This window comes from Conger conger, chromosome 11, assembly GCF_963514075.1.
Source record: "Conger conger chromosome 11, fConCon1.1, whole genome shotgun sequence".
In the NCBI taxonomy this organism is placed as follows: domain Eukaryota; kingdom Metazoa; phylum Chordata; class Actinopteri; order Anguilliformes; family Congridae; genus Conger; species Conger conger.
Window position 1 is genome coordinate 8405984 of NC_083770.1, and position 69071 is coordinate 8475054.

Here is a 69071-nt window from a genome sequence, read left to right on the forward strand (position 1 = left end):
TACCACCCAGATCTGACACTTATCATTTTTTTTCCTCGACGATGCCATAACGTCACACTCTTCACCGCCCGATGCCGCGGCCCGTGATCCATCCCGCCGGTCCGCCGCTCTCTCCCACCCCGCGGACGCCGTATTTATTTATTGGAATGCGATGGCTCCTTTAACCTATTCCATTGATCTGTGAGCGTCCCCCATTAAAACTCAGCCGCCTGTCTGAGGGGGGGGGGGGTAACCAGTCCCCCCGGCGACTGCACGGCCCACCGGACGGCTGGCCCCGCCGGGGAGCCCAGCTGCAACAGCGGCACATCATTTAGGGCCGTGTTCTCTCATCCACTTTATTTGTTGTAAACAGCAGCTCATTACGGAGGAACGGGCCGGTAAGGTGTCGTCGCGCCTCACTGCCACCACGTTCGCCCAGGGGGAGAAAATACCCCCAGGGGTTTGGGTCGGGGGAAACTGGGGGGGGTGGGGGGGGTGTTGCGCTGGACGGGGGGGTGGGGGGTGGGGGGGTTGCGGGGGGAGGGCGGGCTGTCTTGGGTTCTCAAACTGTCACGGTTGGAGGCGACAGTTTAGTTTGAGGATTTAAAACATTGCGGCTCCCGGTCCTGTTACATCCCCAGCAAATGACTTTTACCGCTGACATTTAGTTAAGAGACAAGACAGATGTGGCTGCAGTTTTCTCCAGTCACCCTTAGTCCTGTAAGGTGCAATTCATCCAACTCAATTTTATACATCTTTAGAAGACTTATAGCATAAGGCTGACCCATTTATTTCGTTTGACACCAATGGAAACATTTCTCCTTCTCTGGAGGTTTCTGATTGTGTCCGGTACCTAGTTAAACTGTGAAAGTGCCTCCTTCATCACAACATGCAGTTCATCCAATGGATATTTAAAAATTGCACCCCAAGATATACAGCATTCTGGAAGAGCTCTTGTGTTTCTAAATGAATAGTGTACGAGCAATCCACTGACAGTAGAACAAATACAGTGGAGAGAGGGAGAGGTGTTAAATGGAAAAGTACTATCTGAACTCCCTTGTATTTCTTGGCTATTGTATTTTTTGGCTATTTGAATTTCTTGATTATGCTAGATTCCACAATTACAGTGTATGTAAGAGGGTAAAAATGCGTTCACAGAATTTGTTCACAGGTCGTGTCTGATTGAATTTGGCCAAGTAGCTTTGCACATGGCCCCTTTCGAATTTCCCACTTTATCATTTCATTTTCTTTTGTTATTATTTGACAAAACATGTACTGTAGGTTAAGAATAATCACAAATGACTGATTGTCTTGAAAATGAACCAACTTAATTATGTTTTGTCATTTAATTTAGAATTTGAGCCTAGCTCTTAATTGAAGCACGCTCATCTTCCAAATCAGCCAGCAAGAGTTGGTCGAGGTCATCTACTGCAGGACTACTCTTGGCCCAGAAGTTTTTTAAACGTCTTTCAGTTTTTAAGCTTGAACCAAGCTAGGCAGCAGTGACACATTATATTCTACATCTTTCATATGGGGTACACACCTTTTTTTTTTTGTACTTCTGTTAAGCACTTTGTGTTAGACAAGGTAATAAATTAGAAACATTTAATCTTACATTGCACTGAAAATTAGAAAAATTTGTGAACTTGAATAAAATCGTAAAACATAAACATTATTATTATTATTATTATTATTATTATTATTCTTCTTCTTCATCTTCTTCATCTGCTTCTTATTGTTATTATTATTATTATTATTATTATTATTATTATTATTATTATTATTGTTGTTGTTGTTGTTGTTATTATTATAGCAGCAGCTTACACTGCATTTTGTGCTCAGAAAAATGCCACTTTAAGTTACTGCAGTCCAGCACTGTCGCAAAACAAAATGCTCTCAGCAGTCCAGAAGACCAACCACATTTCAATAATGATTTGTTGGTTATCACAACCACAGATAACTTGATGACAATAACACAGGATTGCTTAGCCAACAGGACCGCTCCTGGTGAACCCGAGCTCTGTCTGATGATAGTGATCTTATAGATTGGATATTATGACCAATATTTATCAATGATAACATTTCACTGAGATACGCATTAAGCAGCAAGAGATACTGGCCAACTTTTCAAGGGCATCTGATCTCTGCATTTGTGCATTGGTCACAAATAACAGAAAGAAAATGTGCTTAGATTTCACTGGAGTCATGAATGTCTCTGTAGAGTTAACGTCAGGGGTTAGGAGACAACAAAAATGTTGTCTTGTTAGCTCACTGATGGAGTGATTATGAGAAACATACCTTGCGCTATGCGTTATGTACAGATTCAGCCAGAATGTTTCTTGCACCATCGAGAGAGTTCTTCTCATGGAGTTTGATCAGATAAATCTGACCAAAGAAATCAGTTACAGGAAGTAGATGAGGTGGACCTCCAGAGCCCACATCGGCCATACAACCCATTAAAAGTGATAGATAGCTTTACCTTCCTATAGATTAATAGATATATGCAATTCACTGGTTCCACGTATGCAATAGATGCTGTATGTGTACATTTACCGAGTGCTCAACACATGGAAATATGCCATACATTAAAACTCAACCTGAAGTGAATGAATAGTACAGCACCTTCCCATGAAACATAAACTCTCATTTGTGAGAGTGATTGTAAGTGGAGAGATAACAGTCTGGCATAATGTCTAATTGGATTTCCCAGAGTGGAAGTGCCCTCTCTTGAGTAGGATTAGATACATAAGAAAGCGCATCGTAAACTGAGGGTCATGCCAACGATTAATCAAAACAATTACTTGTGAATAGTTGTTATCAATTAATATTTCAAATCATTGATTATTCCCAGCATCCGCACTTTTCGCCATAGAAATTGTGCCTCTGTGGCCCTATGATTACACACAATAAAATCTCAAATAATTAAGTAAGATGGCTCTGAATAAGGATGTCTTACTCAGCCAGGCAGGGCAGCCTGTAGCCTAGTGGCTAAGGTACATGACTGGGACCTGGAAGGTTGGTGTTGTCAAGCCTCGGTGTAGCCACGATAAGATCCACATGGCTGTTGGACCCTTGAGTAAGGCCCTTAACCCTGCATTGCTCCAGCGGGGATTGTCTAGTCAACTGTAAGTCACTTTGGATAAAAGCGTCAGCTAAATAATAACTTATTATGTCTGCTAAGTAAATACAGTATGTACATAATATGTCAACAGCAGATTTTCTCTTGCACAGGTATGACTTACTCTGCCACCTCAAAACAAACTAAGCCTCATTAACTATGGAGTGGAATCAGAACTCCTTCATTTAATATTCATATCTGTTCAAAGTGTCTCTTTGAATGGTTCAGAATTGCCTTCAGGACTGAATGCAGGGTAATGGCAAAAGAGATTATGTCTGAGTAAGGTGCTTTGGTAAGTGCAAGATCAATGCTAGGAACTTATTTGTACCTGTTTATTGATTATTAGTTAAATTATTCATTTTGCAAATGTCACAAAATCCAGAGGTGTAGCAAACAGTTTGGAAGCTACTATCATTTGAGAAGATTATATTTTAATTATAATTTACTGTTGGCCTAATCAAGTCAAATTAAGGCATAATTAATTGAACAAAACAAAATGTTTTATAATTACCATATCAATCAACATTGGGCCTCATACAGAACATTTTCATATTTTTATCATAAATTTCTCATACATAAAATAAATGTATTTCTTTTTTCGAACGAAGGGCTCTTATGAGTGTGTCACGTCGGATTCAACAAACTCACATAATTTCAGACAACTAAATGAAAATTTCTGTTATAATACACTATATACGGTACTGTAGGTGTGTTCCATCAGATAGACGGCCAATGGAATTAACAAGAACAAGGGATGACTGATACTGAATCCCTGTCGGCCGGGGCCTCTCTGTGCGGAGTTTGCATGTTCTCCCCGTGTCTGGATGGGTTTCCTCCGGGCACTCCGGTTTCCTCCCACAGTCCAAAGACATGCAGGTTAGGCTGATTGGAGAGTCTAAATTGCCCATAGGTATGAGTGTGTGAGTGTCCTGTCCAGGGTGTATTCCTGCCTTTCTCCCAATGTATGCTGGGATAGGCTCCAGTGACCCTGTTGAGGATAAGCGGGTTCAGATAATGGATGGATGGACATAATAATATGGCGGAAATTTGACGAACAGTTCACTGACATCAATTTCTGAAAACGAGAAATAAGTAATGTGTTGCTGAATCTTGATTCAATATTTGATCAGAGTTTGGCATGCTAGGTGAGCTGTGCTAACATGCACTGCAAGGCATTGTTTACATGACTCGTACTACAAGAATAACTCATAAATGTTATTCCTACCTAAGTAAAAAATCTAATTAAGAGAAAATTGGTGAAGTTCTTTTAAATAACTCATTTTATGAGATTTAAGCAATTTAAGATCACATCTGTTCATATGAGTGGTTCTTGCATGTGGCCCATTGTTTTATTTGAGGGACTGAATCATAATTGTACAACTTAAAAACATATCTGAGTTTAATAACTAGCCTGAATGTATTTGGATCTTGATATGCCAGAAGCTGGATAAATATTCTTGGATGTAATGCTAAATTGTATTAAGGATATAAAGTGTACTCACCAGCCCACACGCAAAGCACTGACTGTGTCCAGTTCATGGGCACCATCCTATACAATTGAATAAGCGAAGAACAAGAACAAGATGGACTCTGGGCATCAAGATACAAAAGAAAGACTACAAGCAGTAATTCTTTTAAGGTTTGTAAAATGAGACACTAGTTTGATTGAGGTTTTAACCAAATGAGTTACAACCTTACAGTTGCCACCTGAGGCCTCAGCCATATCTTTAACTGAATTTGGAGTGTACTGTCCTCTATTCTTGGGCTATGCACTTTGACAATCAAATAAACACTGTTCTTTAACTCAAAAGCTTACTATTGCTTAGGACAATGGAGTACACTGGGTGAGAAAGTTGTTAAGTAGACAAAAGGTTTCTGTAAATATTGTGTAGATGGTATACTGTATGTATTTATACTAGTGTGTGTGTGCCCGAAAGTACTGTGTCCTCAAAATATGGACATTCTACTGAACATACTGCTGTTAGGTTCTGTGTTTTTCTGTATGTTTTCTAAGTTCTTAGCGCTTTCGTTCCTTGTAACCCCCTGTGCTCACCATAGTCTGTCTGTCAGTTCTCACTTCATTCATTCATTTCACCTGTGCCCCATTTAGTGTATCCCCCTCCCACACCATATATATACTTCCTTCCTGTCTTCTCCCAGCTGTTTCTCATGATCTGTTCCCCAGCACTTACAGCTGTTTATCGTTTAGTTCATTTGTTAGTGTCCTTTTCAGTTTCTTGTTGCTAGTTTGTCTTATCTGTTATTCTGATCCCTACCCCGGTTCTAGCTTCCTCTTCCTCTCCTCGTGTCTGCTTTGCTCTGTTTTTTGGATTTTTCTGGTCGTTATCTCTGCCAGGTTTTTTGGACTCTGCTTTGGATTTTTTGGATTTGTACCTTTGCGTGTCTGTCTTCTCGGTTTTTTGACTGTCTCACGATTACTCTGCCTGCCCCACATGTACCTGTCTCCCTGGATCTCGACCAGCCTGTTTGTGGATTACATTTTGGATCTGCCCCTTGTCAATAAAGTCTGCTGTAATCTTATCCCTGAGTCTGCGATTGGTTCCCTTTTTCTGATTCCTGACAACAGCAGACTATCCAACATATCCACCATGCTATTTTCCAATGGTACCCTTGTAATAAATGGCTTCAATTGCTAAAAATAAACCAAAAATACAATTTTTACATATTTATGAATTACACATGCAAATGGCTTGATTAATTAGCTAGCTAGCATTATAAGAAGCACAGAGTCCAACTAATATATCATATAAACTTACAAAACAAATTGGATTCTACAAAATATTCTACATATGCTGTACAAATACAGATGCTTATACGAGATAAAATATACATACAGACGATGCAAGCAAAGTCATAAGATGAAGCAGATGAAAGTAGATTTTAACAGGAAAGACGTAAACAATCTAATATCCATCAGGCAGAAAACAAATGTTTAATTCCTGATTGATGCCATGTGGCTATGTGTCAAAACAAAGGAAGAATATTTCACATGTTGCCACTACACGGATGACACAGCCGTACGGTGGGCAGCAAATAGTTTTTTTGATTTTATTATTATTATTATTTGGGATATGTATCCTACCAGAGAGGGTTTAAACATAATCGGCTAAATAAACAGCAACAAGTTTGGTGTCACTAACACACAGTTTTTCCATATGAGTGAATAAGTAGGTGCTTACATTTTAGTACATTTTGGAGATTAACTTTAATATGAATGCTATGACATACAAAAAAGTTTTAGGTGAAACCAAGACACAGGAAATTAAATTGATGCAAACATCAGCCTGCTCTCCATCAAGGTATCAGCACAGAACTCTGACAACATGCAAGTATAGTTAGCGTCATTGTTTTCCATTTCAACGATACTTCTGCTGGCTAAGCTGGCTAGCCTATTGATCTAACTTTGTTGGTGTTGATGACTAGCCTAATAAACTAACATAGCTGGCGATTTAGCTGTAAGCTTTCTGTTTATGTCCACCAACCTAGCTGGTCTCTTTTTGGCTGCCCTTGCTTTACTGTATCCGACAAGTTTTCACAAATTGAGTGCTTGCTTGGCACTTTGGAAAGTAACCATGGAATGTCATCTGGCTACTAACGTTACCTGCATGGGATAACATTGCTGAACATATCGGTCGGTTTAGAATTTAAGATTAGCATCATTAATGTTAGCATTGTGCCTCGCCATGTTAAGTCTATGGACAATTCATTGTTGAAATGTAGAATTTTAAAATTCGAAAATTACAAAATGTACAGTGATGAAATTAGAAACAGCAAATGTTTCAGGATCCATTGGATTTAAATTGAGCTGGTTTTTCATGCAATTTTTTTAAAGGTACGCATGACGCAGAAATGGGCGGAACGCAGCTATACCAAAATCATTGGTTGGCGAGCCCTCTGCATTGTAGTAGACCTGCAAAATGACATTGCCACTGGTTTGGAAAAGGTTGAGATATTGAAGTTAAAAACGTGTTATTTTGAATGGAAGTGCCAACCAACGCAAACATATAACGTTAGTGAGCGCTATAATACATTGATTTTTCAATGTAGCCACTTCATGCATTAAAAACGTGTCAAAACATTGAATGCTTTCACTCTACTTCAGTCACACACCTATCATTGCAGCATCCTAGTCCCAGTTGTGAGGGAAATTTTGAATAAACTTTGAATAAAATCATCTAACAGTCCTCCAGTTATTAAAAATCATGTCAAACTTTCATTTGAATAAATTACTGAATGAATAGATAACAGTAAAACATAACACCGTTCAATCATGTACTGAATGGATTATTGGTGTGCATTATTGCCTTAAATGTGTATCACCTACATATAGGTTAATAGTTATCACCTATTAACCTATTTTTGTCAATAGTGTTTATTTAACATATTAACTTCATGTCAATTTATTAACTTACAAATTAAAAGAATAGCCGTCTTATTCTTTGTCCGAAAATATGGGGTTGTTCAAGTTCACGCTGCGCGTCGAATGCTGAGGTTTCCAAGCCGCGCCAGTACAGAGGGAGCATGATATCCGTGAACGTTCAGTTGGTCACAAGACCAAGCAGTTCCTGTGAATCACATGACAGCTCGGGAGTCTCCTGACTCGCTTCTACCGATTGTTTTCTCGTTCAGTTATTATTGCTAAAATAAGATGGCGGCAGAGAGGGAGCCTCCACCGATGGGCGAAGCTGGGCAGACTGACTTCAGGGAAGTGGAAGAGGCTGAGGACCTTTTTGTCAGCACAGCTTCAACGCTGGAGGTGAGAGCAGTATCACGACGAGTATGCATGGAAACAGATGATCAGTCAGTATATGCATCACCAGTGGTTGTGGATGCTTAGGGAGAATTCCAAAGATAACTTCATTTTCCTGACGGGCACTTTTCTGTTGATGTTCTTTCTACCTATGCATCTGGCCTATTGCTATGTAACTAGCTATAACGTGCTGCGCGAGGATTTAAGGGATGCATCACTTTCTACAAATAATTTACGTAGAGAAGGCAGGCTATTATGAATAATTTTCAATCGGTTGATGCCAGGTCTAACTACGCATGTGTGAGAGAATAAGGTCTGTGGAAATCTGCTATTTCACTTCCTGGTGGATTATGTGGAATAGGAAAAATAACGGGGACAGCACATAGTACAACCCGTAGTACAATAACGGGGAAAGTGTATGGGATTGGCGTTACTTAGAGCCTTAGTGCATTGTATATGACAACAGTTTCAACTTCTGCCTGACATCAGAAAGTAGTTTTGGATTGAGCTTTCTTTTCTTGTCCCTGTGAAGTTGGCTATTAATTCTGCATGATGTTTATTGTTCTGCTTATTGCTGAATGTATGCGTATACATTTTGTTTCCAAATTGAGCTTGCATTAAGTGATGAAGTTTCCATTTCCTAATTCATAGATAACCTGCTGTTAAGATAAAGGTTGCCCTGTGTGATTTGTGAATTACTTCGACACTCAGGTCCTTTGCTTTGCAGTTGCAGGGTCACTGAAGGTGAGGTGTCCATAACTTTTTGCAGGGTTTACACGTAGCCTACAATGCACAGTTGGTTTGAATTGGCCAGTTCACTTTCACAACCTTTTAAAGCAAAACCTCTCTTAGCAATATAGAGACTGAAACTCACTTTCACTACTCCAGAGCTACGATATCCAGGCAAACAGCCTGACAGTCTTTTAGAGGTGACAGCTGAACCTTTTTGCCAGGCCTCAATGGTAAAATTATCATTAGTTTTTTCCTGAAGTTTTCTACAGGGTAACTTAAATTAGTTAAGTCACACGATTCTATTGAATTTAAACAAAGGAGTTGGTTACATGAGTAGTCCTGCTATTCGAAGAATTCTCGAAGCAAAAATGCTTGATACCCGAGTTGGTACATTTTTGCTCATTCAGGATACTTAATCAGTGGGAAAGCCATTTTGGTAACACCTGGACTTGCTTATTGTTTAGCTTCATATGCCATTATGTTCTTCAGTTTGTTTTCGCTGTCATATTAAATTAGCCCTGCGACCCTGTTTAGTCCATTTTCAGTAGCAATATTGCCATTGGGTGCGGGTGTTGGACCTGCTGAATAGCATTTGTTGGACATGTAGTGTGCTGTACCTACACACCCAGGGATTTCTAAGACACTCCTACTTTCCTCACATTCATGAACACTATTACTGGAAGTGCAGTCATGTGTTTCCCTTGTGAGGTGTTTATAGTGTGGCTCTGTTCACTGCAAAGGTGGTCTAACAATACGCGTAAAGGAGTAAATTAGGGCGACTTTACACATTAACCAAGGCAACCTTTGACTCCATTAGTTCAGCTCCTGCTTTAAATGAAGATGAGGATGATCTCAGCCTTCTGGTAGGTTGTTTGAGGTTGACGTGTTTTATAGGTAGGTCACCTTGGCGACAGTGAAACTACTCCCTACCAGAACAGTGAAGTTTGAGTGCCTTTTCTGAACACATTTATTTAGTTTTTACTTTTTGAGCCTTGTAAAGGTAACATTACTGATGACATAATTCATTTGGGCTCAAATGATTGGGACATAATTTGATTTCCGTGATATTGGGGGTTGTTGATTGCCTCCCAACAGTTCTGACTAGGGGTGGAAAGGGAATGAAGAGACCTGGATGTTTCAATGGAATAGGTAGTCTACGTGTGTTGGGGGGGGGGGGACCCACTGTTTAGCCTAATTATTTTCTTCCCTTGTATTCACCACACTTGTGTTTATTGAAAGTGCTGATGCGCAAGTTTCCTGTCTTTTCTGCTGTCCTCAGGTGACCGTGTTGAGGGAAATGTCTCTTTCGCGACCCGCCTTCCTTTTTGTTGTTTGCCTGTCCCGCTCTCCCATTGTCTGTTTTTTCTGATAGTGGGGCAGAAAGCGAGGACGTTGCGCGGCTGTTTCCAGATAGAGTTGCAGATAGTCTTCGTCTTGGCAGCAGAACGTGCTCTGCTTCGCTGTGCTGTGTGGCAGGGTTGTAGACGTATTTATTTCTGGGACTGTTGTCGGATACAGTGTATTTCTGAATGTCAAGTGCAAGCTTGCACACGTGAGTCAGGTACTCCGATATGACCCTCCCTGGTGTTCTTAAAACACTTTCGCTTTTATCCATTTAGTGTCACTAGTCTGCCTGTGTTGATAATGTTAAGGGCCGTGTTTCCTGTAGAGATCTATAATAAGCTGCTGCAATGGAGGGTTTTTTTTTTTACCGATTCAGTGACAAATTGAAGAATTGGTTTGTTTAGAAGATTTGAAAAATGTAATGAACAGACTCTGTGCCTTTATGCCTCTTTAGCTATAATTTCAGAAAATTGTCTTTTTAAGCCAGCTGATGAATTCCTGTTTGAAACCACGTTTGAAATTCTACTCGGAAACTGCTGAGGCCATATTTGCCAACCTTGGGACCTCAGGGGCAGAAGGTCCTCCCCCAGAAATATTTCCGTTTCTGGGACTTCCTTTAATCTGGTGATTGTTTTGGTATAAAAATAAGATAAAGCAAATTGCAACTTCAGTACCTTTCAGTTAACATTACATTTTAATATGCAGTGAAATAATTCATGTTGTGGAAAGCTACTCTGAAAATGTAGTTGACTATGTAATTTCTCAACACTGGAAATGCAGCACAGCTACCATTCAGAGGAAAGTAGTTAACTAAACTAAAGCTACTTTTACAAAGTAGTTTACTATATTGAAACTACTCAGTGGAAAAAAAAAATACAAAGTCACAGATGGATGGTTAACACTACTGATTTTATGCCCTCTTTAAATAATATAAAAGCGATTTATGAATTAGGAGATCCTTTAGTTAACCTACATATTTTTCCAGGTTGATTTCAGGGGAGAAGTGTTCATAATGAGTTATCATGAACGTACATTCTTCAGTTTTAAGAAAGAGTCACATAATGTAAGCTAACCAGACACATTTCTTACACTCGTTCATGATTTTATGATTCCAAAGCTGTTCCGGCATAAACGAAAAATGGTCGATTCCTTTGCCTAAACTTCACTTGGAATCACACTCTCCAAATGACAGTTAAAATTGAAGGTGCTTTGCATTGCCAAATAACTTAATCTCACAGACTCCTCATCTATGACATGTTTTCATCTAAAGACCATTCACTTCTCCTGACGGGAAATTCTTAATGAAAATATGAAAAGAAGATCTTTGATTTTATCGGACCTCACTTTCTCCCCAGGTGGCCAGAGAGTCTTCCACATGTGAACTTGAGAGTGTTTTGTGGACCTGTATGGCTATATTTTATTTCCATTTTTTGCAATTGAAATTAATGATAAAAAAAGCTTGTTTTGCACTTTGTCCATGCTACTTCACTACTTGTTAACTAAAAAATAACTTTACTTGAGAGCTAGTTGCAAGTAGTTAAGATGCCACACACTACTGGAAAATGTAGTCATTACATGTAGTTACATGTAGTTTCGCTACTCCTCAACAGTGGAAATAATTCTGTGATTTAACCATGGAGTCAACACGTGCAGTGTAGATGCGGAATGGTAGAATTTCAATCATAGGGCCTGCATACTGCCCAGACAGATTTTGATGATGAAAAGAAAACATTTGTTGGCTAAATGGCTTTAAATCATCAAGGGTCCAAGGTATCAAATGAGTCTGAAACCACCATGCTACTGCCAGATATGCAGTAGATAGAAGAAAAGCACGGTGGTGTGCTTTAACCACATGTGATTTGTGATTTGTTTTACAGAAGCAAATAAATTATGGGCTTTTGTCCCACCATTATGGAGGGCACTGTCTGTGTAATTACTCCCTAAAACAAGAGAAATACAAGTGAATTTTGACCCTGGGAGGATTAGGGCAATGAATTTTGTCCCTCAGGAAGATCAGGAGAGTCAGCAACTATGAACTGAACAGGTTTAAACTGTGTTATGGGATGCCCATGTTCAGTTGAAGAAGGAGAAGAAGAGGATATACTTTATTGAACCCTGTGTCTTCTGCTTTTGACCCATCCTATGTAGGAGCAGTGGGCAGCCACAGCTCAGTACCCATGGAGCAATGTGGGATTAAGGGCGTTGCTCAAGGGTCCAACATCTGTGCACATTTTATTGTGACCCTGTCATGTACCTTAACCACTACGCTACAGGCTGCCCCCAGATTATGATAGTATCATGATATACTTTATATATAGTCTTTTCATGCATTATTGATTATATTTATGTGTTTCTCTTGTCTCAGTCCAGTCCCTCATCCCCAGAGCCGGCCAACTTGCCTGCTGAAGACGTCAGCACCAACTCCAATGGGCCTAAACCCGCAGAGATCTTACTGGACGACGAGCCGGAGGACCTGTTTGCCGGTAACCCCCCCCCCCCAGTGCAGCCCAAGTGATTCCCAGTATCTACAGTGCTGTCCATAAGCATTTGGACAGTGACATTATATCTGTTGTTTTGGCTCTGTACTCCTGGACATTGGATTTCAAATGAAATGAGGAATAGGACCACTGTGGTCTGTCAGCTATGTGTTGAAGGTATTTTCATCTGTATCCAGTGATCTGTGTAGGAATTGCAGTCCTTTTTATACATATCCCCTCATTTCAAGGTGCCATAATATTTGTGACAACTGTGTTTCTAATTGGTCTTGTGTGTTCAGTTGCTTCCTTAGTGCAGGTATAGTCTTGGTTTGAGATGTTTGATTGCCTTGTTATTGGCGTTTGTCAGCATGAGGACCAGTGTTATGCCATTGGTAGTCAGGGAAGCCATTATGAGGCTGAGAAATAAGAAAAAACAGTCAGAGACATAGGCCAAACAATAGGCTTACCAAAATAAACTGTTTACCAATTTAATTATGTTTTTTAAATGGTGGAATTGCATGTACCATTTATATTAGCTGAAATTATGATTGAGTGGTTAATGTAGTTAAACAAGTGTTCACTTATTATATGGACCTAAACCAAGTATGACTTTGTGCTACCAGTAACATTTGGGCAGAACTTGGGGAGGATATTATGAAGTGAAATGAGCACGCTAATGGAGACATTAGTGTTGCGTTCAGGCTGAATTTCCCTACTTTTTCACCAAATATTTAACTTTGCAAGGTCACAGCCTGAAGGGATAATTTAAACAGCAGAAGTGAGATGGAGGTAATTGCTGAATTTTCACATGCCAGTCGCCTCAGGTGAGCCTTTTTATTTGAGAAAAACCTGACAAAGCAACGCAAAGCAATAAACTGTCTTTATTGCTCCATCTCCAGCTGTTTATTTTCTTCTTGCTGAATTTTTCATGTCGAGAAACATGACACCAGGACACAATTCATTATGTGGAAGTGGTTAATGTGCTCCAAGCTTTACAAATCCTGGTTGTTGAGTGGATCTGAATTATTTCAATTTTTTCATATTTCATCAGCAGGACAAATTTCTATTTCAGTCTATTTCTTTTCTACCATTATATTTTTTTACCACTGATCAAAGATTTTTTCCCTCCCTCATGCTCTCAGCATTCTCTAAATGCAGTTTGGCAAACTCCAGACAAGATGTCATATGCCTTTTACTCAAGAGTGGCTTCTGTCTAGCCATAAAGGCCTGATTGATTGAGTGCTGCTGAGATGGTCGTCCTTTCAGCAGGTTCTCCCATCTCTGCAGAGGACTTCCAAAGCTCTGTTAGAGTGACCATTGGGTTCTTGCTCACCTCCCTGACCAAGGCCCTTCTTGCCTGGTTACTCATTTTGGCCGGAAGGTCAAAAGTCCTGGTCGTTCCAAACTTCAAAGTAGTGAGACCACTGTGCTCGAGGTCTGTGGTCTATGCCTTGCCACAGTTTTAGTTCCTTGGACTTCATGGCTTTTCTAAACTATGTCAAATCAATTCAATTTGCCACAGATTGACTCCAATCAAGTTTTAGATACATCTCAAAGATTATTAAAGCAAAAAGGATGCACCTGACCACAATTTGGAGTTCCACAGCAAAGAATCTGAATACATATATAAATGAGAGATTTTGATTTTTAATACATTTTCAAAAATGTCGAAACATGTTTTCACTTTGTCATTATGGGTTATTGAGTATAGACTGATGGGAAAAATGGCTATTTTATCTATTTAAAATTGCAACACAATAAAGTGTGCAAAAAGTGAAGCCACTGCTTCTGTCAGCAAGTTGTCAAAGGCAAAGGATTTGTAACCAAGAACTTGATATGAATACTTTATTTTAGATTACCTTATGTAGATTTGTCCAATTACGTTTGCTACCCTAAATAGGGGGGTGGGGTTAGGTATGAAAAGGGCTGTCATCCATACACGGATCATCCATTATGAATGAAATGCCTTCAAATTAAAGCTGACATTCTGCACTGCACTGTTTTTCCAGTTGATGTAACATTATAAGTTCAGAGCTACAAAATGACTTATCACTTGTGGGGTGACCAATCCGTTTTGGATATGGCTTGTTAAATTATGTGTGTCTGACAGAGGTGCTATTGCAAGTGACCAAGGTGTATGAACTGGCCTACCGGGCACTGCTGTGAAGATGTCTGAGTGGTCAGGGGCAGGACAATGTGGCTGGGGGTGTCAACAAGCAATAATGTAATGTAATGTAACAAGCTGCATAATGTTGAAAGGAGCTTAAGGTGGGAGGTTTTCTTAATGCAGCCTTTAAAAAAAACAAAAAAACTCCTATGTCTTGCTTGTCCTGCTTTATAGCAACCTATAATAGAGATTATGAAATCAAATTCTGCAGAACTCTATTATTTAAATCGAGGACACAACTGAATAAATAAAAAAAATTATTTCTAAACTACTGCAATTTTGTTAGGCTAATGGGAAAGTGTATTAAGGCATATTATCGGCACAACACATCTTCTCTCTGCTCTTACTCCTCAACATGCTTTACCGCATTGAGTCATATATTTGTTGTCCAAATGCTGGAATAGAGAGCCAAAATGACGACCAAAATTTGTGCCATTGTCCCAATACTTTTGAATTTATCTTTTTTTTTTTTTTTTTTTTTGTATTACACTATATTTCGAAATGCCTCCTATTACATACATATGGTTTAATGTTTTCATGTTTAATGTGATGTGAATAACACTTATGAGCAGGGAAAGTCACATTTTCTTATTGTAGTAAAAAATGATTGCGTGATGCCCATGGGGATCTTGCGTTGTGACGTGGCTCAACATCCTACAGTGCTGTCTCATTGACGTGTCCGTGCTGCGTATTTGCACTTCATCTTACGCCTGTGTGCCGGGTGCCTTCGTCACTGTCTCTCTCCTCAGAGGCCACAGAAGAAGTGTCCCTGGACAGTCCAGAAAGGGAACCCATCCTGTCCGATGACCCCTCTCCCGCCATCACCCCGGTGACCCCGACAGCGCTGATAACGCCCAGGGTCGAGCCCAAGATCATCTCTGTCCCTGCCATGTTCGAAAGGTCCATAGATGAGGTAAGACTTTTCCCTTCTTTTTCCCTTTGTGAAATGGCTGGAAACCGGTGTAGCGAGTAAACTCCTGTTGAATCAGTCTGTTATACATGTTCCGAAAAGGCATTCGGTGTCCGTTTCAGGCCCCTGGGTGTATGCCTGCTCCTGGAGCATTTTAGGAGTTAGCCCCCGACTGGATGCTTGGAAGAGCTCTTTCAAAGTCCATCTGTTCGTAGGTTGCAGAATCTGTCACAGAAGGAAACCGCTCGAGCCAAATGAATGAGTAATTTATGAGAGGACTTCCATTTTGGGAAACCAAGTCTGTCAAGACCACGGTATTTTGTGTGTTGAATGTTGGCATGTTACTTTTCATAACACGCACGTTATACTTCAAGGGCACCTTTGGTTTGTCCAAAGCAGCTGAACCTTGTACTGTTTGGACTCGCCGTGCATTTATCAGGCCTCCGAAGGCCATCTGTTTGGTGTGTTTTTGTTAAATGCTGTGCTGGGTTTTCATTTAGAAATATTCTTATGGTACTTTTCTACAGAGATTAATGTCACACAGAATGAGTGAAAGGACAATAGGAAAATAAAATAGACCTGTAAGGCTGCATTTCATATACTTGAAGAACTTTCAAGAACTTCAGTCTTAAAGAAGGAATACGATTTTTGGGCCGTTTTAATAATGACTGTCTTTAGACAAGCAGGCGTTCTGTTCCTAAGTATGTGACGTTTTCGCCACTTAGTGCAACAGTTCACAAGTAGGGCTCACACAGACGTGGGTCCGAGGAAGGCTCTTCATGGACAGCTCAACAGGGAGCTCGGTCAACCAGTGGGGGGCGCTACTTACCGATGAGATATTGTAATCCCAGCCATCTAAGACCCTTCCATCTGTGGTTGACAATAGAGCCAGTTGTGCATTGCCTTGGGGATCTGCATTTGATAACAGATAGTGCACTGCTGTAAAACACAGCTATACCAGCTGGTCAAAACATGTCTAGCTGGGATGTGGTCTGACCTGGTCAACCAGCTAAACAATGTGGAGCTGGGAGCTGATCTGAACTGGTCAACCAGGTAAATCATGTCAAGCTGGGAACTTGTCTGAACTGGTCAGCCAGCTACAAGCTGTTTCAAAACCTACAGTAGTTGTCATTTTCATCAGGGTGGAGCCCATCCGTGCACTAGAACACTGTCTGAACAGGATGAGCCACCAAGCAAACTCCCATCTGCTCTTTAGTGCTGCCAGAATGAATTTCACCCTTCAAACACAATTAGAATGTACAAAAATATTAGTTTTATTTAAATGGAAAAGTTAAGTGTTTAAATGTATAAATAGCCTGTGGCATATTTGAATTTGCTTGTTTAACTATTTCAGGTGGTGAACACATCCCGCACCTTCCTGGTGTAAATCCATGCCACGATAAATTTCTTCCAATGTTGTAACCGTTTGTTTTCAAATCAGCTCAGCAACACTAAAGCTGCAGTATCATAGTTGAAAACCAGTCAGTGAGCAGATTATCTCCCTGGAACATCTAAAACCGTAAACCTGTGCAGCTCATAGGAAAAGTCAATGGAAGACCACTGCAGTTTTCTTAATTTAAACTTCGATATAACATGCAAGCTAGCATCCTGAGGCACAACCAAGATTTTTTTTTAATTGACCCAAGAATCTTTAGCTATCTAAATGTTTAAAAATAAAAATATGGGCATCCCATTTTGTTAGTGTTGTGTAAAGATGTGCCAAGATTTTCCATTTCCCAGGGGGAAATTTGAGGATAATAAAGTTAAATAAATCTTGAAATCTTTAAACAACAGGAACCCACGCTTGTATTTAATTCAAATGTTTGTATATTTGATCATTGAGAGAAGCTCATTGCTAGCATATGCTTTAATTCTTTGCAGGCTGAAGAGGAAGCAGACGGAGATACATTTGACATGCAGATTGTAGTGTCTGATCCAGAGAAAGTTGGTAGGTCTTTATGGAAATACTGAATGGTTAAAAACAAAGATATTGCCATTTAGCTTTCAGTTTAACAAGAAAACATACAGTATCTGCAACTTTTGTACAGCCTATAGTGCTTGGAACAAAAACCAGCACACACAGGCTAAGAACTACTACTATGGTGGAACATACCCTGGTCTCATATAAAGGTGCAAACTCTTCTGTTCCTGACAACTGTACATAGGTACATTGTAGTTTCTACCCGATTACCCAGTGTAGTTTTCTTGCAAATTACATTTTGGTTGACTCGCTGTTGATGTCAGCGGATGTTGATTCTCTGCATGCACTTTGATCATGTCCCAGTGTACTCATCTACTCCCTTATGTTTTTTTCCCTTTCATTTATACTTCAATGCCCCTTGTCACATTCTCAGTAAGCGGCACTGTGGGAGAAACTCGGTCAAAATGCACTTCAAAGTGCTCCCTAGTGCTATTTTTGGAATACTGTCACGTTGGTGTAATGAACAACTCCCATAGAATTGTGTGCTTGAGGAACATGTGTAATTGCCCACCATTTCATATTATTTACCCATATGACACAGATAAATATTTACTGAACTGTGCAATTAGGGTTAAGTAGCTTGGTCAAGGGTTCAGCGACAGTACCATGGCAGAATCAAACTTACAACCTTTGAGCTTCAAGCCCAGTTCTGTCCGCATTACGCAGCACCCATACCCAGTTTTTACCATGGTTCACCGCCATGTATCTGATTTAAAAAACTTATTACAGAGTGGAAGTTACAATAATCTGGCTGTTAGTCATGGTTTTTACAACTGGGCCACATCCTTTTTTACCCTGGATTTCTCTTATTTTATTTCCCCCATGGAAGGCTGGAGGGAGAGGGGGTTTGACAAGCATCAGCCTCATGGCCAAGTGGTCAGCTCTCCGCCAAGCTGGCCTTCAGCAGAGATCTGCTCGCACTAAAATCAATAGACCTTTTCAAACATGTTCGGCTGTTGCATTTTTGTCTTGCTCTGGTCTGGGAGAATTTGCGGTAACAACTACTTGTGTCTTCACTTGTTTAAAGAGAACATTCTATAGAGAATATGTACCACCATAATAATAATAATAATAATAATAATAATAATAATAATAATGAAAATAAAATGTCAGGTTCACCCTAAATGGATGCAAACTGGATAAATTATTTAGCTAGCTGTGACATCCTTGATATAGAGATGCATACATTTGTAAAATGGCAGTTGCTAAAATATTAATTATTTGTTGTCCTGCTACATTTTTGTGTTCATGTTCTTTCAAAAGTAGCCTATTCAGTCCTACTAGTATATACTGCCCTTTTAAACTAAATTAAGGGCAAAATAAAGCTTAACAAAGGACAGAGATCTCGACAAAGCTTTCAGTCAGTGTTTACATCAGAAGGAATACTGTTGTACTCAGCAATTCAACAATTCTTGTTGTGTCCCTGCATGCTGTTGGACAAGCTTCTGTTTGTACGGTTTGCTAAATGGTCTTCCCAATGTTGTTCTTCTCTTTATGACCAGTAGCCGATTATGGTTTTCCTTGCAGAAAGGGCACATTTGTATGGAGTATTTTAAATTGTTCTTGGTTATATTGCGGCATAGGTGTCAGAATCCAGTCCTGGTTAACTACAACATTGTTTGTGTTTGGTGGATTTCAGCACCAGTGATTTTGTTGTGTGAAGAGTTCACAGACTTTGTTCTCGAGGCCTTTACTGGCTGCTGACTGAATTGAAACCACAAAAACCTGCAGGCATTGAGTTTCAAGCCAATATTCTGTTAAATACATTGATAGTTTTTGGTTTTGGTTTAAAAAGCAGTTTATTGAGTAGTTATGAGTGTTGATGAAATTTATGATTTTATTTATTTATATATTATGTATTTTATGAATGATTCTCTGTTATTTTTTCATAGGGGATGGGATGAATGCTTACATGGCATATAAAGTATCAACAAAGGTGAGATTTTGGCCTTGATATTAATGCTTTTCTATTGTACATCTGTGTACAATCCGTGATTCTGTATTCATAAATATAAGGAAAATTTAATTATAAACTATGCTATTGCCCCAATTGTATCATCACTATAAAATCATCTTTAGTAGATTTATACAAAACAGTTTGTTTTAACATGTTATATACAGGCCCCGTCAATTATATTTTATATTTAAGATATACGTAATTTGTTGCCAAATGACTATTTTTGGATGGAGGCTCCCTGTAAGGGTATTTGAGTTGAGAATATTCTCTATTTGAGTTTTTGCAATCTCAGATGCCAAGATCATCTGAGAACATCCTTCTCACAACAATTCCGGCAGCCAAGTCAGTAGTCTCATTCCTGGTTGAAAGTTAAGACCTGGTTTCCCCATGGCAGTAAAAAACACACACAGTTATCTTTCCCACAGTCGTAGCCAGCTTTGAGAAAATTGCAGTTGGTATTTCTGAATATTCTCCTCCCAGATTTTTGCACTCTCATATTGGATCTTCCAAAAATATATTAAGTAAACCTGCCAATACCAACATGAGCCACACTTGAGGTTTGCTAGGTGTGTTCGTTTAGTGGACAGGAAATACATTGTAAGTGATGGTGGATTTGCTTATATTTACACAAATTAATCGAAAATCTTTGATGTGAACTATTCCTTTCTTGTTTCTCCATAGACATCCCTGACCGTTTTCACCATGAATGAATTCTCAGTCAAGAGAAGGTTTAGTGATTTTCTTGGACTGCATAGCAAGCTAGCTTCCAAGTATATGCATATAGGATACATAGTTCCCCCTGCACCAGAGAAAAGCATTGTGGGTAAGTGATTAATTATTATTATTATTTCCTTTTTTTATTATTGCAATGGTATTACACATGGTATGCCCCCTCCATTTTCTGTTGATACTTCTGTGTCATTGTTGACATAATTATGAGTAATGTAGGTATCATCTGTCTCGATGTATCAGTCTGTTCCCATATTTTTCATCATAGGAGCTGGAACAACCTGAACCTCTTCAGCTGATTCCTCAAAACAAAAAAGGGAATTAAATGCATGTAGGCTGATAGCTTGCACAGCTTTTTATAGATTAGCTTGCCTATTTCATCTAGCAGTAGGTTTTGGTACACCAACGACCCACTTAGCATCTTAGCATGCTATGCTTCTGGGCCCAGATGACTTTGCTTTGCCTCAAGACCCAATGCTGTCTTAAATGCTTCTATCAAAGGATAAATCTCCCCCAGGAACTTATATTTCTGTTCAAGAAAGCAAGGTAAAAATATATTAATGAATGATGATTAATCATTGTAGATAATGCTCTTTACCATTAGAGGGAACATATTGAGAAACTTTAATGGAGGCTCCTGTTCAGATGCAACCTATGTCTTGTTTGTTGTGACTATGCCTTCAGCCAGTTTTGTCACCATCGCACGGTAGCCTTCAATAAAAAAAACAAAAAAACTGCTTTCCCTTGAACGCATAATTAATGAAGGGCTTATTCTTATTTTTTGCCCCTGGGAGGCTGTAGATATCAGCTTTATCTCAACATCTTTGATGTGATGGGATTGGATGCAAGGCATTATCTCAGCCTAGGGATCAAGATGTGGTTGCCACCATTTAGCCTTAGGAAATAAAACTTGCACAGATTTTGCTCTCCCTCGTTTTAGTCTTTCTATATTGAACCACAGCTCAGAAGACGTTATTTCGCATTTAATATCCTCTGTGAATTTCATTTAGTTTTTTCTCGACAATGTTAATAATGTTAATGAACGGATTGGTGGTCTATGAAAATCCCTCTGACTCTTAGTCTTGAGAATGTTTTCTTCCGTTTGAGCATTGTGATTGGTTGCCTTGGCGCCGTTAACAGGAATGACAAAGGTGAAGGTGGGGAAGGAGGACCTGTCATCTGCAGAGTTTGTGGAGAAACGAAGATCAGCTCTGGAAAGGTAATCTATAGAAAAGACCCTTGGTCTTGGTCAAGGAATACTGCTTTAATGGCAATGTAATCATTGATCTTAATGTCCTCCCAATTCTTATTGGGTTAATAATCAGGTTGTTGTTAAACTTTAGAAATGGAAATCATTTGAAAAGGAGCTAACTGACCAAAAAATTTAGTAATCAAGATGATGGACGTGCTTGCTCTTGAAAACATTACATACCTGCATTTCCAGTGTAAACTTTTACAGTGTAAATGTCACATTTCTACAGAGCAGTGGTGATTGACAGACAATTCTGCAGTACAGTACAATCCTGCTAAAATGTCTTCTAATGGTGATTTATCAGTGACCGTTTGAACAAAGACAATCGCACTTGTTGGCTTAAGAAACTACTTGCTGACATTTCCAGTCATCCCGTCGACTGACTTGTAAGATGTTGTGCTTTTCAGTTGACGACAGACAAGCTATGAGCAAGCGATATTTGAATACTGTGTTTAGAAGCGCATGATGTAGCTGTCTTGCTTTATGTTAATGAGTCCTTCTTACTTAAGCCCTTATCACCCTTCAGTGAAATCTGAATGAAAGGGGTGAATTCTTAGCATTTATAGAAGTGAATTTTTTTTCCTTCATTATTTTTCTGTTAAAAAAGCATAACATTAAAGACTGTTTCCTCCTCCCATATTAATAAATCTGAAATAAATTGAGCTGATTACGACAGTATTTAGCAGTATATCTTTTCCAGTGTATGCAGTACGAGAGTGTATATTCATATTTCAAATTGAATTGATTGAGTGAAAATGATTTTACGATTTTGGTGCCTTTCCCTTTGGGCCTCTAAAATATGAAATGGATCAAAGAACGGTGCAGATTTTAGATTTCCTAAAACTTGACTTCTAAAATATTAAGCACTCTAATTAGATATTAAATGTCTATTAACTTTGACATGTATTATAGAATGTCAATTTGAAACCCAATTTTCCAGGCTACCTTAAGTTGTACCCTTCAAACAGCATTGCAGTTTCATAAACATAAACAACGAATCTCTTTGTTGAAAACGATGCATTGGACTAATGCTCATAAGGCCAGTGTTGTTTGTATTCAATTGACGCTGAATGTGAACTCGTTATTCCAGCAGCCATAACAAACAGGCTTGTTTCTGTTCCAAACAGACAGGCCTTTTGTGTTGATGACTGTTTTCTTATCTCTTCCTATACTGTAGATATACACTCAGTGAGCACTTTATTAGGTACACCCGCTTGTTAATGCAAATATTTAATCAGCCAGTAATGTGGCAGCAACTAAATACAGAAAAGCATGCAGATGTGGTCAAGAGGTCCAGCTGTTTTTAAAACCAAATGGGGAAGAAATGTGATCTAAGTGACTTTAACTGTGGAATGATTGTTGGACAGGGTGGATTGAGTATCTCAGAAACTGCTGATCTCCTGGGATTTTGAAGCACAACAGTCTCTAGAGATTGCAGAGAATGGTGCGAAAAACAAAATACATCCAGTGGGCAGCAGGCAGAAGCACATTGTTAATGCAACAGGTCAGAGAAGGGCCAGCCTGGTCGAAGCTTACAGGAAGGTGACAGGATGCAAATAACAACACATTACAACAGTGGTATGCAGAAGAGCATCTCTGAATACACAACATGTCAAACCTGTAACTCGATAGGCTACAGCAGCCGAAGACTTAGTACGTAGAAAAAAAAAAAAAATCTAATAAATACCGAATAAAGCGCTCACTGAGTGTATGTATAATGCTCTATAATGGCAGTTAAAACTAGTGTGCCGGCAACGCTGTGCCTGTAGATACCCGTTGAAGTAAATTGGGCGAAGGCCCGCCTTTTTACAGTACATCCAATTTTATGTGAAACGTCCAATTTTATGTGAAGAGACTTCAGCTTTAAAGAGCATTCTTGTTGCGGTCTTTTACGGGAGAAAGGTTAAGCAACGCGATATTAGATAAACAATTATCACCGCGCTCAGGGGGCCCCGGCGCTGTCAGCGGCCGGCCGCGTCGGCGGGTTTCTCCGGAGCTTTCCGGGACCTGCCGTCGGCCGGCGCTCCGTGACACGCCTGGTATTTCGCGCCGCGGCCGATCGCCACGGCGTCCGCGGGTTTTTTTGCACATTCTGATGAATCGAATAAAAATTAAAATTAAGCGAGGCGCTGACATTTCCCTGCCCTTTTTATAATCGTATTGATTGACATGAAGGTCAGTGTTAACTGTGGGGACGGAGGATGTCAGCTCATAGACTTCAGCTGTTAAAAGAACTGTATCCTGATGGCTAAAACAATTAATTTCAGTGTGAGCTTCGCTCAATTTCTGCTCAGCCTGGTAAATACACTGGTGAGGTCTTTGTGAGTAAAATTCTCTCTTTGCTACAGGGGAAGTGATTTTTCCTTTATCAAAGCAATGACAGTTGCTTTAAATACACCCCTCCCCCATTTAAATCATCATTGTGCATGTGTTCCGCTTATTATTGTCTGGCTAGCTTCAGTTTCTGTTTTGTGTTTCTGTTATACCCAAGTGATGTGGATCTGTGGTTTAGGTTCAGCTTTTGCAATGAGGATATAATCTGACATTGTCTAATAGCTGATATTACATCCGCAAATATCTTGTGAGTATAGGTTTAAAAAAATATATACAGAAATAAATAAAATTGACTGCTTTGTGCTTATTAACAGAATCAATGTGGTGATCTTTCCATCTTTGACACTTTTTACTATTTATCATTTAACTGCATGTATTATGTCACAGATCAGGATAAAATACCAAACCTTTTATTTACAGTATGTTTGCTTTGCAGGTATCTGATGAGAACCGTTAAGCATCCTATTCTGTTACAAGATCCTGATGTCATCCAGTTTCTGGAAAGTTCTGAGGTAAATCAGCTCCCCAGTAATGTGTATATGTATGCACACAATGTAATATAGTACATGGATGCAAATTGGGAAAAATTATGTATTTATTTATGCTACTTATGGTATGAAGGCTTGCTTATCCACAGTGTAACAGCTGAGATATAATCTTTGCCCCATATGTACTGCCTCTAAATTGCATTTCCAAATGATACTTTTATTAGCCTAGCATGCACCCTCATCCATATTATTTAATCAAGAGTTTTACATAATATTTATGTATATAGCTGGGTTGCGCGAGTATTGAAGCTGTGCAGTACCCTCTGTTACCTTTTTGCAAGGTAGACTCCTCACCCACCACATACCCCTGTTTCTGTTTAAATTGGGAAAAAAACTATTATTTAATCAAAGGTAAACCAGTCACTCAGTCCAAAGCACATATCCATTGGACTGAATTTGGTCTAAACCCTGTTTTCTTGACCATTAAATAATTGTTTTCTTACAAATTTTGTTTCTTGTAACAATTATAACTGATATTTTATTGTAAATGTGCAACCTAATTACATTTTCATCACATCTGCTTGTGTTACCTACAGTATGTTACCAAACCAAAAATTAACAGACCTTCTGCATCGATTGCTTGGATTTACTGTCTCTACAAACCGTCAAAAAGCTTGAACTCAACAGTCAATACGTTGAAACAGCACAAAGTCACACTCAGCATATTTGTGTGTGTGTGTATGTGTGTGTATGTGTGTCTATGCGTGTGTGTGTGTGTGTGTGTGTATGTATGTGTGTGGGTGTCTGTGTGTGTGTATTTATGTATGTATGTATGCGTGTGTGTGTGTGTGTGTGTGTGTGTGTGTATATGCATGTGCGTGTGTGTGTGTGTTTCCATGTGTATGTATGTGTGTGTGTGTGTGTGTGTATGTGTTGGTTCGGTGAAATAACTGTATTAATCCCCAGGCAGTGAAACAGAACTGTAGAAAAGAGGGATAAAGGGTTGAAAGCAATTGAAAGCTATTTTTGCCTGTTGTCCCTCTGAGAGTTTTCCAAGTGAGCGTATTAAATTAGATCCTACAGCATTGAAATGTATGGGAGTGGAGAAAACCCCACACTGCTCTCGGCGCGGGGGTCTCCCACAGGGATTGGGCCGGAGCCCTAGCCTGTTAACCGGTTTGTTTGCCCTTATTTGTCATTTTGTTCCAGCTGCCGCGAGCGGTTAGCACGCAGGCGCTGAGTGGGGCCGGAATATTGAGGATGGTAAACAAGGCTGCCGACGCTGTCAACAAAATGACAATCAAGATGAATGAATCGGATGTGGTAAGAGCTGATTTTTGGACTTGAATAATGAGACGAATTAATGAGGCTCTCCACTTGAATCCTAACAGTGTGCCAGCAGAGAGAATCGGGAGTAATGCGGCCAGGTGTCTGGCTAGCTGGCTTTTGTTGTAAGGGAAAATAAAATGCGTTTTGCGTAAAACGATCCTGTTTTTGCGTGTATTGCAAATACATTCCTGTTTTTGCGTGAATTTTATAGCTATTGATTTTATCGGAGCCTGCTTTTTTAGCGTGTTCATTTTGGTAAAGTAAAAAAACCTTGTTGAGTTGTGGGTCTATTCTCGTTAAACAGTATCCGTCTACAGTATTTGTGTTTTGTGTTTGAACAGTGACGATGCGATGGCGTTTTTTGTCATCATGTTTCACGTTGTTTGAGGAGAAGCACCGTTGTCACTCGGCAGGGCAAAGAGAATGTTATGCTAATCGATAAAGTTTGATTATGATAATGAGCCGTGTCAGAGTTGTGTGCAGAAACTTCAGTCTATCAAAGTGCGGTAATGATGTTCTGAATGGTATTTCTCCCCCCGTTCCGCCGTGGTTCTGTGCCATATTGGACTCAGTGGTTTGAGGAGAAACAGCAGCAGTTTGAAAACCTGGATCAGCAACTGAGAAAACTGCATGGCAGCGTGGAAGCGTTGGTCCTCCACCGAAAAGGTGAACCTCACCCTGGTCCTCCCCAGTGTTTACACACTGTCCCCTTGTGTGTGCGCTCACCACACACACACACACACACACACACACACACACACTTACTGTTTGTATGCGTATATATACACTCAGTGAGCACTTAACTAGGCAAACCTGTACACCAACTTGTTCATGCAAATATTTAATCAGCCAATCATGTGGCAGCCACTAAATGCATAAAAGCATGCGGATGTGGCCAAGATGTTCAGATGTTTCTCAGGCAAAATGTCCAAAGGGGAAGAAATGTGATCTAAGTGACCGATCATGGAATGATTGTTGGTGCCAGACAGGGTGGTTTGAATATCTAACTGCTGATTTTAACGCATAACAGTGTCTAGAGAAAAAACATCCAGCGAGCAGCAGTTCTGCGGGCATAAACATGTTGTTAATGAGAGAGGTCAGAGGAGACTGGCCGGACTGGTCAAAGCTGACAGAAAGGTGACAGTAACACAAACCACGCATTACAACAGTGGTATGCAGAAGAGCAACTCTGAACACGCATTACTGGCATCAAACCAAGTGGAGAGGCTACAGCAGCAATAAGTCTAAAAAATAAGTCTAATAAATACCTAAGTGCTCATTGAGTGCATATATCATTTTTTTTAAACTGAACTGAATATTTCACAAAAGTTTAGTCTGTAGAGGTATTCCCTATACTGGGAAGACTGTAATAGCCACCTTTCTGGGCATTAATTAAAAAAACAATGGCATATAATAAATAATAAAAAGTGTACAGAATAGTCTAATACATACTCCATTTCCTTCCACTATTCCTTATGTGCAAGCCTCTGAAGCTCTGTCAGCTGACTCCTACAGTGAATTCAGTTTGTGACCAATCAAGGGAAAGTGACTTATTCAAACAACATTGTGGTGGGTCATGTGAGCTCTGTTCCGCAAGTCTCGTTCACTCGACAGGTTAGGGAAGCGATTAGACTATGAAAGTGTTCAAAGTCAATGTGCAAGTTCACTTCCTGATTAGCCTGTCATTGTTTCTGAACTTAACCACAGGTCTAATGGAGGAATAATTATCTCCAGGGCAAATATAATCACCGTGGGCATGGTTCCAAATGTCAAATGATTTTATCATTTGGAAACCGTCCAATAGCGTAGCTGCTTTGTGCCATGGAGGCATTTTGATGTTCTTATACACCGAAATGGTGTGTAGGTTTGTCTTTAAGGGCACATTGAAGCCTTAGCGTTCGATACATAGGGTTCGATTCCCATGTGGGCTGCTGTCATTGTACCCTTGAGGAAGGGTACACAGTAGCCTAGTGTTCGTAAATACCCATCTGCATGAATGGATACCTTTTGAACACAGAAGCTACTTCTATTTGGTAAAGGATGTGTGCTAAGCTAAGTAAACACAAAAAAAGGTTATTTAAAGCTAACACAAAATAAAGAGCGATGGCATACTTACTATGCTGGGTGATCTGTTCAGCTGGTGTAAACCCAGTTGTGATCATGCAGAAAGGCCAGTAAATTTGTTAGAAGAATTCAAGCACATGGTGTTTGCCTGTGTTTTCCGGAAACAGGATGACATTTCCCAAACATTCCACTAGAGGAAGATACAGAGTGACATTTAAAATTGATTTAATATATGGGATAGAATCGGCTTGAAATGGAGTTCAAATATAGTGGGCTGTTTTTATAGTGGGCGGTCCATGGCATATTAAAATATTTCAATGTAAATATATTTAAATATGCTATGGAACTGTTATTTAACTGTTCTTTCATAAGACTGATTATGTAGTCCTGTGATAAAAGAGCACTTTTTTATTTTTATTAACATGTAACTTTGTATGTATACGTGCTTTGTATAAAAAGCATTGACGGTTGCCAGGCTTTCTTTTGTCTGATTGCTGTCTACACACAGTTCAATCACAAGCACAAATATGCGTGCTGCATTATGCCACAGTCTCAAGAGCAGCAGTGCTGACATAGGATCTTGCTTCTCCTGTTCGTGTCGCAAAATGATCCATTACAAGTTAAAATGGACGACTGATCTGAGATCAGCATTTCTCTGGCAGCAAAGAAATGATAGAAAATGAGGCCCTCTAAACATAGGCAACTATAATAGCACAGTTACTGCCTTAAATGCAATTGAATTAATGATATTATACTTACACAAATGTACGGCCTGCATGCTATTGTTATTTTTTGTGAAACATTACGTGGAAAGAAGTCTTTCAGAAAGACAATTTGAAAAGTAAAAAAGGGCCGAGACCATTAAAGCTGAATCATAACCGAGTTTGTAAGCCCTGGGTCATTTTCCTGCTCCCTTCGAGCTATAGTACATAGAAAATCTGTCTAGTCCAGTGGTCCTCACCCCTGGTCCTGGAGAGCCGCAGGATGTGCTGGTTTTTGTTGTAACTCAGCACTTAATTGACCCATTAAAGCGGATAATTACACAGTTAACTGACCTCACTTTGGGTCTGAACTAGTTGCTGATATTAAAGCGAAAACCAGCACACCCTACCGCTGTCCAGGACCAGGAGGGAGGACCCCTGGTCTAATCGGCGTGGTAACATCTATTGAGGACGATGGCGTGCTCGCCCTTCCCTGCCCCCTCCGCAGAGCTGTCGCTGAACACGGCGTCGTTCGCCAAGAGCGCCGCCATGTTGGGGAACTCTGAGGACCACACGGCGCTGTCGCGGGCGCTGTCGCAGCTGGCTGAGGTGGAGGAGAAGATGGACCAGCTCCACCAGGAGCAGGCGTACGCCGACTTCTACCTGTTCTCCGAGCTCCTCGGCGACTATGTGCGCCTCATCACCTCCGTAAAGGTATCCGTCAGACCCTTAGGGTGTGTGATGTACAGACAGAGACGCCGATAGAGGCCAATGGGGAAACGTCCCGCCACACAGGGCAGCACGTTCGCTTGCTGCTCCTGCTCGTTTGTGTCCTTGGTCACCTGCCTAGTCACTTGCGCGACAAAAATGAAGCAGAGTTGATTACGTACCATGGTGGATGAACCAATGATAAACGCTGGAGCAGTTGACAAACAAGGGCGCACTAGACCTTAAGTTTCTTGGGAAATGAAAATGTTTGCCTGTGTGCTCTGAAAATGTACTGAATGAAAATCAGTATATGAGCAGAAATATTTGTAATTTGTTGTCAAACATGAATGAAAATGGGCTTTTTGAGCAAAAATATAGGCACCAGGGGGCGACTTCATCAATTGGGAAAATTGGTAGGTCGAAAGCTGTTCCCTTGGCCAGGCAGAGTAACGCTATGGTACCATGGGGGAAACGTGTTCCAAATCCAATCAGTGGCTTATAAATAAATTGGGGAGGGGACTACTCTGTGGAGGCTTATCTTTTGGAACAATTAAAATGCTGGAAATGTTAAAATAACAAATTAAGCATTTATGCACCAGAGACTTTGTTTTGGATTGAATTAATATTCCTCCTAATTTTCAATTCAATCCAAATCTTCAATTAAGTGCTTGTAGTTTCACAGACATACTTTGGCAAGTTTGGAAAACATGAAAATAAAAGCAGATAAGGTGTTTTCAGTGAAGAAATGTAGCAATTAGATGTGTTCTTGGTCCAAGTTAAGGGCTAGTGTTGACTGAATCCAGGCCAACGATGGGCTTCGGTTCATTGTGAAGGAAGCTCGGCTGGAGAGCTGTGAGCCACGCTAACGTGCTAATGCTAACGTGCTAATGCTTGTGCCGTGCCTCGCAGGGCGTGTTCGACCAGCGGATGAAGACGTGGTCCAAGTGGCAGGACGCTCAGGTCATGCTGCAGAAGAAACGGGAGGCTGAGGCCAAGCTTCAGTTCGCCAACAAGCCGGACAAGCTGCAGCAGGCCAAGGACGAGATCAAAGAGGCAAGGCCGCAGTGAACTGCCGCGCGCCGAACCTACCGTCGCCATTTCCCACACGGCACACCTGCACCTCATACACCTGTGAAGGCCGGTTCACACCGAGAACGAGACCATAACCATAACTGTAACTATATATATATATATATATCTCAATTTTTTTATTTATTGTTCCAACTCGAGTGGATGGTGTCCATACTGCAAGACTGTGATAGTGACTAGTGATATTGTTGTGGATGCTCACATCGTTATCATTACAGTTATGGTTACAGTTATCGTTTTTTGGTGTGGACGGGCCTCGTAGCCCAATATTTAGTTGAATATTAAGGTATTTATTTATTTATAAATCCCTCTTGGGTGGTCAGCTTTATTTTTATTTAGAAATAAAGTTGAAGTTTTTAAAAATATGAATTTGTATCGAATGTTAGTTTGTATGTACTCATAGAATAATCAAAGTGCTTTTGAAAATGCAGGGACATAGGAAGACAGTACAGGCAGCCTTCAGCTAATGAAATCTTCCCCTTTCAGCCTTCATGAAACATATACAGGTGTCAGTTCCTGTTAAATTTATTATTGATTACACTTACTGGGTTACAGACTCACATTTAGAATAAGCTGTAAGAATCAAGCCAAACACCATCGCTACAAAACAAAGTCAATAAGCTGGAGTGGCAATAGTAAACTAATAAATAATAATAAATAATGCTATTCAGAATGAGTACTACACACAATTTGTTTTCTTAAAACAAGGTTTTACCCCAGTTCAGTCTGATAAGATCAATGATAAGTATTCAGTGAATGGTGCTTTTAGATTTTCTTTTATGTAAATTCCAAACCAAGGTATCTGCAGACTTTCATGTCAAGTCTGTTCTTCTCAGCTGAATTTCCTTACAGATTTTTCACAATTTCACACTTACCTTACACACTGTACAGACCTCTTGGACACAAATTAACTTTTATGATGTTGAAAATGGTTTAATTCTGCTGGTTTAAGTGCTTCAATCATATTCAAGCTTTGCACTATTCAACATTTATTTTTGATCATGTAATGTTAACATATACATAAAAACATTTTTTTTAAAAATATTTTGTGAAAACTGAACTACTTTTAATTCCTCAGAATTTGTCTTACCACATTGAAACCAAATTTGAATTGAGTTAGATTTTGAATCAATTTAATTACGCTAGCTATCGAGATGCTCCTGTATTTCAGGATTTCAGTTGTATATCAGTGATTAGGAAGCCAGCCTGGGGAAGAGAGTGGTGATGAAAATGAATGTTGAATTCTGCCGGCGCTAGTCATGCAGTGTTGTGAGAGCGCACGCTTGCTTGAGTTTCAGAGGCATTTGCCCAAGACTGCAATAAATTCATATTTTTTCCTAAATTATTTTGAGCGCAAAAGCATTTCCAGCCTCTTTAATTTGTGCACTTTCCCTGCCATGCGTCACAAAGGAGATTGAGGAGGTAGGACTCCTGGATTTCTCTTTTCTTTCTCTCATCGATCCCATTCCTTTCACCTGTAAACGTTACACAAATTAGCAACTGTCACATTAACTTGTTTGACAAAATTATTGATCGCAACATATAGGAACATTGCAGCTGTGTATTTGTCATTCAGTGGATTATGAATGACCCGATCGAAATTTTGCATTACACTCAGTTTTATGAGTTCTTAAAGGAATACACCAACATCTTGGGAAATAAACTTTTTTTCCCCAGCCTACCAAGTCAACGAGATGTTCAGTTTCATTTCTGTGCATTCACTGGCTCTGTTCCCATGTTAGCATAATGTGTTAGCTTAGCATAAAGCCTATAGGAGTCAAAGTGAAGAAATACACCTTACCGCAACTCCGAAGCCATCTTATTTACACAAAGTATCGTGTATTTGAAATACAGGTGCAGGAAAAAAAAAAAAAAAACGAGAGACGTTTTCAGAAAAGTTATATGTTTGGAACTATAACTGAATGAATACACATGTATCCTTCCATCTTCCGCTGGTTTCCAAAATGTTGATGTATTCCTTTAAGTTCATTAAAGTTCAATTAATTTCTACGATATATTCTCAATTTAACGCTTCTCTGTTGGCAGTGGGTGTTATTTGAGTAGCTAATTGTATGGAAATTCTATAAATTGTCAGAAATACACATATGCATACTGAATGTTGCATTTGCTGGAGGATTGAGCTGCAAGCAGCCTTGTGTGATTTTTATATTTTCATTCACAAATGCATTTGCATTTGTGACCATAATCCATTGCTTGTTTTGCTGCTTTGTTCCCTTCATTCCATCTTCTCTGCCTTTTTAATGCCTTCCAGTTCAGTCCTGTTATAGTGTAATGCATTAGTCGCTGCTGTAACACCGTCTAAAGCCATTTGAGTCGACTCATGCTTTATTTGCGTTTTTTCCCCTCAGACTTTAACACTGCCAGTCCTATGACTCCTGTGGCTTTTATTCAGATTTAATCAGAAATAAAGCATAATTTTGTTGAATGTCTTGGAAGAGCAGTTATGACCAAATTACCTTACGGAAGTGTACCAACAAGCAAGGTGATTAAAAAAAAAAAAAAAGATTTTCTAATTATTAGAACTAAATACGGTATTAAATTTACCATTAATGAAATGTACACTATTTTATTAAATGTCTTTATTGCCAATTCTAAATGCCATTTCATGTGTGCCTGTTTAAAACTCTGTAATGTTCAGGAAATCGAGTCTTCCAATTTCACATTTTATAACCGCACCCATTACGCATTTCACCAACATCTTACTATTAACTGTTGGAGTTTGATGGGAACACTTTTTGGATAAAGTTTAAGAAGGCAACACCTACCTATAGATAGGAACATTGTAATGACAACTTTACACATGGGCATTACACTCATGCCCCAGAGGCTCTGTGATATAGTCTGCAGATGGATATATTTTGGGGTGAACTTTAATTCTGGCTTTGTACTGATAACCAACTTCCCATTTTGGCACATGATAAGATGGAACAGATGCATTTCAATGAGTATGTACATAGTGTTTCTTGCTTCAAGCTTTATGCTTTTTTGAAATGGCTACTGTCTTTCAATGCTTTAATGACAATCTACCTATGATAACCTGTCCTATCGTGAGTGATGTGCAGACATTTGGCATCTGCGTTTCTCTACCATTTCAAACTTTGTCTGTTTCACCAAAAACTTTCCTCTTTGCTTCTCTTTAGTGGGAGGGCAAGGTACAACAGGGAGAGAAGGACTTTGAGATGATTTCCAAAACCATCCGCAAGGAAGTGGGAAGATTTGAGGCGAGTATCTATTACATTATGTTCTCATGAGCCATTTCATTGACGTCAAAATGTCCCTTAACACGTATGAAATATTCTGCCTTTTCGATTTTGTTTAACTGAAGTCTCATGTACATAGTAAAAAGTTTCCCTGTATTTAAATAAAATTTAAGAAAAGGTACAATAGGTCATTTCTAACAGTCAAGAGAAGAATAACAGCAACAAACACCTTCAAACCTGTTTAACCCGAATTTAAGGACTATAAACACAAGCAGAGGGTGTCAACATGTCAGTTAGCCTTTTTCAGTGATAGGAAGGGATTTACAATGGTCTTGTAACACGAAAATCTTACCTATTGTACCTTTATTAAAATAGCAACCTTTAATATCAATTCCTGACTGTATATTTTGCTAGAAATGTGGAGAGTACAGGAATTATTATTATTCCCCATGGTGTCATTTCTGTATCATGTGGCTGAATGGTTGTTCTATGATGCTGTGTTACATGTTATTGTGCTCCTCTTTGAACTGCTTGTGTTTTTTTTTCTGCTTACAGAAGCAAAGAGTGAAGGACTTTAAAGCTGTTATTATTAAATATCTGGAGTCACTAGTGCAGACACAGCAACAGGTATGTTGTGTGTCTGAATTAGTTTAGTTTGTGTGAGATGTTGTTATACATTGTATGATCTGGCCATTGCCTGGATTCAGTGCAGCCTCTGACCTGTGAATGCCTTGGGAATGGAGGTTGTTCAGCAGTGTTAACTTTGGAGTTAAAAATTCTAATTTTAACTGAATTAGTCAATTCATGGTAAAATGAATGAGCAAACCTAAAAATGTGTCTATTTAAAAAAATGATAACACTGACTTTTATTTATTAATCAAAGTTAGGGACAGGTTTTGATTGAATCCTGGCCTTGTATTTAATTGCATGAACTGTACAGTACAAAAGAAAAACAAACAAAAATATTCTGTCTATTGGGGCTTGTTACTGAGATAAAGTAAGCCTTACATCGTCTAACACAATGACAATTGTGATTGTGGTTGTTAGGAGCTCGTTGGCTGAAATCCTGAATCCTCTTTTCTGTTTCACAGCTCATAAAATACTGGGAAGCATTCTTGCCTGAAGCCAAAGCTATCGCATAAACGGAACACCCTTCGCAAACCAGGCCTTGCTGATGAACAACCGCCAACCGCCAGCCCCCTCCCACCCACCCCCACCTTTTATGTTTACGTCAGATTCGCGCACACTTCAAAAAAAAAGAAAGAAAAAAGATGCACGGAAAAGGAAAATCGAGATCGCCACCCAAATAAACCACTACATATTTTCTGAATTGCTCACTTTTCCTCCGTCCTTTTTTGTTTTGGCCCTGTGTGCCATGAAGGAGTGGCCCGTCTCTGATTTGAAGCCTGCAGACTGTGTTGGGGTGTTCTGAACCCTCGCTCGAATCAGCACTACAGCTTTCGTCTTATCACCAGTATGATCCTTTTTTTTCTTCTGTCACTTAACGTGCAATGTTTGAGTCTGAAATTTTTGTTTGATTTTTTTATTTTATTCGTTTTTAAAGCTTTGTCTAAAATATGTTGGGTTTTTTTTGTTTTTTTTAAGTTTCATTTAATGTTGACTACATTCCTGTACAGAAAACATTTGATTACTATAATACTAATAAAGGAATGTGCCCCAAAATGATTGGTTGAAATTATTTTGCTCTTAAGTTGGAGTGGGACAGAAGAATTATATTTTGGATAGAGAACTTGGATAGAGTACTGTGAGGTCCATAAGTATTTGGACAGTGGTACAATTTTATGTTCCATTGGCTCTGTATTCCAGCTCATTAGATGTGAAATGAAACAATGGGTAAGCGGTTAAAGTGCAATCTTTAATATGAAGGTATTTACATCCATATTGGGTGATTTGTTGTAGGAATTACATACCTTTTTGTGCTTAGTCCCCCCATTTTCAAGGACCAAAAGTAATTGGACCGTTGGCTTCTCAGCTGTTTCTGATTAGTCAGGTTCAATTGCATCCTTAGTGCAGGTATAAGAAAGCTTTCAGTATCTACTCTTGATTATAGGCTTTTGGTTGTCTTTGGAGTCTGCTTTTGACATTTGTCAACATGAGGACCAAACTTGTGTAATTCCTACACTGATCCCCAAATATGGATGTAAATACCCTCAAATTAATCATTCATTCATCGTTTAATTTCAGATCCAAGTTCAGTACAGATCCAAAAGAACAGAATTTGTACCACTGTCCAAATACTTACGGACCTCACTGTAGTACTATAGAAACTATATGTAGGCCTGTGGCAATTGCACATTTGTTCTGCCAGTTGAACATGGCACATATGACAACAGTAGCCTTGCCTGTTCTGCAAATACTCAATACTTTTACGGTATTTCAATGCATGTTTAGAAATTTTACTCCAATAAATTCAAATGCGTTCTTCTTATTAAGATATACAATGACTGCACAAAATATAAATCAAGACATTCAGGACAACTGTAAAAATGGACACAACCTGATCTTAGAAATGAGTTCATTATTTAACATTACAGGCTTGATCCATAAAGTCAGACCATCCAGGTCCTGTCCATGTAGTAATCGCTTTTGACTCCACCTTGTGGGGACCTGTGAAACAGCATGGCAGGAATTAGTTGTCTGGTATAATGCCTTCCACAGACAAATCGTAAAATATGTATAGTATATGTAAAATATATATACAATTTTTATTTATTTAAGGAAATCCTCCTGAAACGGCCATTTCACATGCCTTCATTCGTATCATTAACAAAATGGCAGGTTATTACAATCACTACATTAAAGAAGTACCATGATACAATCCCAACAATGTGAATACATCCGATTTCGAGCCTAAGCATATGGAGACTCACCACTTAGTCATGCAGTGGTACTCAGGTAGGTGTGTGTAAATTATGGAGTTGGGGAAAACCATGACTGTAATGTATTTGCAAACTGCTGCAAGAACACCCATTAGGATGCTCTTACATTGACAATGGCAGACAATGGTGGTGTCAGACATCAGACATTGCCATCAGAATTTTTGTGTGAAAGCTAGAAATGATAGGTACCCAACATAACCCAAAGTCCAAACATAGAAATGAGCAGAAAAACTCAAGAATATGATGCTCTGGTTCTGCAAATGTCTTTGATCTAACCTAGAATCACTAGTCTGGAGTTTTTACAAGCATTTTCATAGAATTTCATCCATTTCTCATTATGCCTATTTCTCTTCTCTGTCTCTGTCTCTTTCCCTTTCTGTCTCTACACATACACACCTATGTTAATAACAGTAATTTGTAAATAGTCAAATAGAAGATACTGTACATGCAGCATAGTCAAAATCCACAATGGATTAACCTAGGAATCTTCCCTCCCCCTCTTTTTTGGACTGCCACAACACAGCACACATTTAACGTCCCCTTGTCACAGGCGTTCCCCATGGCTCCATCCTCGGTCCATCTACACTAGATCCCTTGATCCATTGGTCCTGTTATCTCTACTCATGGTATGTCATATCAAGGTTATGTTGACACCCAACTCTTTTTCTCCTTTCTCCCCATCTGACACACAGGTGTCTGCCTGTATCTCTGCTTGCCTAAGAGACATCCAGAGTTGGATGGACAACCATCATCTAAAACTCAACCCAGGTAAGACGAAGCTAATCTTCATCCCTGCTCTGACCTCCCCCTTCTCTGTTTTTTCCATTTGGCTAGGAGACACCACAATGACCTCATCTCCCAGTGCAAGGAACCTCGGAGTGGTAATGGACAACAGGCTTTCCCTCTCCGGAACATCGTGGTGGTGACCCGGGCATGCAGGTTCCTCCTGTACAACACCCGGAGAATCTGTCCCTTCCGCACCTCCTACTCAACCCAGCTCCTTGTCCAAGTAATGGTACTGTCCCACCTGGATTATTGCAACTTTCTGCTAGCTGGCCTTCCTGCATCTTGTCAGACCCCTTCAACTGATCCAGAATGCCGCAGCTTGTCTGGTGTTCAAAGTCCCCAGACGCTCTCACGTCACCCCCCTGCTCACTGACCTACACTGGCTGCATCAAATTTAAAACATACTCTCCATCCTGCTACCTGCTCAATCAGTCCCCCCCCAAGCCGCCCCCGCCCCTGCCCATGCCCCTGCACTTTTGGTCACAAATGCTGTCTGTTCTGGCCCCATGGTGGTGGAATGACCTTCCTGTGGACATTTGAACAGCAGTGTCTTTGACTACCTGGCGGCACCTTTCCCTCCCTACCTCACTGAAATAATTAGCCATGTAGGCTACACATATGCTATATGAAAGCTGTATGTAAAGCTTACACTTCTGTTTAACTGTTTTTTTATTCATGGTGTTCTCGTTGCAAAAACTGTGGTATTGCTACTTGGTCATTCTACAAGGGTAGCGCTGGCTTTGATTTGTTGTATGTCTCTCTGGATAAGAGTGTCTGCCAAATGATTATAATGTAATGTAATGTTAACCAATTCTGCTTCTATATGTACATGCAGTGATGCTCTTATCCTTGTTGATTTAGCTTCTTTTTCATGCAGTAATGTTGTAATATGGTGTCACTTTTAGGTGGAAATAAAGTAGGATTATCCCCAAAAGCAGCACATCACCTGTACTGGGGGTTGATGTGGGTGTGAGCGTTAATCTGATTGTAGCCACACTTGTCACGTAGCCCTTTGTGCTTGCCGAAGACGTTTGCATGAACAGAAACAGGATGACTACATTTCAGCCCAAGCTTTTTGCCATTCCTCCACATCTCAAGAGATCTTTGCGACAGGATCTGACACTGACAAATCCTGTCAAGTGTTTTGTAACTCTGCATATTGCATCTCAAAATTGTCAAAAAGTATAACCGCGTATAATATATTGCATTGTCTCTGTTGTATTGGCAAGCTGTCATATTTAGAGATTGCATTAGGTACTATCCATGAAGTAGAAATTCATGGTTGAGCTTCATTATGGCTCCGTTTCTGATCCCAAAGGACCAGTGTGTAGCATGGAGTCAGTAATGACACTGCTCAACTGAACAGCACTATGCAGGAATATTGGCCCTTTACTCTGTCCTTTCACAGGTGTTTTCAATATAACACCTTTGCTTTTTTAAATCGTTTGGGTCTTTTGAAAGGAGAAGAGCGTCTGGTATCCTGTGCCAAAATGTAAAATAAATAAACTCTTTTTTAAGAATTATATCACCTGCAGCGCGACTAGAGATACAGGACAGAGGTGAAAAGTGGGGATGGGGTCCCTGTAATCGCCACTGCATAATGTTGATATTTGTCACAAAGTCTTTACCCTAATCTCAATTCAGTGCAACATAGATATAGTGCATTGAAAAGACTGCCTATCCAACAGTAAGTTAGAACAGAGCCATTTCCCTCGACATAATCATAAACTGCGTAACTGCATACTGTACTGTACAGGATACCTAGTCACCTTCTTACAGGACAATAGCAGCAGAGTGCTGAAAAACAATGATACATGTCTGTCATTCCACCTATGAAACTAAGTAATGTTCCTCACCATAGCAAGCCTGAAAAATGGTTTGTCATTTTATCCCAAATTGGAATGAAGTATAAAAAAAAAAACATTATCATGAATTAAATTCTCAGGACCATTCTTTTTTAGTTTACCAACATAATATTATGATTTTAGTTGTCAGAGATTTATATAAACTATTATTAGAACCAACTATTATTATTTGGGTTATTTGTAGTGTACATTGAGAATTGGATGTGTATGCAGTGCCCTCAGAAAGTATTCAAACCCCTTTCAATTTATTGTGTTGGAGATTTCATTTAAAATGGATAAAATTGGCATTTTTGCCAATCGATCTACACTCAATAAGCCATAGGGACAAAGAGAAAACCTGTTTTTTAAAACTAAAAAGAAATCTAAAACTGAAATCTCTCATTTACATAAGTATTCAGACCCTTTGCTGTGGCACTCCAAATTGTGGTCAGGTGCATCCTGTTTGCTTTAATCTCTGAGATGAGTCAAATCGAATTGATTGGACATAGTTTAGGAAGGCACACACCAGTGGCCTCAATAATTTTGGTATAGAAGAAGTTTGAAACCTCTTCCTAGAGTTGGTCGGGTGGCCAAACTGAATAACCGGGCAAGAAGGGCCTTGGTGAGGGAGATTACCAGGAACCCAACGGTCACTCTAACAGAGCTTCAGAAGCCCTCTGCAGATATGGGAGAACCTGCCAGAAGAACAACCATCTCAGCAGCACTCCATCAATCAGGCTTTTATAGTAGAGTGGCTAGACGGGAACCACTCTAGTTTGGAGTTTGCCAAATGGCATATAATGGACTCTGAGAGCACAAGGCAGAACTCTATGCACTATATTCTGGTGAAAACTAGGCACTGCTCATCACCTGGCTAATTCCATCCCTACGGTGAAGCATGGTGGTGGCAGCATCATGCAATAGGAGTGCTTCTCCGTGGCAGGGACAGGGAGACCGATTTGAATTGAGGGAAGGATGAATGCAGCCAAAGATAGAGAGGTCCTTGAAGAAAACCTGCTCCACATGACCTCAAATTGAGGTGACGGTTCACCTTTCAGCACGACAATGACCCAAAGCATACAGCCAAGACAATGCTGGAGTGGCCTCTGACTGTCCTTGAGTGGCCCAGCCAAAGCCCAGGCTTAAACCCTATAGAACATCTGTGGTGAGACCTGAAGATGATGGTTCACAGACATTTCCCATCCAATCTGATGGAGCTTGAGAGGATCTGCCAGGAAGAATGGGATAAACTGCCCAAATCCAGGTATGCAAAGCTTGTAGAGACTTACCCAAGAAGACTCAAAGCTGTAATTGCTGCCAAAGGGGCTTCTACTGAATTAAGGGTCTGAATACTTATATAAGTGAGAGATTTCAGTTTTTTTAATTCATTTGATTTTAAAAAACGAAATTCTAAAAACATGTTTTCACTTTGTCATTTTGGAATACTAAGTGTAGATTGATGGGCAATTGCAAAATTGAAGATTGCAATTTTATCCATTTAAAACTAAATCTACAACACAATAATATGCAAACATTGATGGGGTCTGAATACTTTCTGACGCCACTGTATGTGTAAAAACATCGAATGGTATGAATATGTGAGAATAACCTTGATTTATAAAGTACATATTCTATATTCAACCATATGTAGTTTATTATACCATAATATTGACCCTTGGACTTGGTTACTATATATACAAAAACAAATGTGGAAGAAACCAAAAGAGACCAAACCATTGGGTTATGTGTTTGATAATGCCTTTCTTTATTGCAAAGCATAAATAATTGAATACATACAATCCACACATGCATTAAGCAGCTCACTAATAATATTACTGAATTTCTAAATCATTCTTTATACATAGTTCCCATTGGCAGCATGATGTAGGTTTCCATATTCTTGCAAACTGTACATATTTGACAGTTAATTTAGGGCTTAGAATGAAAAACAGAAGCAGAATTAAATGCAGAGCAGTGTGTTCATTCATTTTGAAACGCTTTCTGCTGCATCTCTTAATTAGTGCACCTGTAAATGAAACCATTACACTGAAACTTGTGTCCTTAAAACCACTTCCTAAGGTGATTCTCCTAACTGCGTGTTACGTGGGCCATGCCATTTCTTTCAAATGAGATGCAGTGAAATGATATTGCACTTGTGCATACTGTCGATATACTATAATGTGATCATTACTGAACATTAGATAGGATACCCATGTATATTACAATTTAGTTTATTAGTACTAATGGTTTGCATATACACAGCAAAACAGCAATGATTAAAAATTGCTTTAAATACTTTTTTTTCTTTCTTGCTATATAATATGAAAATATTGCCAATGAGGTAAGACCGTTTGACTCATTTCAAGATTTGCATATGTAATAATACAATTTCAAGTGTTAAAACTAAAAGATTAAAATGCTAACTAAAACTAAAGAATAAAATAACGGTCACTTTTTGTTTTTGTTTGGTTGCTTCTTGGTGTCCCAATCTATGCAATTCTTAAACTGAGATCCTTGGGCTACTTATGGCCACTCTCACCATCTTCCTTACCATCCATGGGAATAATATGCACTTGCGTACTCTTCCTAGAAAGTCTGGCACGTTTACAACCATTCCATATAAGTTACGCCTTTTTATTATTGCATCTTTAACCTTTTATGTATTTTTTTGTACCTATTGCCATCTGTGTCTTCTGAATTGACAGTTCTTTGCCTTTTCCCATGCTGATGGTTGACAAAGGGATTTTTCATGCTTGTTACCTCATTTTTAAACTCCAGTGAAACAGGAAGTGATGGAATGATACAATATACTTCCTTTAGACTGAGGTTAACTGAATTAAAGTAAAATTGTGTTGCCCATTTTTGCCCTTTGATTTTATCGACAATTGTTGTTACGGGTGCCAATAATTTTGGCACCTGTGGTTTTCAGAGATTATTCAATAAAAACATTGAAACATGAGAGTAAATGTGTTGAAATAATTGTATATCCTTTTCCCGTATGTTTGAACTCCGCATATAGATAATTATCCATTTGTTTACTCTATTCAGCATTTTATATCCATTTTTTAAAGGGTGTCAATAATTGTGGAGCCCATTGTATATTCCTGCCTGAACCTTAAGGGATTATCTTTACTTGTTAATTTGATAGACTCATTGAATAGTAATGTCAAGGTCTGTTGCACACTCATTCATCCTTGCATTTTCAAGTAAAAACATCATATCAATCAATATAAACCATGCCAATATACAAGTACAGATAAGAGAATGACATTTGGACAATTACAGGATGGACACAGACAGACTGACGTTTGAGCATCAGTGCTATTTGTTCAGTTCTTGCAGAAAATATTTAAGATTACAGCTTCTTATGATCTTATAGCTACTGTAAGTATTTTACGGATTATGTATTTGCTGTCAACTATATGGTTGATCTTTTTAATCAGGCATGTTTGACAGGCTGGCATTTCTTTGTTTTTGATTCACCGCTAAAAATAAAGAGAATTTCATTCTCGTCAGTGGGATAACATGTCACTGTTGAATGAAGCCTGAATTGTTATAATATGGTCATTTTGTCAATGTCAAAGTAAAATTTAAAACCAAATTAATTTTGCTTTTGATTTACTTTCTATTTATTGTTACCCAAATCTATAATGAATCCAATTTGAAATTCTAAATTTGCCTTTTCAGACTACATTTTCAATGAATGAGTTACACACCTGCTGATAGTCATATTGAGCTATTAATCAATTGATACATTTCCATACCAAAATATTACATGTACGCTTGTGGTATGCTTAGTTGCCTAATCCTACAGCACAGCCGCATTCTACAGTAACTGAAAAAAAAATCATTATGACTTTAATGTATTAATATTTGCCTCCCTTCTGGTTTGTAGCATATCGTATCAAAAATATATATATATATAAAATAAGAGAGAAAAAAGGCAACAAATAAAAAAACTGATAAAAAAAAACTGTTGTCTTGGTAACACAGCCTGGCTTTATTTATCATATCTCCAAATAACAATGTTATGCTGTGTTATGGTCAAAATACAGTGACCTCGCTTGATCAAGTGCACCCCGAACCCTACAGATAAGAAGACCAATATAATAGAGTGCAATGAAAAGAATGTACTGTAATTATTTGTACCCTGTCAAGAGAAGGCCTCTGGACCTCTAGCGATTCAAATCTGGGAACTCTGCGTTGAGCGGGAGGCTAACCCTTGCCAACTTGAGACAAATATCACCCCGATCCTGCGACACTGCTGAAATTGCACCAGTTTGTCATGCACACCTCTTGCCAGCTCCCCAAAATATAATTTCCTTGCAAATATGGGACCCCGTTTTTTTTCCAGAGCTCCCCCCCGAGTCTCACCAGTGGTCAAACATTTGTCTTCTCGGTCTTGCTATCAGAGCCCAATAATTGTTAGCGTCAGCTTGTTTTTCCCCGCTTATTTTTTCAGACATCGTTAGTGGTGAAATGGCAATCACGTAAATAAGCTCTTTAAAGGGATTTCAAGGCATTCTGATGTAGAATGAATTCATTCAGGATAAGGATTATTGGGGGTTGGTTGACAGTTGCATTGTTCTCACGTTGTTTCTTGGAATGCATTTGAGTCCATGATTTGCATATTCACATTCTTATCTTTCATCGTTGTAGTTATGTCCAGAGTCCAGAATTATTCACTATAAAAGCCATAGGGCTATACACTTGCAACATTGATAACGGGGATGTTGGTTGAGACCTGAATACTTTTTTTATTTTTTACAATAAGCTGATATGACAAGCTTTATGCAATGGAGATCACTCTCCTCAGTGATTTTTAGAGAGAAACAGCGGAACATGGTGGGTTTGGGGATGGTCGATCTGTGAAATGACATGGGATTAAAACATCTCCCAAACTGTCATGGTGATGCTTTGTCAATACAGACTTTAGCAGAGATGGCTGCAGTGAGTACAGAGGTTGTCACAATACTTAAAGATATGCATTTTTTTCACAGTATGCTTTTATGAAAACTGTTTGTGTGAGTTTGTCTGGTAAAAGATAAGGCCGAGAGAAGTCCGATCCAGAATCGTATTAATTTATTTTTCTTATCACTCGATAGCAGTGTTCTTGGATGATCTTGTGAACATCCCTGTACCCAAGTTCTAAGAGAAATGGTTTTGGCTGGAACCTCTTTGTGCATTTTAACCCTAATTTTATGATTATACCTGAAGGACCAGACTACTTCCATCTGTCAGGGTCATTTGACAGAGCAGAAATAAGATCTGATAACTTGCACTATGCCCGCATGAACAAACGACTCCATTTTGGCTAAGTAGAGCAGTTGATATTATCCATATGGGTGACTATTAAAATCAGCTAAATCTACACTTTTAAATGAGTGGGTCATTTGACTTCCACCCTTCCTTTCAGCTCAACACTGGAGCTTCAAGTACAAGATTTAACAGGGTGAATTATTCATTTGAACACAGCCTCTCTGGATTAAGCAGTACAGCAGGACAGTTGAATTTTAACAATAACAATTACAGTACTTGAGTTAATGTGGCTGTTCCATATTATTTGTGGCGTAGTTTCACTGCAGTTTAAGCAATATTGGTGAACTTATTGAACAATAAGTCCCACAACCCCCTGCGTTTTCAGTATTTCTCAACATGTTCAATGGCCTGCTCTCTAACCCCCCCCCCCCCCCCCTCGCTCTCTCTCTCACACATACACACTTCATGCATTGGAACTATATATAGATCTATAGGTTAAAGAGTTTAAACAACATTTAAATATTGATCTATTTCATCAATTGTTTCTCTTTTACAATATTAAGGAATATTTTTCAAATGCCTTTTTAAACCTCTCTATTTTTTAACTTGTAAACCCAACTTATGCACTTGCAACTTACTTTTATCAAAATACTTATTAATAGTGCTTACTAATACTATCAACCACATTATAGCAATCATCCAAAACTGCTTAATCTGTTTAATGCATTCTGTAGTTTTCCTGCTGTGTCATATTGAATATACCCCAGTCTTGCAATTATCTGTGTTTACATTATTTTAATTTCATTTCAATTGTATCTTAGTAAGGTGGTACAGACCAGTCTTATGTTGCATTCATAATTTTGTTTGAAAAGTATACCTCAGTCCAAGGCATATCTTCCACCACCGTGACTTTCACTAAAAGGCATTAGTATTGAATGAGGTCATTTACATGCGTTAATCTATTGGCTATCTGAAACTTGCCAATAATTCCCCATCACAGGAGCGGCAGTGCTGACGGCTGATGGTGGCATCGTTATTTGTGATGGTAGTTTTATGAATCCAGACAACTTTCCGTCCCTGCCAATAAATGGAACAGCGCACGGTTACCGGCTCGTTTTATGATGTAGCCAAAATTGTCCACCTGTTTACATTATTGCAGTTTGCTTCCTTCTTGATTTATGCTTTTAATGATTATTAGTAAAGGTGAACTTTTTAATATCAACATTTGCTGCGGCACGGTGAATAAAAATCTACAGATTTATAGTGTGTTGATATAATTTATTTCTGCCTTCATCATGGGTCCCTTACCCTAACCGTGTTGCTCACCAAGAATTAGATACATTATGGATTTCGGGGGTAAAAATCCTTAGTACTCTAGCCAGGTCTCCTCGGTGATTGTCAGCGCTACAGAAATGTGGAGTTGCTGGTTATTTTCCTTTGTGTTTAGAAGGGAAAGGTCAGAATTGCAATGGGAATTAATTTAATTGTGAGGGGGGGCAGCTGCCTGGCAGTGTCAGATGGCCTTGGCTCGACTTCTTCCCATTTCATTAGCTGGCCGCTTTCCAAGCCCTCGCTCGTAAATGCGCTGTGACACCCAGACATTTAGTATGCAAGAGATTATGAATGGGCACGGCTAGCAGTTAATAGCTCTGATGTGCACGGAGGCCGCTCTCATCACCACCTATACAAACCAATCAGGCGCTCTTTAAAATGATATAAATACAAGTGGCATGATATAATGAAGTTGTGTTCTTTAAAGCACTCGAGTGCGGAGGCGCATAATGTCTTCTTTGTCAGTGTCTCCCTCAGATATAACCTTATCTGCTCCCGTGAATAGTTTTACAGTGATCAATAAGCAGTTTTCTGTGGCCTTTCACTGGTGTCAGTTGTCATCGAGTGATGCAAATTCACGTCAGAAACTGGCTTGACAGTTTTCCCTTTGCTCGTTTAAAAATCACTAAAACTCATACATACAGTGGCCAAGCCGTTGCTTTAATAGTATGGTGTCAAACCTTTTCTGGTATGAAGTTACTAGTTTCCCATTTTAGTTTTGTTATGTTACAGAATATGAGAAATGAGATATGAATTGATAAATAGTATAAAAATTTTGTGATTTGCAATCGTAACAATTAATATTTGCCATTTCATCAAGCTATAAACATACAGTAGGCTAGCCATATTTGCTGTCTATTTACCTTATACTATGCAGCTTGTTACATGTTCAGTGTTCAATATCATTTTTTTTCAAGTTTAAAACTTAATTGTCTGGTCGATATGAGTTTTTCATGATTACCTTTTGAAGCTAATCACATTCAATATGGGAGGGCAAACAGGATATTTGTGACTGTGTGACTATGACTTGCTAGCATTATGTGTATGGTTTTATAATCCAGTGCTGCCCAACCCTGTTCCTGGAGATCTATCATCCTGTAGTTTCTAATCCAAAGAAAGTATTCCTCATTCAAGAGCAAAAGATCTCATTGAGCTGCTAATTGTTAGAATCAGATGTGCCAAATTAGGGATGAAATGAACCTCCAGGCCAGTAGCTATATCTCCAGGATCAGGGTTGGGCACTCCTGTTCTAATGTTTGAAAGCACTAGTGACCTTGTCCATATGATGACCCGTAAGGTCTAATGTAGCACAGTACTGTAAGTAAACTCCCAAATTTCAAAATAAACAATGGTGTCTCTTTAACATCATTATGTGACATTATGTTCCTTTGACATATTTATGTGTTTCTTGGGGAGGAACTTTTTTTAGCTTTGTCAAGCTAACACAACATGAATTGTGCTAAATTGTCACCCCAGTACAGGAGCCACACATGGTTTCTACAATTTTTGAAAATGGCAAATGAATGTAATGTGAGAGAACGGAATACACATTGCAGGTTATTAGAATAGGAAGACAACAAGGGGAGTTGAGGTCAACAAGTTTTAAAATCATAGGATTGTTACGTTATGTGTCACAAGCTCAGGACAACCATTCGAGAGCTAGATAATACCTCTCTCTAGACACTGATGTTCTATAAAATTATACTGTACTACTTAATGTAACTCCAGGATACAAAAAGCCACCAACTATTTCTGTCATACTGCTGACTGTTTCTTTCAAATCATATTCCCTCCATTGTATGTGGTGGTTGCAGTTTCTAGACAAAATATGTATTAACAATATGGTTCTCATTGCTGCTTTTTAAAATTTCCCATTTTTAAAAAAACCCATAGCTGAAAACTACAGGTAGTATGGACCATTCAAAAAACCTGAGCTAAAATGATTATCTTGAGCTATTTAGCAGTAAAAAATAGTTCATGGTAACAAATTGTATACTGTAATAGAAAGTGATAATCAAGATTGGTGATGATAAAGTCTGTTGAGCAACCTTGTTAATTAAATATTTTACAAACTTTTATAAAAACCTGGAAATCACTGGATGTTTAATGCTGATTAACAAATTTAAATACAATTGAAATTACATTCTTAATTGTTCTCAAGATGTACAGGTAGCTTATTGTAGCATACTAAAAAACCCAACTTTTTGAAACTACAGTACGTGCTTCTGAATGTTTGATACATTTATTACCATTTGTTTTCTGCCTTCACAAGCATTCTCTCTAGCTTAGAAAAGTATCCTTGTGCCTATACAATGTGATTAATCGCTTTGGTTTTCATATTTCACTACAAGTCCTTGCATTACAAAGCTGAGACCAGATACAACTCTTTGAACCATTTGCAGCTCTTTAAACCCTTTTAGTCGCTGAGGTGAAGTGAGTTAGCGGATCACAGAGCAACGACAAATGGAGGGAAGGCTCTTTCCTGACATCTAAACAAAGAGGGAATTTTTCATTCTCGCTGCGTACCCCTGGCAACTTCGTGCCGCATATTAAGATTTCAAAGATACAAACAGTAGTTCAGTAATTGCTTTCTTGAATCTGCCTTTAATAATTACACTTCGAAAAGCTGTGCTGAAAATTAGAACGGCAGAGACTAATGGAAAACTAGATTTTTTCACTGAATTAGAGAGCAGGACGATCCATATATTGACAATACATCAAGTTGAAAGAGATCAGGAAAAGTGTTTCGGACTGTCCGGGAGAGGTAGGCAAACTGGGCCTGATGCGGCGTGGCATGTGGTGTTGGGGTTGCGGGGAAAGATAGGAGAGAGATTCGCGGCAGATGAGACGGCGGAGCCATCAGTGTGTATCGCACATCGTCCACCCGCCTGCGCTCGCTGGGCCATCCGAGGCCTGCCAACATCTCAAAGTCCCCACAGAGGGAATATTGTTATAAGGCTGTGGATTTAACCTTTCGTTTGACAGTGCATTTCTCTCTGAAGTTGCGAATGAATAGAAAATGTGTTTTTTGGAGGCACTGGTAATGAAATAAAGATGGAACGAGAGAATGGCCTTGTAAGCAGTTTTACTGCTTTGATTTTAGACAAAAGGTTGCTTTTACAATATCGCTGATTGTGTGGGGTAATGGTCGGCTTGCGGACTGACTACTGGGCTGTGTGAACAAAGTTCATATTCCCCTTTTATATCGCTTCTTAAATGTATAAAGTTAAGTTTAAAAATAGTTTTGCTTCATAAATAGCACAAGAAGTAATCAGCAGCATTTTGTTTAGCTAAAAAGCCCTAACTGTGAAATGATTTACTTTCATCAGTGCAGGGACCAGGCAGAATTCTTAACTTTAATTTACTGATAAATTCTTCACTGACCAATTAAGCAATTTAAAAAAACTCTCTAGAATGCGCTTGCGAAGTACAAACTGACATTCATTAGGTGTGTAAATTCCTAAATTAATATTAGGGATAATAAATTATGATATTCAAAAAGGAATTTGCAAGCCCCAGGAAAATATCCCTGGGTTGTAAGCACTGGGGAATTGTGGGTATTCTGGTTTCTCGTCTGTCAGAATTTCTGAAATTATACCCTGCTGGATTTTTTTATAACTTTATTTGGCTCAATTTGTGTTGGAACATTCTACAGAATCATACAAGTAATACTCTTTCTTGTGTAATTGCCTTAAGTAATATACACTCAGTGGGCACTTTATTAGGTAGACATGTACACCAGCTTGTTAATGCAAATATTGAAACAGCCAATGATATAGCAGCAACTAAATGCATAAACACATGCAGACATGGTCAAGAGGTTTGGCTGTTTTTCAGACCAAATGTCAGAATGGGGAAGAAATGTGATCTAAGTGCCTTTGACCGTGGAATGATTGTTGGTGCCAGATAGGGTGGTTTGAGTATCTCAGAAACTGCTGATCATCTTTGGATTTTCAAGCAGTCTATAGAGTTTGCAGAGAATGGTACAAAAAAACAAAAACAATCCAGCAGCAGTTCTGCGAGCAAAAACGTTGTTAATGAGGGCGGTCCGGGGAAGGAGGTCCAGACTGGTCGAAGCTGACAGGAAGGTGACAGTAACGCAAATAACCACACATTACAACTGTGGTATTCAGAAGATCATCTCTGAGTGCACAATGTGTCAAACCCTTTGAGTGGATAGGCTACAGTAGCAGAAGACCAATAACCCAAAGAATAAGTATAATAAATGCCTAATAAATTTCTCACTGAGAAGTCTACCTGAATATATACCAAGAATATACCTGATTCTGTCCTTTATAAAAACTGGTGATGTAGGTGGTGCATGATTATAACTGTATAATTACATACATATCTCTCGTCATATCTGACACAAATCTGTCTTCTGTCTGTGCTGTGTTTAAATCAACAGATATTTTGTCATTCTCGTACAGAACAAAACAAAATGTCATACTATATGCCACGGAAATTAAGTGGACCGCAAAAACAAACACAAAATTTAAAGGTATTATATATTCCAAACGATAAGGTGATTACTGTTTAAAGAAAAACCTCATGCGTTACAATACCTGTCATTTTCTTCCCAGAGAGTATTTTTGTTTGGGAGCCATCTATCATTTTCCAGTCTAGCTTTCTCATAGGGGAGGCACGATGGGAACAGAGGCTAATTAATCTCACAGCTCCATTTTTAAACAACGTGCTGTGGCTTGAAATGATAAATATTACCTTTTGAAAGTTGTTTTATATTAATGTCTTGCATTGATATACGTTTCAATGCATTCTTTTTTTTGGTACAGTCCGAAAAAAAAAAAAACCCCGAACCTGCTTGCGTTTTGAAATTGCGCTCTGTTATTTATGCCACGAATGGGGAGGGAGGTATACTTCTGCAGGTCAACATCTTTGTTGAAACTCCTGTTCATCTGTTGACGCAAAGGTACAAATTACCTGATTATGATGTATCATGTATTAGAGAAAGTCTCTTTGTTCGGGAGGAAAAATCAATACCAAAGCTCCAGGAGCAGGTCCTTTTCCCTTTTAAATGTCCATATAGGATGAAACTGGAATTGCTGATTCCACATTTAGAATGACAGTGATTCATACCATGGCGCTGTCCGGTTAGGCTGCTAACTTATACCTGAGGGCCCGGCGCTGACATTTCATCTGCAACTTTGGGAAAGGTTAAGGGCTGAGAGGCTGCTCGCTGGCGGCAACCAGGAAACCTTTACTATTGGATTATTTTTAGACAGGGGAGTGTGAGAAGGGCTTTAGGAAAAAGTGCAATAAGCTAAAAAGCTGTTCTGTGTTATTGAGTGCCGTCTGATAACAGTGGCCAACAATGTAAGACCTCCCATTTCAGTATTGTCATTTGGTATTGATTATCCTGATGGCCATTATCCTTGTACAATGAGTCGCATCAAGTGCTACTGTGATGGTGGAATAACACAAAGTCCTGCGTTCTGCTGGGTTGCTGTGTTTGTGCTGAGTGGTAAATCGGGCAGATGGACGATAGAATCAGGTGGAATTCTGACCCTTGTTTTTAGGTACCACTGAATACCACAAGTACAGAGAAATTCATTTTAAACTTTTCAACAAAAAAGTGGGATGAGGTACAATATCTAGGGTAAGACAGGAAAGTGCATAGTGAGATAGTGGTAAAAGTCAGACAGGAAAGTACATGTGTGAGGTAGAGTAGTAAAGACAGGAGAGTACAGGTGTGAGGTACAGTGGTAAAGACAGGAGAGTACAGGTGTGAGGTAGAGTGGTAAAGACAGGAGAGTACAGGTGTGAGGTAGAATGGTAAAGGTAGGACAGGAGAGTACAGGTGTGAGGTAGAGTGGTGAAGGTAGGACGGAGAATACAGGTGTGAGGTAGAGTGGTAAAGGTAGGACAGGAGAGTACAGGTGTGAGGTAGAGTGGTGAAGGTAGGACAGGAGAGTACAGGTGTGAGGTAGAGTGGTAAAGACAGGAGTACAGGTGTGAGGTAGAGTGGTAAAGACAGGAGAGTACAGGTGTGAGGTAGAGTGGTAAAGACAGGAGAGTACAGGTGTGAGGTACAGTGGTAAAGACAGGAGAGTACAGGTGTGAGGTACAGTGGTAAAGACAGGAGAGTACAGGTGTGATGAAGAGTGGTAAAGAAAGGAGAGGAGAATACACTAGTAAGGTATACTTTTAAAACTGTAACTTGCTTAGAGTAAAAAAGGTAATTTATTTCAAGCATTTTCAGTTTTCTGGTATGAAATCATTGAATCATATAATTCAAAGGGACCCAGATCTTTGTGTTAATTATTTGACAGAATGGTAGAACCATTAATGCAGCCATGGTTTCAATGCGGCCATATTCACATTATTTCTGAACTACCAGAACTTTCAAATTAAAGTAAAAAGGTTAATTGATAATGCTAAAACTGAGATCTAAAGCAAAAAATTGTGAACCAATACTATTTTGTAAATTCATACTATTGATAATATTGCTACAGAAATAAACACTGCTTACAGTATTTTTCAAGCAATGGCATACTATTTTTTCATCATGTATTCAAATCTTTATGAATAAATAAATATTTGAATAATACAAATATATTGGAATTAATGCAGCAAATGACAATAAATCATTGTGTGTAAAATATCAAATGATATGAGTGGCAATAACAGACACAATTGAATGGATCTACAGAATATGCCAATACTATAGAACAGGCCAATATGCTATTATTGTATTTTTATTTTGAGAATTCAAGATCAGTTAGCAATGAGAAAATCCAAGTGTTTAGTACCTGACATTTAGCATGTACAGTATAGGCCTACAATGTTTACTGGCAACACCTTTTGTGGAAGGCAAACTTCCTGACTATTCAGCATTATAGAGGCACACTACTGTATGTGGCTCTGGACTCCCGTGAGTATGCAACATACTGCACACTTTCTGTTCTCCTCCTCTTCCAGTCTCTTCCTGACCTTTGACCCCCTCGACCCCAGTGGCACTCGAGCGTCACGGCGGTGTGTTGTAATTAGGGTGGCCCAAGAGGGCCCTCTTGTGACCTCGGACCCTGAGCGCGGATGGCCCAGAGAGGTTGTCATGGGCGTGGGGTGCAAAAAAAAAACATCTTTTGTCTTCCTCAGCATTTACTTTAATTGGCAGTGGAGCGGCCAGTAGAACAGCACTGGCTAAAGAGAAAGTAACTTGTGAGGCTGGCTTGTTTTGGTTACATTGTCCACTATCAGGCAAAGCAAAGTATTATGTTTGGATTTGTTGTGATGTGTGCAATGTATGTTTGAGATTTTCATAAAAATGAATTCACTAGGCTAGTAAAGCTCGGAATGGTGGCTGTTCAAGGGAGTCCACCATAAGACTGAGACGTGAGCTGGTGATCTTTCTTCAACATTTATGATTTAAGCTTGTCATTAAGGTAAAGTTGGTAATGATTGTATTCCCTTCACACCAAATAACTACTGATAAATGACTAACTTGGTATCCACAATGACCACAGTAAGGTCATAAATCATAACCAAATACTAAGTTATTGTTACATTTGAAGCCATACCCGAACAATCAAAGATACCATTGCCTATGGGTTGGTGTCTATGTTTTAATTCTATAATTATATTGCCATAATTTATTTGAAAGCAGGAAGTTCCCAGGAGTTTGATTTGTTTTCTTCTTTTTTAATTACAGTATAGGTGCAAACGCATTAAAACCAAGGCTCTGCCAAAGTTGCTTATTCATATAAATTAATTTATTTTAGAAAACCCACTTTATTCAATTCCCTTGGAAACAAAGTATTATGTTATGGAGGCCAATGCCAAGCAAACACACACACACACACACACACACACACACACACACTAATAAAACCCCTGGACATCTGCAGCTGCTCTTGTGTTTTGGTAGTTTGTTCCAGCCGTAGAGTCCCGTACTCAGCAGCAGCAACATAGCGCAGCCTCGTTTATGTGGAGCCGTGACATCACCATCCATCTCTCCGGCAGCACCTTAGTGACCAGCTGCTGTGGTGGAATCTCCCCGCCGGCCGTCGGCCAGTCCGCCCCTTCAGCCCAGCCCGGGGCCGGGATTCACCCTCTCTCTCACTCACTCATTCCCCGGCCCTTATCGGTCAATCCGCCCCTTCACGCGTGACGCGCTGTCTATAGAAAACAAAGTCCCCGCTGTTTGTTCAATCACTGATAAGGAGGTGGCGATGGGAAAGGTCAAGTCATTTAAATATCGGTGACTACCTGACTGGCTTGAAGGTACGTGGGTCAATCCTGGTCTGGGAGACCGCGGCCGGGTTCCCGGAACTGTTGGTTCCAGGTTTTCGGACGGCAAGCGCGTTGCTACCCCCAACCCCTTCCACTTCCACCACCCCCACCCCCATCCCCACGACTGGCCAGCACAGAGGCTCTAGTCTGAGGCTGTGTGGAGAGAGTGGGGCTGTTAATCATGGGCTGAAGGGGCACCCTCCGAGTATTTATCTTGTAAGCAGCTTAGCCCTACTGGAAACTGGGCTTGTCTCCAGTTTGTCTTCATTCAGCCCCGGCCATCCATTACTGACTGTCACTGGCCCCAGTACCGGGCCCTGACAGCCACTCCGGCACCCCTCAGCACAGAATAAATAAATAAAAATATCCAAAAAATAAGCTGAAGATCGGTCTCACTTCATAAAATATGAGCTCAAAGCGGTGATTTATCTCATTTACTTTACCGGTTTATGACAGAAAATCATGATTATTTTCATCCTTACAAAACCGCTTGAGGTAATGGGGGCTGGAGGCAGCTGGAGACTGCAAGCACTTCTGTCTGGACTCAGATGTTTCCAGCAGGATTCCCACACTACAAAGCAGGGAATAGCTTTTTTGGCCATGGCCAGCATTTGTAGAAAATGTCTATAAATGCAAATATGCTCTAATGCGACGATGGAAATGCAATAGCCTCAGAAACTCCATACTTAATTTGTCTTTTTGGTCCGTAATGGAATGGAGTCATGATATGAGATGAAGATATAAACTCTAGACATATAAACTATGTAATGGAGATATTTTGGACAATCATGTTTGCCATTTATTGTATGCCTTGTTGAATTCTTCACCCCTTTTTTGGTTTTTAAAATGTTTAATAATTCGTTTTTCTGTATGCAATTATGTTTTACATTCTATTCATGTGCAAGTTGTGCAAAACCGGTTTTATTAATTGAATTTGAACAAAAGTCAATTTTCTTCTGTATGATTTATTCACCAATATATCTGGCAGGCGGCCATTTTGTAACGCTCACAGATCGTTCGCAGACGGCGGGCGAGAGCAAAACATAAGTATCGGAAATGTCCAGATTATAAACATACGCTGATTTTGCTAACTTTTGAAATCAGAATTAGTTTTTTCTAGCTGTCAGCGCGGGAGATATCTATCGATCCGGAGCCTTGCGAGTGGCTGACCCTGCAGCCCAGTCTGGTGAGGCGGCGGACGCTGACAGAAAAGTGACAAACACACTGTGACGAGAGCGGGCTGATGGCTATCACTGTCAATCAGGGCCCCGTCGCCAGGCACCGTGCTCCGCGCGCGTTACCGCGGCGATAAATCAGCCTGCACGCCGCGGGTAATGGATGATATCGCGGGTGCTGAACAAGCCAGGGCGTGTTCCTCTAATGTTCCTACGGGCGATGTCCCTCTGCTTTACCGCGGGTGCGAATGCCTTCACAATTGAAGGGCCTTGTTGGGGGCCGCCGGTGATTTATATTCAGTAGCTTAGATTTATGTCCGCGTTCTTGAAGGCGTACGGGGCCAGAGATTGGGGGCACCCATCTAGGGGACTGAGCCACATTGAGAAAGTTGACTATTCTAATGTGCTTGTTATAAGGGCAATGGTTATAAGGGGACAAATGAGGAACAATGGTAACATTTCCATTTCTTAAATGATAGATATGGTTTGCTTCGCCCCTATCTTAATGATCGTTTATATCTTTTTTTTTGTGCCTATAAAACTCGTAATGCTGTATGACCAACAGGGAGGAAAAAAACTGCCAGTTAAAATTGTGAAGCTCAAAAGTGTTGGCAAAAAAAAGCTATTCACTCATAAGCAGTTATCAATGGTGTTTCAACGATGTTTCTGTATCAAAGGATAAAATAAAGAATGTCAAATGTGCTGTTTTATGATTCTAGCAATCTGAGATTCTAGAGCTCATATTTCAGCTGACAACCCAGATAGTTTATCAAAAATACATAATGCTGCTGTATCCCTGGAGCCCACCTCAAAGGCCTCTAAGTGACTTTGACTGTGGAATGATTGTTGGTGCCAGCCAACGTGGTTTGAGTATCTCAGAAACTGTTGATCCCCTGGGATTTTCATGCACAACAGTCTCTAGAGTTTGCAGAAATGGTGCAAAAAACATCCAGTGAGCAGCAGTTCTGCAGGCAGAAAGGCCTTGTTAATGAGAGAGGTCCAAGGAGACTGGCCAGACCGGTCAAAGACAGTAACAGAAATAACCACACATTACAACAGTGGTATGCAGAAGAGCATCTCTGAACACACAACGCATGAAACCTCTTAAGTGGATAGGCTATAGCAGAAGAAGACCAATAAGTCTAAAATATAATAAAGTGCTCAGTGAGTGTATATACAGTATATACAGTGGGTAGCACTGCTGCCTCACCGCAAGGAGGTCCTGGGTTCGAATCCTGGTCGGCCGGGCCTCTCTGTGTGGAGTTTGCATGTTCTCCCCGTGTATGCGTGGGTTTCCTCCGGGTACTCCGGTTTCCTCCCACAGTCCAAAGACATGGCTGATTGGAGAGTCTAAATTGCCCGTGGGTAAGAGTGTGTGAGTGAATGGTGTGTGTGCCCTGCGATGGACTGGCGACCTGTCCAGGGTGTATTCCTGCCTTTCGCCCAATGTATGCTGGGATAGGCTCCAGCCCCCCTGCAACCCTGCTCAGGATAAGTGGGTTAAGATGATGGATGAATGGATGGATGGCTCAGAGTGATGGCAAGAGTAAAGTGTGGAGGCTAAAAGGAACTGCCCAAGATCCAAAGCACCTCCCTTCATCTGTAAAACATGGTGGTGGGGGTGTTATAGTTTGGGCATGTATGGCTGCCACAGGTGCTGGCTCACTTGCCTTCATTGATGATGTAACTGCTAGTAGCAGCAGAAGAATTAATTCTGAAGTATATTGAAGGATCTTATCTGCTGAACCCCTACTGGAGTACAGAGGTGTAAGGGTAATTTTCTTAATTGATTCTTAATTGACAATGTGTGTTAATATAAAGACAATCGCGTGATTACAATGAACCTTTTAGTGATAATCCTTATACTATTAGAACACTTTCTGAATTAAGTGCATACTATGAGTCTTTCTCTGTCTCTCTCCAGCAGACAGACAGCCTTTCACCTTAATGTCTCTGCTTCTCAGCTAGCACATTCTGGTCTTACAGCAAGGTCAACAAGGGGTATTCAGAAGACAAAATACTGATAAATGTTTGTGGCCAGCTTCATGTATTTTTGTTTTGGTAAAGCCCCCCCTTCAGGAAAAGTGTGTATAAGAATCTTACTATGTCTGATTAAAATCAGAAAGCCGGTAAGCTTTCTCACTTTCTGTCATTTCTTTGCAAATAAATATGAAAGTTAAAAGGTATAAGAATAGCTATTATTGTGTTTTTACTGGTTCTGTGTTATCAGACGACGCTCACCTGTGATATCCTATTTGTGCATGTTAAAAAGGGAATTTTTTCCTGCACAGAGGCAAAAGAACAGAAATTGTACCACTGTCCACATACTTGCACCGTATGTGTGAATGTGAAAAACCACTACCTAACCCATATAATTAAACCTGGCAATGTTGTGGGTTCCCTGTGTGAAATGCTTTAGAAAACTTAGAAAACTCTCATGCCTAAGCCAACATGTCAGTATTTGTATTATGTATATTTCAAATACATTTTCTACCTAAGTATACCGTTTCAATATTTTTCTGATGATTGCAGAAAATTGAGTCAGTGAGAACGCTAAATGAACACATTTGTGTGTCAAAGAGTCATTGAATCCATGCTTCCATTTTCTATATAAGCTGGTCACTTGGCACATATAAACCCCTCCTGTTGTTATGAAGATAGAATGTCATTTAGTCCCATCTGGCATGCAGCAATGCTTACAATGAACTTGGTATTGTGTAGCCTTCCCTTCCCTTCCCTGCTGATTCAAGAAATTCAGTTCAATCATGGAAGGGTAGGGAATCAATTTTAAATTGGGAAATAATTGGTGTTCCTCTTTCCTTTCCTTACTTTTTCCAAAGCCAGTTTGTAGAAACGCTAATATGAAAACTTGATGCTTGATATTATTGGATTTTGTATTCCATTAAATGACTGAAATGAGTAGCACATATGTCTGAAAACAGGTAGCCAACTCACTAGATATACTGGTGAGCTAGATAACTCAAAACCTGTTTTAGATATGCCCACCTTGTGGTTAGCTTGCCCTGATTAGTGAAACATTTCAAAATCAGAACATTTACATTTTCCTGTCTAATGACTAGAATTCAGGTGTCCAGCATCCATTAGTTGAAGTATTCAAGCTCATGATTTGGACACAACCATTTAGATGATAGTGTGCCATGCCAGAAAAGGTATATTTCTTTGTACATACAAGTCAGTGACCAGACTAGGCTCATGGTGTAGTCCAGTGTTTCTGAACTCCAGTCCCTGAGACCCACTTGCCAGAAGGTTCTGGTTGTAACCAGGAACTCAAACACCTGATTTAACGAATCAAGAGCATTTTTGGTGGTTTGATTGGTTCAGTCACTAAATAAGGTGTGTGACTTCCTGGTTAAAACCAGAACCTTCTGGCAAGTGGACCTCGAGTTCAGAAACACCGGCGCAGTCTCTACATTAAGAAGAGAAGACTTGCTGATGCGTTCCTCTAATACCAAACTGATCCCAAACTGACTTTGCCAGTCTATATTTAACTGTTTAACTATTGCATATTCTGTGTAATTTATCACGATTAAATATTGAAGTCTGCGATAATAACTTTAATACATTATTTTAATTGCCTATTTTCTCAGATTGCAGTCATGTTTGTTTTATGGAAAATAAGTTCCAGTGTATTGTTACAGCATTGTTATACTGAAAAAACACTGTGAGCCTGCTGAGTAAATTAGATTTGTGGAGCATCACTATGATTAGCCTAATATCTACACATTTTATATCAATGTCATTTAAAGATGAAAAAATAATTGTATGCCTTCAACTATAGTATGGACTTTCACATTGCACTACAAATGTAGATGCACTTCTAGGAATTTTGGAGACATTAAGCTCTGTGCAGTACTGTCAAATGCATGATTGCAAAAAAAGCAATATTAATAATAAAGCTTCAAAATGAACTGCATTACAAAGCTTGGAAATGTTTATGTGGTGATACGAAAGCGCATTGCACAGGTATGTACTTGATGTTGGGCTGTTTTCGCTCTTTAGAATCACATGTTAATTTGTAATTATAGCCTTTGTTTTGCGCCTCGTGGGGTTTTTGCAGAATGGAACACGGTGGCGGCCGAGATTCCGCGCTAAACTCCGCGCAGTACACAGTTTTTCTTCTTCATTAAGCCCCGTGAAAAGAGTGTTAAATAATATTAATGACCGGGATAGTCATTACTTACTGCCGTTTGCACTGGCTCAAGTGATTTTATCGATCGATGGGGATGCAGCACAGTGCAGAAGATTATTCTGGCCTGATATTATCACAGGCTTAAATAAGTTGATTAGCACACATAGTATCTTTAAATAGATCTAGATGATGATGTTGATTGGGGGAAGCAGAGCACCATCCATCTTTTTGATCTGCTAATAACTGAAATCCATCACTGTTTCTATCAGGCCCCTCTCCGCCTCTCCCGAGCCCACAGGTTTTAGGGAGCCGGCCCAGGAATGTAGGACAGCAGAGAAAGCCCTGTTATTTGTCAATGGACAGTGGACTGGGCCTGCAACGGTGCCAGAATCACGGAAAAGTGAACTTCAATTTCGCCAGCAACTTGTAACGCATGCATCTGCACTCCTTTAAACTGGAGTGAGTTTTGAATCCTCTCTCTATACATTATGAAAGGAAATCGGAGCATGGACTTGTTCTGCTTTTGGTGCAGTCTAGATGGTGTGGTATATAAGTCCTATATATGTAAAGAAATTTAATTGCATAAATAAGGACTCTAGATTTAAGTCTGGATTTGCAGCTGTTACTGTACTTCCCTTGAAATGGCCACAAACTACTCAGAAGGTCATTTTCTCTTCATAAAATGTTGAAAGCTTATTTTGTTTCATGGGGCTTCAGATGTGACAAACAGTCATACCATATACAATAAAAATGGGAATGGGAAATTAGGAAAACACTTCATTCACTGCACTCACGTCTGTGTCAAAGATTTTTGTCAATGGAGCAGCCCAATTTTTGGGCACCCTGCTCTAAGGTATCTCATATTTAACTTGGTTTTCTTTGGCCTATCATCCTCATGGGTATGTTGTTGTTGTTTTTAGGGAGTACAGTCTATCCCTTGATTTTCTGTCTGTATTTGTCAGTTTTCCCAGGCCACTGACTTATCTTGTTTACCTTTGGCTTCTGTTGTGTACTTCTGGTTACTGTGTGTTCTCTGTTAAACCTGTGCCCTCAAGCTTCCACAACTTCTCAGTGTTTTACAATTTTACATTTTTACTCAGAACTCCTTCATTCTTCACTGTAAATGTGCGATCCTAACAGAGTCTTCGAGAGTGCTCCATAACCCACCAAAATATCCAGAGCCTGAAGATGCTCTAATGCTCCAATCCAAATGCTTTCTCAAAATTGAATTAAATTAAATCAAAGGCGTTTCCTACAATGTTGTTCAACAATTGTTTTCTGTAAGTTCTGACAACTGTAAGTTCTGAGCCCATCTTGCTGTTATCTTAATATTCAGCTCCATTTACTTCATTAAAATTCATAAAAATATCAGGGTCAAATGAAAGGGTAGTTTAAATTTTCATTAGAAAAACAAAATCATATCCTTTTTACAGTATCCTTGCCTCTACTTCTTTATCTTGTACATCTGTAACTCGTCTTCAATCTATTATCCTGCCATTTTCCACTCGTGGTTGAGTCAGCTTTCAATATCTCTGTTGTCATCTCATCTTTACCTGGAGATATATGATACACCCATTGCCTTTATCTAGCCGCAATGCTGTTCTAATATCAGATTTTGCAATGTAATCGGAGTTGGTTACCTCATTGTTGGGGTCATGTCACCTCGACAGAAAGATTTTCGTATTCTTTTTAGGGTTCCCTTAAACACTTCTTTATTTTCCACTTTCTCTGCAGTTTTACCTTTTATTATGTTTGTATGACTGTTTGTTGCTTCTTTCACTACTGCAAATCTATGTAATAGCTAGGTAAGTAATAGTTCTCTCACTTCCTGTTGGTCTTTCTGTTGTGCAATTTGAATTTGTGAACATATTCCAGTGTAAATTTGTCCAAACACAGCCATGCTCTTGCTGTAATCTCCACAGTTAATGGATAGATCCAGTCAGCAAGAGTGGACATGCCCACAATGCTACACTAATCTCTCTCTTTTTTGTTTTGTGGAGTTTCCATCGGAAAACCAACGAAGCGGTCTTTAAATGAGCACAAAATCTTAACAAAATCGTATAGATTTTTGAAACACCATAAATTGCCAAGAAGCCCGTGGCTAACAACAGCTAACAACATTAGCCTATAAAATTAAATCGTGAACAGCGCTTCTGCAACGTGATGTTAAAAGTGTAACCGAAAGATTACGATGAACAGGGCAGACTGGCTAGTTAGTCTACTTTTCAAGGTTATGGATCATAATGTGGTTGACGTGGGATTTCATAAGATAGAAGACGATGCCAGGGAGTCATACACTCAGGCTATAGCGTTAGATCAGCTATCCACTATGTAAGCACAGAAGGACAGCACCCGAGTCCCATTCGGTTTATTTTTGCTAAAATTCCTCTGCTGGTCTCTAAATATAACAATTCAATGCAATTTGCTAATATATTCATTTTAATACTAAAATTGATCATCCAAGATGGCTCCCTCTTGAGATCGACAGCAGACGCAGGTTTGTTTTCCCCCTCCGTCTACATGACTGTCGCGTTGCCGACTGGATCTATACGCTCTCTTCTGAAGCATGTGATTCAGAGGCTGCTTATTTCACACTTCAGCTCACAAGCCAAGCCTGCACAGACATGAGTCGGAGGCAGCACGTTAGAAAGCACCTGACCCATCAGCAGGGGGTGTTAAAGAGTAATGAGATGCAGATCTCTCCCTAACCCCAGAAGACACCCGAATGCTTCCAATTATGCAACATTCCTGCTTCAGGGCTACTGGCCACAAGGGTGCTGGCATGGTTGGGATTCAATCACGGAGCTTGGGACCCATCCATGCAGTAGAACAATGCCTTACCAGGATGAGACATCCAGCAACTTTCACTATTGCTTAACGTCTGTGTTACATGCAGACCACATTCATAAGTAGGGTTATCAAAATAATAATTTGTGAGAAAGATCCGGAAAAAAGGATCAAGGCATACTGTGAAAAGTTTTTATTTGATTTTGTCTGACTGTTCCATCGTGCGTTTCAGTTTTTCTCTTTCTCCATTTCTATGACCCATGATGTACGGCTTGTGGCTGTACATGCAAGAGCCCTATACTTTCTCATTTTGGTTACTGAAGATTCTACACAGTACTGACACTCTTAACTTTGCTTCAAAGCAAACTACTGTATGTTCTGCCGGGTCACTTCTTGATTTTGTCTTCATTTGATTTGAAATGAGCTTCTTTTCCCCATTAGTCGGTACTTTAAACCATCATCGCTTCATCAAATTTCGTCTTTATTAGTTGTAAGTAGTTGATCCACCTTTTTTGAGAAAGGTCTGGTGTGAATATTTGTGTCACTGACTGTGCCGCTATTCTGTCAATAATTGTGCCGCCGTTTTGACTGTCTTTACTGCCACGCCGTGTTAGCACTGTACATTTCCCCGTCCTGAACCTCTCACCATTACCCATCTTTGTTTTTCCATCTGCTGTGGACTGCTGGCCCTCCTCACTCCATTTGTTTTCAGGGTTTTCCTTTCTTTTCAGAAGAACCCCATTAGCCTAGTTTCTTGGGGGAATCACATGAGAGAGGAGACTGACTTGACTCTTCTACGGTTTAGTAAACTGTGTTCTTTAGCCAGCCAAGGACCTTGCTAGCCACCGCTAAAAACACAGGCAGTATTATGAAGCTTATGAACTCGTTGGTTGCCCATAAGGACTGCCACAATTATATCTATGTATTTCCACAACTCTTTATAAATAGTGTCCATAAAATAAGTAGATATTGAGATATTATATGTGAGACAAACTATTTTTACAGTAAAGTGACATTGGGCAATACCAAATATGATTTGCATTATAACTACAAATGTATTACTACAGATTTAAAGTAGCCAAGTTACAGTATTTATTGATACAGCATTTATGTTTTCACATGATTAAAAATGCTATCTAATATAGTGCAAATTTTAGGTCTTACACACACACAATTGTTATTGTATTTAATGCTAGCTATTTAGTTGGAAAGAACAAAAGAAAAAGAAAACTAGAAACGGTTTCAATTCTGCTTTGAACAGGTGGACAGTCAATCTTGTACCAGACCTTTTAAAATGCTTTTTTATATTTTCAAAATAAGCATTTTAAAAGATTACTATCTTTTCGGTGTGTGTCAGCATTTGTAGAGATATTGATGGCTGCTTAACTGGAAGACTCTTTACTCTTGAACCATTTGTGGTTCCTACTGCCTTCTACGAGCAGCCGCCCCTGCCTAATTTGATTAAACACTTTGTTAGCAGTGGAGATTAATGTATTTTTCTCCAGGTTTTTTTCTAATGGCTTTCTGCATTTAAAACCCTGGACCTTGTTAATTATGCGCTTGTTGTTGGGCCGGCTTCACCAGCGGTTACACGGGCGGTGTTATTAGCAGGGTAACCTTGTTGTCACACAGAAAATCTCTCCAGAGTAGACCCTCTCAGTCGAGTCCGTACATTCCCCGGCCAAGTCTAATTACTGCGCTCTGCCTGCTACAGGTCCGGGCCATGTCGCTGGTTACTGAAGCGGGTTCTGCAGAGAGAGAACCAATAGGAAAAGATTAATTGTTTGGTTTGGTTTGTCTCCCGAGGGACACGGGTCACTTAATAAAGAAAAATAATTCCTTCTTCTACTTGATTTGGTTTATTCTCTGAGATGAATCGAGTGTACCAACCACGATGGGGGAAAGCTTCGCTCCCGTGAAGAACTTACACCGTGCCTGCTTACCAACAAAATACACATAAACAGGAGAAGAAGGGAAAAAAAGGGAATTGATGCGGGTGTTGAATAGTTGTGTCCCTCTAAATCCTCATTAGAGAGATAAAAGTAAACAAGCCTCCAAATTGTTCTTAATTTGTACAGCAAGCATAATGGCAAAGGATACTGAATAGAAGTGCAATTAGCAACAGCCTGCTAATTACACGTCTCTGCATCTGCTGAGTGAACACATCACATCCTGAAATGCATTAATGGTGAGCAGTCAAGTCGCCAAATTGAAGGTCAATAAAACACACGATTAAATGCAAATGGCACAGTAACGTGTCGGATAAACAACCTTTTGCGAGTATGGACAAAAGGTACCTGCAACCAAAATAGGCCAGTAAGCAAAATGGGTTGGGTTTTAGTTGCGTTAGTAGTGGCTGTACATCTCTCACCGCTTTAATACTGCTAAGAGCTCACAGTGAAGTGCAATGCTAGAACCACTTTTGGTTAAAAATGAATTTTCAGAAAAATATACATTTGTACTAAATATTCCGGGGTAACAAGAGGCCTACGGTGAGCTTATAACGCAATGTTTTGATCAATAGCACGCTCATGTTGCGGAGTAGCACAATTAAAACAACCTAATGTTTGGCTCTTCCTTAAGAGATGCACATGGTACCACATCCTTGACAGAGAGCATATTTTAGGCATTGTTGCTTGTATCATTTTCGCGGCATTTATTTTGTCTTCTGTTAATATTCCCGGCTAATTTTCGGGTTTTCCGGGGGATGATTAGAGAAGATTGATGCTTGACTGCGAGGCCTATGACAGCGTAATGCGTCGTGGCAGGCTAGTTGGGTTTATTAGCAGAAAGTTGTTATTTTTCTCGGGCCGAACGGGGACCTAAGTGCAGATAGGCAGTGATAAATGCAGTCTTACACTGTTGATCCAATTCATTTGTCAACAGCATGAAAAAGGTTAATCAGTATTCTCCATCCAGGTTATGGTGGGCTCTCTCTGCTCCCCAGTAATTGTGCCTCTCCGCGCCTTCATCAACCTGCCCCTCACCGACCTGGTCAGGGCGGGGAGACCCCAGCAGCGCGCAGCCACAATGAATTATCTGTGATTGCGCGGAGATTATATTTCCTGCCCTCGCTGCAAAAACACAGGAAAAGAAATATCACGAATAATGTCAGCTCTCTTTCACAATTTATACGCGGGGTATTTCATACGTGGAACGGAATGACCGTGAGAAAAAAAAAAAATCAATCGCAATTCATATTTCATAAGCCCGTAATTGCTTGCGAAAGTGTGCGGTTGTAATTTGTTTTGGAGGGCTGCACAGCAGTTGCTTGATGACAGTACCTTACATGAGAAAACAAGGTCTTATTTCTTCTCTATAACCCACCTCCCCCCCTCCAAACACTCTCTCTTCCAGTCTTCCAGCTCCTTTCATCTTGTACAGCCAGGGCTAGTGGAAATGAGGGGTTTGTTGTCAAGGCAATTGCATGTTTTTTTTTCTTTTTTTACTTGACAACGTTCTATCATCTGTGAAGTTATCGATTTGCCAGTGTTTTAACCATCAAACTGGATCTATTTGAGTGACTCTGGTTTTTAAACAATTTCTCGGACAGGCGAGGCGTCACAACAATTGGCCGCTTTTAAAGACAGTATTTCAATTTGTAGACAGTACTTCAAACCACTCTGCCCCCCTTTGAAGCCCGTTTCGGGGCTTCTTAAGGCCCTAGCGATGGACAGAGTTGTCATAGAAGGGGGGGAGAAAAAAAAAAAAGGGTTGGCTTTATAGATTGCTGTTAGGTCAACAAAACTTTGGCAGCATTGATTAACTTGACAGTGAATACACCAGTACATTTATCACTAATGGCCGTGCTGTAGAAAATCTAATAAGAGGCGAACAATCCCCTCCGGAGCTGTAGCAGGTTGAGTGTGGCCAGCCGAGCGTACGCTGGAAGCGTCTGCGTCTCCCCCGACGCCCGAGCTGTGGGTCAGACAGCCGCGATCACGGCGATGATGCCCCCAAAAGCACGCATCATCTCGTCACGCCGCCTACCCCCGCGGCCTCGCGCTGCCTCCCCAAACCGCCAGGGGTGGAGGGGAGGGAGGGGGGGGGGGGGGGTGAACACGGCAGGGCGTCGGCGCGGCAACGCCCGTGCCACCGTCCTACAAAGTCAAAGGAAAGCGAGATGAGTCCAGGTCGTTGACAAACCGAGTCAGGCCGCCTCGTACGCCGTCGTCAAAGGACACCGCTGACCCGCCGCAGCGCCACACGTCTGCGGTATGATTACGGCGTATAATTCTGCCGCGCAGTGCTAATAACGCTCTGCGATATGACAGAACCCCTTTTTTTTCACCCATATACGCGTTACTGACAAAAGGTTTTAAATTTTCACCGTACAGTTAAACATCATTTGCATCCCCGGCTATAAAACACCCCGGCCATGTGTCAGAGTTTAGCGGCAGGGCGATCGATTAGCCGTCACCTGGGCATCAGGTTCACTCTTAGGATTCAATTTTTTTTTTCCCGTTTTGCATATCGTATCGACCGGACGCGGTAAACGAGCATCAAGTGCGCGGCAAGAGGATGAATTGTTTACTCGCATAAAAATAACCTTTCAATAGGGGAAGATGCATGGCGTGGACTTCTGGTGGCGTTCTGCTGCCCCAAGCAGATGGCATTCAGCTGCTATTGATCCGAGCCCTGCAGGAGGATGGGGGGGGGGCGAGGGGGGGGCGAACTGGGCACGCTCAATACGCCTCCTCTATTCTCCCCATTCTTCTCTGCCCCTCTCCCTAAAACAAAAAGAGGAAGACTAGGGGCTCAATGAACTTGATTGGTTCCCGTTTTAAAAAATACACCACCGTTGTGAGAAAAGTCTGTTTTATTTACCTTGGCGTAGTGACAGGGGGAGGCAAATTACTGTCCGTTTGTTTCGGTTTCTTTGCATTTCTCGGACTGCTCAATAATGTATTCTCTCCGCCTGAGAACCAGACACCACACAGACATTTAAATTAACATCAGACTTAAACGGGGCCTAAACCAAGGCAAAAAAAAAAGTACAAAAAAAAAAACAACAACTTTGAGACAGTATGCAGGTCCCATCAAAAATTTCAGCCAGATGGATGGAGCGAATGGTAATCACGTCATTACTGAGGAGAAGGCTGCCCCGCGCTGCTCGCTCCAGCCCGGCGACGCTCGACGCACTCTCAAGGCTGAGCGGGCTGAGTAGGAACGAGGAAGAGCTCGCCCCCCCACCCCCTCCGAACCCTCCAACCCCCCCCAACCCCAACCCCAACCCCAACCCCAACCCACGCTGTGCCTCACCGTCACAGCCCAGCCCCGGGCTCCTGCCTCCGGCGCTAATTAGTTTCAGTGGGAATGCGAGGCCTGGTGAAGCCCTTCCCACCCACCCGTGCAGGAGGAGACCGGAGACATTAGTGAGACAAATACGCGGAGGCTTCCCCTGCAGGAAAACCGCGGGAGCCGCGGGTCTGGGGCCGCGTCGTCCGAGGGCGTCAGGCCACGGGACGTCGCCACACCTTCTTTAAGTCTGTTTCCTTTTAGCACGCGGCGAGGAGAACTTCCCGTTCCTCCTAGAACGAGGCCCGGCTAGCACACGTTACCCCCTCGCGCCGCGTAGGCGAACGGACGCGAACGTTATCCTGCTCGATGCGTTTCGCGGGAATGCCGTCGGCCTGTGCGCTCGTGCCGTCATTAGTCGAGTTCGCGTCGACCGGCGGCGCTTCGTGAAGACGGGCGTCCATTTTGTCATTTTGAAGAACTTGAAATTGATGGCCGATGCCTGATTCAGTTTGGAATTTGTTCAGTTCGTTCAGCAGCTCCTTAAAAGCTTAAGAGTGAAATATAGATTGAGATAATCACTAGCACGACTACTGAGCAGTATTATTCTAATGTAATAGTAGCTTTGTTGAGCAGGCGAGCAGACAGGGTTTAGCCTCCAGCCACCAGGAAGAGAGAACCTCCAGGTGAAAAACACTTACAGTCGCGCACAGCGTCAGCTGATTTATTAAGCACCACATTCTTTTCTGGGTTCTGAGCACTGCATCTCGTTCATGATTAATGTGGCACGATGCATAAATTTAACAAGATGGCTCCTGTGCGCGCATTTCATCTTAATGATTAAACATTGCACCGATAGCCGGCCTAACCGCTTCCATCCGTCCTCTGTCGGTAAACCCTGTCACCGCCCTCCCGTTATTTAGGATTTTTACTTAACTGGGAGCATTTTTCAGCATATCTTTTTGCCTCCGTCGTCGTACGCCCGTTCACGTATTACCATCCGTAGAGAAAATACAAAAATAAAAAGCTGCGTATTTCTTCTGTCTGCCGGCTGGTGAAAAAAAAAAAAAAAAAAAGCCCTATTACAGGGAAGTGTGATCTGATGGTGCTGTGAAGAATCTGAAATTCATTTATAAATAGCTCCTCTGGGCTTCTTAGCCCTGAAGTCTGTGCAGCGGAGCTGTTTGGCAGTGTACACAGTCATAATCTCAGAAGGTTAGTGCCGCTGTCGTCCGGCCGACGAGTGCATTCTTCAGTTGCCGCGGTAATTGGCTGATGAGGAGGCCCGGGCCTTAAAAAAGAATGTCAGTGTTCGATTTCCCTGGGATCGTAAGTGAAGATATGTCACCATTTACGGTGCTTTCAGTGACAATGCTCCTCGGCATAAACTCAGGGGAAATCATTACGCTGTTTATACCTCTCCCCTGTCGAACGGCGCTTCCCTTTGATATTTTCGCAATGTTTTCCGCCGAGTGATGGTACCTCGCTAGGGTCGAGACAGAACAAGTCCCTTTTGTAAATTTGTGACCATATTTTAAGTGCAGAAAGAGAAAAATCCAGACAATTGGAGAGGTTCTATGGGGAGTGTTGCGGGAGCTTAGAGAGACGATCAATGCAATCCACCTGGTATCTCCTCCTGAGCCTCAAGAGCAACGGAAGGCTTAACGATTTTTAAAAATGGAGTTCAACGGCTCACACACATTTTGGAAGCAAACTGAACGCTTTTGATGTGGAGTCGAAGTCCAAGGCTTTAACTGATAAGCATTTCCTGTCGAAATAAATAATAGCAAATGTATGGAACCTTTCAGTGGGGCAATTATCCAGATGACTAACCGAAAATAATTTTAATGAATACATCAATATTTATTTGTCAAAATGCATTTGATCTTTGCCGTTACTGTCACATTCATGTGATTTTTTTAAAGGGAGTGACAGGGCTTGCTGTCTCGAGTTGCAAGATTTGAAGATTTGGGCCTATGATCAAGGAATACTCTTGGTA

At 40.2% G+C, this 69071-nt stretch overlaps 1 protein-coding gene and 1 long non-coding RNA gene across 2 annotated transcripts; one reads left to right on the plus strand and one right to left on the minus strand.

Annotated features, from left to right (window-relative positions):
• Positions 1 to 3415: 3415 nt before the first annotated feature.
• On the minus strand, positions 3416 to 7859 carry LOC133140732 (uncharacterized). Its single transcript, XR_009710031.1, has 3 exons — positions 7531 to 7859; positions 4600 to 4646; positions 3416 to 4085 (listed from the first exon to the last, which is right to left on the minus strand). It is a non-coding gene; the product is annotated as an uncharacterized LOC133140732 (long non-coding RNA).
• On the plus strand, positions 7684 to 35034 carry snx2 (sorting nexin 2). The gene is made up of 15 exons (XM_061260884.1): positions 7684 to 7874; positions 12310 to 12427; positions 15338 to 15501; positions 17380 to 17446; positions 19372 to 19415; positions 20118 to 20259; positions 21306 to 21384; positions 24188 to 24263; positions 25449 to 25562; positions 26141 to 26234; positions 28842 to 29047; positions 29951 to 30094; positions 33292 to 33372; positions 33907 to 33978; positions 34443 to 35034. Exons 1-15 carry the CDS (start codon positions 7767 to 7769, stop codon positions 34491 to 34493), a joined length of 1560 nt encoding a protein of 519 aa, XP_061116868.1. The 5' UTR covers positions 7684 to 7766; the 3' UTR covers positions 34494 to 35034.
• Positions 35035 to 69071: the final 34037 nt, after the last annotated feature.

Coding starts and splice junctions, on each gene's coding strand:
- snx2 (XM_061260884.1), top strand. CDS start 7,767: ATGGCGGCAGAGAGGGAGCCTCCACCGATGGGCGAAGCTGGGCAGACT. Junction 12,428..15,337: donor GCCGGAGGACCTGTTTGCCG/GTAACCCCCCCC, acceptor CTCTCTCCTCAG/AGGCCACAGAAGAAGTGTCC. Junction 17,447..19,371: donor GTCTGATCCAGAGAAAGTTG/GTAGGTCTTTAT, acceptor ATTTTTTCATAG/GGGATGGGATGAATGCTTAC.